This window comes from Electrona antarctica (genome assembly GCF_951216825.1).
Source record: "Electrona antarctica genome assembly, chromosome: 19".
NCBI classification, from domain to species: domain Eukaryota; kingdom Metazoa; phylum Chordata; class Actinopteri; order Myctophiformes; family Myctophidae; genus Electrona; species Electrona antarctica.
Window position 1 is genome coordinate 23722535 of NC_136800.1, and position 60948 is coordinate 23783482.

Genomic DNA, 60948 nt, shown 5'->3' on the forward strand with positions numbered 1-60948 from the left:
CTGGATATGAGGAGATTGTTGGTCTCAAAGATCGCATCACCTCCTGTGACGACACGAGATTCTCTGAATACGCTCGCAGGTAAATGCCCAGCAAGACACTGGACCCCTAACTAGGGTTGGGATCCAGAACTGCAGCAACCGGATCCAACATTGAGATTCCGGAATATATATGTGCGTGTGCGTGTGCGTGTGCGTGTGCGCGTGCGCGTGCGTGCGTGCGTCCGTGCGTGTGTGGCATAGCATGTAATTTGACTCGGACTAAGGGACTCAGGAGTCTGTCCCCACCGAGTCCACTCGAGTCACTACAATGCTATGAAATAAATGTATTATACCCATATTATGAGGATCCCATTTATATTAGCATTATAACTAAGATAGCTTATAAACAGCTATCTTGTTAAGTAACGGAGTGCAGCTGACACGCCTGCCTGCTCTCGCAGTGTTTTCTGTACCTATATCAAATGAAGAAAAAAAACTAAACAGGCCTCGACTTGGTCTCGTCTCCCGTTGGTTTCGACTGGGATTCAACCACCTCCCACACTCGGTCTTGGCGCAGAAGCACCCCCCCCCAACCCTCCCTCAGACTTGGTCTTGACTTGGACTCGCTTTAGGTGGACTCGTCTACAACATTACGTCGTAGTTTGAATAACAGCATGTGGTGTGTTGCTGTTTTTCAGGTTTCAGGTGTTCACCCTGCACTCCAACATGCAAACTATGGACCAGAAGAAGGTCATGAGGAACACGCCTCCTGGAGTCCGGAAAATAGTGAGTCAGATCCAGGCCTGTCACAATTATTACATAATAACCTAATCGCAATTATTTTAGATAATTGCAATTATTTTAGATAATTGCAATTATTTTAGATAATTGCAATTGTTTGCGACTATCATTTCACTTTGTGACGTGTTGTAAACTTGTAGATCAACTATGTCTGCTATATTGTACATTCTTTGGAAAGAAAGAGCCCTGAGTAATTTGTGATTACGAATTCAACAAATGTTGAATCTAAACATTTGGTGAATCGCGTACCTCTACAATGAAGTATATAATTAAGAGGTTAATTATTTTTCCAGAAGTTGAGATATAAGAGTCTGAAATCTACAAACGTTACACCCTAAACAATGTTAATTACCACTGGTTAACCAATTGGCACTTAATATAAACAACATTATGCACACACACTTTTATAATCTACCCAGAAACACACTGGCTTGTCCTGTCATCCTGCTTCTGCTGATTTCTTTGACAACTGCTACACTTTCAGCCTCTGTCCTGCTCCCCAAATAAATCTCCACCAATCTCAAAGACCCCCCAAGTCGCTTTGTGCCCAAGATAATTTGTAGAACTTGTAGATTGTCTATTTCCACTATAACAACCACACAAAACTTAAGAATTTACTTTCAATTTTACTATGGTGCTTTGTGCTCACTCATTTCCCCAATACAGAGGAAAATATTATACCCTTAAAAATATAATTGGGCATGTCATAGGTGAAAATTCCCACACTGTGTTTCAGATCCTGTCCACCAACATCGCGGAGACCAGCATCACCATCAATGATGTGGTGTTTGTCATCGACTCAGGGAAAGTCAAAGAGGTACCTTTTTATAATGTCCTCTTTAACCCATTAAAAAAGGGAAAGCATCTGTGTCATTTTAGCTTTTAGCTATATATACTGTATAATAGCAATAGCATGTGTTTTTCCAATGAAGAAGAACAGTGGTTCTTCTTATACACCTATTTTTGAACATCTTTGAAAAATGTTGAATAATTTTTCAACACAAATATAATCTCCCGGGGTGTCCCTAAAGTTTTCGGATGGGCGTCCATGGCCAAATACATAACATTGTGGGGGTGCTTGACTTGAAAACAGTCGAGAACTACTGATTTAGAAGGCATTTGTATCGGCCTCAGGACTGGGTTAACAGACATTGTAAACCGCTCTAGGAGTTTACACACCAAATGGACCCTTACAGGTCTGTAACTCTGAGAGTGTACACATGGAACCAATGGACCCTTACAGGTCTGTAACTCTGAGAGTGTACACATGGAACCAATGGACCCTTACAGGTCTGTAACTCTGAGAGTATACACATGGAACCCTAACTCTGAGAGTGGACCAATGGACCCTTACGGTTCCATTTGTGCACTCTCAGAGATAAATACTGTGTACTGTAGATTGGGGTGTCCACAGGGGGAAAATAAGTGGTATGAAATGGGGGTCTGAGGTGTAATAATGCATTTCAAACATTTGAGTATTGCTGATCTAAAACAAAACTTATGTATGTGACTCTTGTAGAAGTCGTTTGATGCCATCAACCATGTGAGCATGCTGAAGATGGGATGGATCTCTAAAGCCAGCGCTCTGCAGAGGAAGGGAAGGTTAGTTTCTAGCTAGGGTTGTCACAAGTGTTACATAATAGTCGCATTTACTTTAGGTGATCACAATTATTTTGTCATAATCGTGAACATGTTGTTACATAAAAAAGCAGCTATAGTACTTCAGGGCTGGTAGGTGATTCTGTAACTGCTATGTCCTTTAGGGCCGGAAGGTGTAGGCCTGGGATCTGCTTCGACATGTTCAGCCGCCTGCGCTTCAACAGCATGCAGGAGTACCAGGTTCCACAGCTGCTGAGGATGCCACTACAGGTACAACACACAGGTTTCCAGCCTGATTCGCTGTGTTCCGTGATTTTGTTTTGTCACTTCGAGGTGACAATAAAACATATTCACAGAACGCAGCGAATCAAGCTGGAAACAGTCTAGTTTGGAAATCTGATGAACATGGAAAGCCAACTTTGTTACTTGTACGTTGTACAGTTAGCGATAAAGCAATTGCTAATCAACGATGGATTGTTTGCCAGTCTACAGAGGATACGGAAACAATCTCCGTTTGTGTGGAAATTACCGGATATTGAGTAGGCTGGCTTAGATCGGATGCATTGGATAATATCTGAATAGAAACCAAGATGGGGTTGACTATGGTCAGAAAGATATTAAATGCTGTTGTGCTTCACAAATCACAACTTTACTTTATGGGTCTGTTTGGTTTCCTTTTACAAGTTAAAGATATAAAGGTCCATTTGGTTACCAACTCCACCATTTAGAACCCCCTCAAGGACCACTGGTGGTCCCCGGACCACTGGTTGAAAACTACTGCAGTAGAGGGAATATTTCGTATCGCACAGCTGCGGCACAGCTGCGGAAACAAGCGTATTCCTTGGAGTAGAGGCTGAAATGCATTTTAATGCAGTACCTCTCATCAGCCAGTAGGTGTCCTACCTGACCACAGAATGTAAATCTCAATAGAAGAGCAGGGAGACCAACTAGTTATAACTTACACTTACATTTTACGCTAAAATTAAAGAAAGCAGAAAATAAAATAAAAAAGAATACTCATCTTTTACTTTCTCTAATAACAACCTAAATGAACCTTGGTTTTCCTTTACGCAAAAAAGGTGAGTACTTTATCCAAGCTGTGTCTGCACACCAAACTACTGATTGTAATTTTACAGGAGCTGTGTCTGAACACCAAACTACTGATTGTAATGTTACAGGAGCTGTGTCTGAACACCAAACTACTGATTGTGTTATGTTACAGGAGCTGTGTCTGCACACCAAACTACTGATTGTGTTATGTTACAGGAGCTGTGTCTGCACACCAAACTACTGGCTCCAATCAACTGTCCCATCGCTGACTTCCTGGCCAGAGCTCCAGAGCCACCTCCCATCCACATAGTGAAGAACGCTGTGCACATGCTCAAGGTAGGGACATCCACAGTTACTTTCCTTGGAAATAGCCGATCTGAAAGTTCACAACACGCGTTGTGAGAGTGTAGCTATTTTCAGCATTCACCCATTACAGCTGCCATTACCACCCTCCACCTCTCTGTCTCTCTCTCTCTCTCTGTCTCTCTCCACTGCAGATGGTAGATGCCATGGAGCCATCAGAGGACCTCACAGAGCTGGGTTATCATCTGGCTGACCTGCCCGTGGAGCCCCACCTGGGTAAGACCAGGGGTGGATAGCATTAGGATTCAGTGGTGGCTGATATTGTAATTTAAGTACAATTTGTAACCACATAAGCCCAATTTAAAATATAGTTAGGAGGTCCCGACCCACAGAACCACTGCCTTAAATGATTAGAATTGTATTGATTCCAGTTTTGATTCCTTCATTTCTTTCTGGCGTGCCTGGTACCCATCAAATTGGATTGGGTTCCTTCCTACTTGTAAAACCTAGCGTTTTTCCACCCCCCTTAGGTAAGATGGTGCTGTGTGGGGTGGTTCTGAAGTGCCTGGACCCCATCCTGACCATCGCCTGCACACTGGCCCACCGCGACCCCTTCGTGCTGCCCGCCCAGGCCTTCGAGAAGAGAGCGGCTCTGCTCTGCCGCAAGAGGTTCACCGCGGGCACCTTCAGTGACCACATGGCTCTGCTGAGGGCCTTCCAGGTACACACTGGACTTTACAGTATATAGAGTATGCACATGGCTCTGCTGAGGGCCTTCCAGGTATATTATAGAGACTATGCATTGCACATGAGTCACTTTTCCATCAAAACACGTCCCCTAGCACAAACATTTTCAGATGGGGGGTCCGTGGCCAAATACAAGTGTTAAGAGTATCTACCTAAATTGTAAATCATTGCGTTTATCTTGTGGTGTTGTAGGCATGGCAGAAGGCCTGCAATGACGGCTGGGAGCGCTCCTTCTGTGAGAAGAACTTCTTGTCCCAGGCCTCGCTGGAGATCATCTTTGGGATGAGGACACAGCTGCTGGGACAGCTCAGAGCCATCGGTACGTACTGGGTACTTTAGGGTATGAGTCTACTTCAAATAAGTGCATAGCTCTATGTTCTGATAGTAATCACTAATCAACGGATATTTGTTCAGTAATTTTATCTAATCAGAGAGAGAACTCAGACAGGATACTGATTAAACAAGGGAAATTGGAAGTGAAAACAAAGAAATGAGCAGACAAAATTGGAACTGGAACACTATAAAAAATTAAGCTGATAATGGGTACTCGCTTCTGATTGGCTGAAAGTTTGCAACCCACCTGGAAATGTATTTTTTGTTTATTGATGAGCTGGACAGACAGGGATACCCCTGTTACTGAACAATCACTGAGTAACAACAATGATTACTTTCAGAATAATATCGTACTTTAACTTTTATTTTTATTTTTATTATATACGTTTTTATTAGGTTTTGTATAGACATGACAAACAAGACATACATAACAATGACACTAGACTATGTAATGTATAATTGACGAGTGACGGACCTATCGTGATGGTCTCTGAGTACAACAATTTTTAAACATTAACAAGAGCACAGTAGTAGGGCATGCAGCACAGCAGTTATACAAAGCAGAAACATTAACAAGAGCTCATTGGCAGGGCAAACAGAGCAGCAATTATAGAGTGGAGTCGAGGTGAGCTGTAATAGGGCCCCATATATAATCAAATGTTGCTAGACTGTCCTGGCCGTTGCAACGCAGCCTCTCCTAAACAAAATACATACATACATGGATGCACCTGGGACGTATCCTCAGTGATGTATCCCAAGGTCATCGGGGTTTCGGGTCTCGCAACATCATACCCCTCACTCAGGTGACCCAGCCGGGGTGATCAAGTCCCAACTTACGTCCCAGTAGCTACCCTCGATCAGTCCCATTAGGGAAAAACCAGGGCCACACAATCCGTTCCTCCTGAACTACTCTGCCGGGACTGGGAGGTACCATTCTGGCGCGTGGAAGGACTAGGCTCTGTGGGTTGACTCCTGTCCGGGCCCCTCCTACGTCTCACCAGGTCCACTCCTGCTCTCACCAGGTCAGGCCCTGTGCGTTGCACCAGACTCCCAGCACCAGGCACTTTATTCAGGAATGGTGGATTCTCGAGCCGCAACAGTTCCGCAGGCTCCACCTTGCCCTTGGTGGTGCCGCAGGCTCCGCTTGAGGCCCGAATGGCCCTCCTAAAGGCCTCACCGTGGGTTTGTTGGGCTTCTTCCTCACGGAAGACACAGGCTGGGGCGCCAACCCATACTGCTCCCGGGTGCCGTCTAATTTCCGGCTGCCACCCGTCTCTCCGGTGGTCACCAGACTATTCCTGGTTGTCACGTAGTCTATTCCTATGAGTCACTATAAATAGAATAACTAAACAAAATACATACATACATGGATGCACCTGGGACGTATCCTCAGTGATGTATCCCAAGGTCATCGGGGTTTCGGGTCTCGCAACATCATACCCCTCACTCAGGTGACCCAGCCGGGGTGATCAAGTCCCGACTTACGTCCCAGTAGCTACCCTCGATCAGTCCCATTAGGGAAAAACCAGGGCCACACAATCCGTTCCTCCTGAACTACTCTGCCGGGACTGGGAGGTACCATTCTGGCGCGTGGAAGGACTAGGCTCTGTGGGTTGACTCCTGTCCGGGCCCCTCCTACGTCTCACCAGGTCCACTCCTGCTCTCACCAGGTCAGGCCCTGTGCGTTGCACCAGACTCCCAGCACCAGGCACTTTATTCAGGAATGGTGGATTCTCGAGCCGCAACAGTTCCGCGGGCTCCACCTTGCCCTTGGTGGTGCCGCAGGCTCCGCTTGAGGCCCGAATGGCCCTCCTAAAGGCCTCACCGTGGGTTTGTTGGGCTTCTTCCTCACGGAAGACACAGGCTGGGGCGCCAACTCATACTGCTCCCGGGTGCCGTCTAATTTCCGGCTGCCACCCGTCTCTCCGGTGGTCACCAGACTATTCCTGGTTGTCACGTAGTCTATTCCTATGAGTCACTATAAATAGAATAACTAAACAAAATACATACATACATGGATGCACCTGGGACGTATCCTCAGTGATGTATCCCAAGGTCATCGGGGTTTCGGGTCTCGCAACATCATACCCCTCACTCAGGTGACCCAGCCGGGGTGATCAAGTCCCGACTTACGTCCCAGTAGCTACCCTCGATCAGTCCCATTAGGGACTGATCGAACTGTTGCGGATTCTCGAGCCGCAACAGTTCCGCAGGCTCCACCTTGCCCTTGGTGGTGCCGCAGGCTCCGCTTGAGGCCCGAATGGCCCTCCTAAAGGCCTCACCGTGGGTTTGTTGGGCTTCTTCCTAAGAAGTGTCCAAGTGTATCAATGATACACATGTGTCAAGCCATTTTGTGAAACAAGGTACAGTGGGTGTCTTCCACTCAGTTAAAACAATTATTTTGGCTACTAATGTACCGAGCATGAGCGTCTGCTGTATAGTGTATGGCAGCGCGAGGGAGGCGTCAGAGCAACCGAACAGGTCAGCTAGACTAGAGCATCAGGGACAATATTTGTCTCCACCAGGCCGAAGGCATGGGGAGAGAGTATGTTTTGCACTCCGTCCGTCCGTCCGTGTGTCCGTCCGTCCGTGTGTCCGTGTGTCCGTCCGTCCGTGTGTCCGTCCGTCTGTGAACAGCTAATCTCTGGCACCGTTGGCTTGATCGCAGCCATACTCTGCACACACACTCCCTGAATGCCAGAGCTGAACCTCTGCCCCAAAGTTTTCACATTGGCCTGTTATAGCGCCACCAGGAGGCCGCTTTGTGCAAAACAAATGTTTTGACAGTACACCTACAGATTTTGTCCAAACATGACGCAAATTGGTACACAGTCTCTCTAGAGCCATTCAACAAAACGGGTCTTTCAGATTTTTCAGACTCCATCCTGATTGGCTAAGATTGGCTTCCAAAGTTCGCAGGAGTGCTCCGTTTCAAACAAAATGCTGCAAATCATGAACACATGGTGTGATGTCCGTGAAATTTTGCACGCACATTCCCACTAGGCCGAGGAAGAGATGCCACTTGAATATTTTCAACTCAGCCTCATGGTGGCGCTATAACTGGCCGATTTGTGTTTTTACCTATAACTGCACCGATCTGTGTAAAACCATGTATGCACACTCCCTAGAGGCCAAGGAAAAACCTTTGCCTGGAATTTTTCACATCTGCTCTTTATAGCGCCACCAGGAGGCTGACATATGTAAAACACATTTTCTAATATTACTCCTTCAGATTTTATCCAAATTTCACGCACATCGGTACACATGCTCTCCATAGTCATGTGATCATGTGATTTGTTTGATTTCTCATAATTATCCATCCTGATTGGCTACGATTGGCTTCTAAAGTTTTCAGGAGTAGCCCGTTTTGTACCAGTTTTGTACAAATCGCCACAACTCCTCAACGCAGCGTCCGATTGCGGTGAAACTGTGCATGCCTATTCCCACTACTAGGCTGAGGAAGAAATGCCACTTGACAGTTTTCAAATCAGCCTCATGGTGGCGCTACAACAGGCCAAGTCACGTCACACACACACACACACACACACACACACACACACACTTATATTACTCCTAAACATTTTGCCAAACATCACACACAATCCTATCCTCCTGGTGGAGACCTGTGCCCAGAAGGGCACTTTTTCTAGTTATACTCTGCTGTACCATGCAAAAATATTTTGCCAAAACGAGACAATCTTTGGGCAAGACCAGAAGGTGTGGCCCAGTGTGCCCTTGGAGATATTACATCTGTCACAGATATCGGAAACAGCCGGATACATTTTGTTCAATCTGACCTTTGAGTAATATAATCTATGGATGACTTTAAACTGAACAAGTTGCAATCTGGAATTGACTGAACCAGAGTGGATCCTTGATATGGTTTGTTGAAGGAATAGACAGTTTGGAGAACAGTGAGACACATTTAGAGATACGTTGTTTGGAATTGGGATGTTGTTTCAATAACGCATATAAACAGTGGTCCTGGGGTAAATTTGGAAAATTATTGAATTGATTTTGAACCAAATGTCTTACTTGTAAATAACGAAAAAAGTGGGAATGTGAGAGAGAAAATGCTTCTTTCAGCTCAGTAAATGATGCAAATTGATTATTTATATGTAAATCTGAAAATTTGATCAGGCCCTTGTCCTTCCAATGTACAAAGGCTGCATCTGTCTGAGATGGAATAAAGTTGTGATTAAAACATATAGGAGAGTGTACAGACAGATCGGGAACTGAAAGTACCTTCCTTACATTCAAAATTTCAAAGTTCTAATGGAGTTTATCAGAACAAAATTATCTCCCAATAGGTGCACTGGATACTCAGAACAGGAGAGCTGAAAGAGAGCTACCCTTCACTGCCTGGGATTCAAACTGGAGCCATTTAGGAGCGTCTGCGGGGGATTGTACTTTAACAACAAAAAGAAAAGAGAAAAATATGTTTTAACCAAAAAACAACAGCTGTATAAAGTGCCGTGCGATCGTAATTTCTTTCACTCGAAACAAACATTTTGTAACCGCGATCATCTGTGATTTTGTTATGGGCCGTGAATAAATGATCTGGGAAAAGAATTTTAGATAAATGCATTTAAAAAAATCAGTTTGCATTGACACGGATGCAGATGGACCTTTTACTTCTGGTTCATTTCCTGCTATGGTGGTGAAGAGCGCAATCTAACCCTTAAATGACGATGGCATGACAATGGCAGTGAATGTGTTAAATAGCTCTTTATTCTGCATCTAATGACATTGCCTGACCACCCCCGTGTTGTGTTCCCCAGGTTTTGTGCGTGCGCGCGGAGCTGGGGACATCCGCGACGTGAACCTGAACTCTGATAACTGGTCGGTGGTGAAGGCAGCGCTGGTGGCAGGCATGTACCCCAACCTGATCCACGTGGACAGACACACCTGCACCCTGTCCTCCAACAAGGAGAAGAAGGTCCGCTTCCATCCCACCTCCGTGCTCTGCCAGCCACAGGGGCAGGGCAATAAGAAGGTACGCTGGCCCCAGCTTTCCTCTCTGAACACTTTTTGTCATATTGAGGGCAGATATTGCATGTATCTACTGTGAATTACAAGAAATAAGATTGTAAACGTAAATGTCATTTAAAGGCTACTTTAATGGCTAGTTCTCCCCGGGTCCACGTGGAGAGGAGGAAATTAAAAACGCTGTACTTTGTACGAACGGGGATGAACATATTTTCTTCATATCTTCTTCCCAGACCCCCTCAGCCAATGGACAGATGGCGTCCGTCCAGGCTCTGCCCACTGATTGGCTAATCTATGACGAGATGACGCGAGCCCATAGGATAGCCAGTGTGCGCTGCTGCTCCATGGTGTCACCTGTCACCGTCACCATATTCGGGGGCTCGGCCAGGCTCCCGGCTTCTGCTCTGCAGGAGCCCACCGTATCAAAAGGTACGGTTTTCCAGGCTCCACCACATCTCAGAGGACAATATCCACTACAGTAACTTTATTCACAAGTCACTGACTTGCAGTAGATTATTAGACTCTGTTTGTTTAAAGTGCTCTAAACAAACATTAAAAGTCAATATTGTCCCATATGACGTAATGTCAAAAGTCAGACGATAGAGTCCCCAAAAAGGGACCATTTTCTAAATCCTAAAAGCTTTCTGGAAAAGAAAAATCACACTTGTGTGAAGTGAGGGGCGCTCTTATCATCATACATCATCACATTCCGTGCTCACTGCTCAGCCAATCAAATCATCACATTCCGTGGTACAAACATATACACAAAGCTGTGCATAGGAGGGTCCTCAAAAATATGTTGATGCTTTCACGGTTTTAATGGGTTAATGTATTCTAATCATATAATAATATGCATGTTATTTTTATCAGATGATGCTCTGAATGACAGCAGTGACAGTGAGGTGGAGGAGGGTTCGGTAGCTCATCTGGCTCAGCTGAAGATTGACGAGTGGCTTCACTTCCAACTGGACAGTGAGGTGAGAGAATACCATCATCACTACAATTTACCACTTGGGGGTATATTAGCCAAAAATAGCTGATAGCTCCCAACGCTCCCAACGCGCCGTGTTGTGCTGCGTTGTGAGCATGTAGATCGGCTATTTGAAAGACATTTGGTGGAGACGGAAACAAGTGGTCCAAGTACAGGACCAACTCTGATTCAGTTTACTAAGTATCGAGGGGTGAAGTTGTTTAAACACCTCCACATTAACCCTTTCACCACCACTACTGGGATTGGTATTTAACATGTCCTCGGTACCCTCAAGGCGAAATTCTCAGTGTGTCACTGACTGCGATGTACCGTACTTTAGTTATTGGCAGTTTAATATCTTGTTTTCACCAAAAACGCAGAAAGAAATGAGAAGGCAGAGATTTTTTATTTATTTTTTATAATTCATATAACATTAGCCGGACCGGTAGGATTTTTACATGGTGTTATTTCCGGGTGTACTCTTCTTCGGAAGTCCTAGGATCACTCACAGGTTTTGTTTTTGTAACGACTGAAAAACCAAATGACGATGAAAGTCATAATGTCAATGACAGGCCGTGCCTTGGATTGAAATGGCATTGAATTGTCAGTGGCAGTGAATACATTCCATTGTGTGGTGTGGTGTGGTGTGGTGTGGTGTGGTGTGGTGTGGTGTGGTGTGGTGTGGTGTGTGTGTTGTATCAGATTGCAGCCCAGGTGTTCCAGCTGAGACAGAAGTGGCACAGCATGTTCCTGAGGAGGATCCGTTTTCCGTCGAAGCCCTGGAGCCAACAGGACGAAGCCACCATCCAAGCCCTGGTCACTGTACGTCACATCTCCCTTCTTTTATTCATTTGGAGAACAACAAAGCTAAATTATATTACTAGTAGTTTTGGGATCCTTAACTAATTTACTGCCACATTTATTTTGCCTGTTCTTCTGTTGCCAACTGTTCAGAGCCAGCTTTTAATTTGAAGGAGACAAAATCACGACCCTTGAACTGGAAGTAAAAATTGGCTTGGCTAAATTAGCCGCAAGTCTTTTCTGAGTATAGTGGAAGGTGGAACAATTTACACTCTGGGGCGGAGGTGCGGAAGGCACGCTACGCCACGCTGCCACTCAAGTGACTACTAGCCAATCACAGTGCATCTTCTCCAGGACCTGAACATCCGCTCTTCTGCAGCACCAAGCTTGCCCTCTCTTGAGAGCATTCGCCCCAGAGCCAGAAGAGGCCTTTCTATGTCTATGTTTCTGAGAACTCAAAGACGCTTTACATGGCGGGCATGGGACAACAAATAAAAACAACTTTATTAGGGGGAAAAAACACTAAGGAATCAAATCAATTAAAACAGTGGAATGAGTTAGCTGGGGAAAGCAATGCTAAAGAGGTGGGTTTGGAGGGTGGGGGCATCCCGGGTTTTGGGGAGTGCATTCCACAGGGTTGGGGTTGCTCTGGCGTTAGAAGGAGACCTCCTGTACAGTGACTTCTGTGTACTAAATAATTACTCTTTAATAGAATCAAAACAGATCATATATTTTCAACCAGACTGCAGTGTAAATTTCCAGTCACTAATTTATCAAATTCCGTGCCTGGGAATTGAACCCGTTTCACCCATACGAGAGTCAATATCTGTTCCTGTTGAGCTATTGGAGAGCATGCGAGCTGAGGCTGATTTGAGTACATCTTATCAACCAGTAGGTGTCCCACCTGACCACACGCACAATGTTCTGTATGTCTCAATAGAAGAGCAGGGAGACGACTACAACCACTGTACATGCATTTGTTATAATATAGCTAGCATTGTATTTGTATTGTATGAACATAATCTAGTACATCACACAGATCAGTTCAAAATTCAAATACAATTGTATTTACTTAAAAAAAGGCATGGATTTCAGCTTTAACAGTAATATAGAATAATTTTGACATAGTATTGTAGATGGAATAACAATACTTTGAGTTGTGCTCAACCAAACATTTCAGGTCTGTGTCCCTGCATTGTATAAAGCTTGCTTGACTAAACTAAATTTACATCTAAAGATTAAGTCAATTAAAGTGACTTAAAAACTGCACAAAAGTACAAAAGCCAGAGTAGACATTGAAATGACCCCAGGGGGGTCATTTTTGGAGAAGAGATTGAAAAAGAGCACACTGAGTACAGTGCAACTCAGGTCTGCTTTACTAAGTATAGAGCAGGGGTTCTCAAACGTTTTAGGCCTAGGTACCCCTTGGAGGGGGCCTAGGTACCCCTTGGGGGGGAGAGTTTTGTTTTCTTCAAGTTCCCCCTCATCCTCGCAATACCGATAAGCATATACTTACATCCGCATGTGTACATTTCAATGTCATTGGAACTATTTGTATTAAAAACCTTTCAATCAAAATAATTTAGTGAATCTAAAAGCTCACAACGCACCGCATCAGTGTGAGCTTGTAGATCAGCTATTTTCAAATAGCCTATGGATATATGTTTAAAGTGTGGCCTATGTTTAAAGGGGGCGACTGTGGCTCAGGAGGTAGAGCAGGTCGTCCAATGATCCATGGGTCGACGGTTCGAATCCCGGCTCCTCCTGTATACATGTTGAAGTGTCCTTGGGCAAGACACTGAACCCCAAATTGCTCCCGATGTGCTGGTTGGTACCTTGCATGGTTCCGCCGCAATCGGTGTGTGAATGTGTGTGTGAATGGGTGAATGTAATGCACTATGTAAAGCGCCTTGGATAAAGGCGCTATATAAATGCACCATTTACCATTTATAGTCGCTTATCTTGTTTTCATAGACCTGGTTGCTTATTTCTCTCACAACGTGGCAATGCTGTTGTACGGTCACCGATGCAGGTCCTGGGGACAGAGGAGCAGGCTGCAGGCATACAGCAGCCCACAGGCATCGGCCAGCGTCCCCGACCCCTCAACCCCTGTGAGACGGACACCAGCCGGTCATCACCCCCCGTCACACATCGGGACACCACCGGACCCCCCAGATCAGACATGTCCAGCCCCACACACAGGTAATGTAATAGATATGCTGGTAAATATTATTTTGCAGCCTTCAATCGGGGTGTTTTTTTTAGAACAAAAACAAAGTTAGGTCTGTGGAACTGCTTGAAGTCATCACTAAAGCATGTTGATTTGTTTAAAGGTAGGGTAAGTGATATTCCTTTCTTAACTCACTGCCAGATTAAATACCTAAATTACCACCCAGTGCCAGGCTGTCTTTGTATTTACTTACCTTTTTAGTAGTCACAGAATATTCATCAGGTCGTTCTACGATCACACCCTGGACCATTGATAATAAGAGAGTAATTCGCTGTGCGTTCGCAGAAAAAAATAATACGTAATTCAAAATAATGAATGAAAATATTTTGTATGTGAAGTTGCCATTTTGCTAACTATTATATGTCCGTAAGTCTGTTCTCTCACACTGCTATCATTTGAGCGACAGGCTCAGCCTCCTGGCGAACTTCTTTTTTTTAATCATGTTTTTTCAGGCTTTCAGGTCGGCCCAGTTATGGCCAGGCCTTAATTATCAGGCCTGTTGAGAACTTGAGTGAGTAGATATGGGTAGTAATGGTTCCATCTTATAATGAGCATTAATGGGTACCAATTGCATGAAAATGGGTGCTTGTTTAAAATACACTAAATGTTTATGATGGTTTCAAGTACAGCCCTTAATCATCACAACCATGTATGACACATAAACACAAGACCTTAATGGATCAAAACATTATTTTCCCACCCTGACCCAGTTAAAGCTGAAACGCCTTGGGAAACACTCCTTAAACGTTTAACAATTAAAACTGTCTACTTCCCCAGGCCCTCCAAGCTGTCCCCAGCCTCAGGGTTATCACTGACCAAGCTGTCCCCAGCCTCAAAGACCAAGCTGTCCCCGGCCTCCAAGCAGTCCAGCAGAGACAAGGCCTTGCTGCAGTCCAAACACACCTCCGATCGCTCGCCCGCCTCTGGAAAGGTATCCAATTCTGTTCAATTCACAGCAGATTGTATTGTCAATAGGGATGGCCACATGACATGACAAGTTGGAGCTTGTAGAACTACCATTTTTGGCATTTGACACCGTTGTGTGACGAGGTATAAATCATGCTTCACAGTCCACTTCAGGTATGCTGTACCACATCAATACATAGACAACATAGCTGACAATAATAAATGGAAGTTTACTCTTCCGTGCAGAGCATGAGAGTGGACATTAGTGGGGAGAAATCCGGCTCCGTGCTCACAAAGCTACCAATTGGAGCACCAGTTTTGGAGCACAATGCAATTATTTTGAGACAAAATGCATCGATTTAGAGACATAGAATCTATAGTTTTGATCTATTAGATCCTAGAACATCCCCATGAACACTGTGTGGATGCACCATGGACAGTAAAACACGCCAAATCAAAGTCCGTTTTACGTATGCGTTTTTAACCCCAGCATCCCTATTCTGGGGGGAACATTTGCCAACAAATAGAAGATAGACATTGGAAGGGCCTCACTGTGGTTGAAATAGAGTCGAGTGCCACGAGTACTGAACCAAATAATGGTCAGTTTTACTAACTATAGAAGGTCCAAGTGGTTAATAAGACTGCATATAAATTTGCTGTCAAAATGACCAGTGCCTTGCATATGTGTCTTTGCCAGTCTGCGGTGCGTTACTTCGTCATGAAGAGCGGCAGCCTGCGTCACATAGAGACGTCTCAGCACAGAGGAGTCTGGTCCACCAGCAGCAGCAACCAACTCAAACTCAACGCGGCCTTTGTCCACAGCCACGCAGTCTACCTGGCCTTCTCTGTGCAGGGCTCTGTACACTTCCAGGTGACACACGCTATACAACTCTCTTTGTGTTTAAAAAAAGGTCCCATATAGCAGGGGTTCCCAAACGTTTTCATATCAAGGACCCCCAAATTGACACTAATTAGCCCGCGGACCCCCATTTGAAACGATATGCCAGGGACCCCCATAAGAAGATTTTTACAGCTCTAGCAGTGATTCTCAACCCATTTAATTTCAAGGACCCCCAGTTTGACCTGGATTAGGCTACAGACCGCCATTTAATGGCATTTCTATCTCTGGGACCCCCAATTTATATTGTAAAATCAATGTTAATTTAACTCAGAGTGCACAAAGAGTGTACAAATGTGTACAAATGGAACCAAATGGACCCGTTCCATTTGTACACTCTCAGAGTTATAGACCCATAAGGGTTCCAAACTATCATTTAGCTGGGGACCCCTGGCACTCCCTCAAGGACCCCTGGGTGTCCCCGGACCCCACTTTGGGAACCACTGCCATATAGGACAGTGGTTCTCAACCTTTTCAGGCCATGACCCTTGACACCCACTTCAAAAGAGTTGCGTTTCGTATGCCAGTGCAACAACCAGTGTGATTTCTGGTCTAGAGGGGCGGGTGCGGTGAAATCAGCCGGTGGATCCTATTGGTTCATCAATCTGAGCGCCCGGCCCCCTACCCCCCTCCCCTCCCCTCACCGGTAGAAAACAGCAGAGAACACTGACGTCACCATATTTGGCCTCTATATTATTGACCTGGCTGCTTGTTTCTCTCACGGGTTGTTTACGTCAGGGCTGCGCTCGCATGACGTCGGGGGTCAGCGAGGAGCGCTGTGAGGACTGGAGCTCCTCCCCCTCGGGGCCGGGAGCGGTGTTCGGCGTGGAGTGGATCCGGACGGAGAGCCTGCCCTTCCAATTCGCCCAGCAGCTGCTCAACCCCTGGAACGACAACAGGAGGGTCCAGCTCAGCCGTGACGGACAGGTCAGTGAGAGATGCACTTAACCCATTAAGACCTGAGGGCCGATTCTACAAAATGCCTTCTACACCGGTAGTTCTTAAACTTTTTCATATCAAGGACTCCCCAAATTAACATTTAACAAACAGTTGGAGCGCTTGGTTGTGAACAGCTCTTACCTCTGGCATATTTACATTTCAGTTCATGTAATGAAGTATTAAATAAAATACTAATAATATTTGCTTTGTACTCTCTTTTATCCCGACAATTGATTTCTCCCCACATGCATTTCTGTGTATTGCCACTTCTGTTGATTCCTGCTGGCTCACCTGCCAGTGAGGAGCCCCCACCGGGAGGACGTCGTAAGAGCCTCCCTGCTTCCCGCTCGGCTTGCCTACCCCAAACACAGGCCAATTGAGTTTGTACACTCGACAAAGCCGGACTCATTGTCCTTTTTGTCCGTCTCGTCTAGGAGTTGGAGCCTCAGGTTGGCTCTCAGCTGCTCCAGCTGTGGGAGAAGGCGTACGGAGGCCAGGGCGCAGACGGAGTGAACCCACAACACAGTGAAGCCACTTTCCCTGAAGACCTGTCCGCTCTGAAGATCCACTGATCATCTACAATACAAACACAGCACACCACAAGGTCTCCCCTAGAGGCTCTATGCACAGCAGCCACATTGGAATGGAATTGGGTGTTACCAATTATGCTAATTAAGGCCGTGTTCCACCTGGTCAAACAGAGTCAGAGTGCTTATATTTTATGTTGGCTCGCTAGTGGGAACACTGATCTCAATTTGATTTCAATTAAATCTTTCTAAATTTTGTCTCGAATTTGGGAGAGTTCCAAATGGGGTTCCATTTGTACACTCTCAGAGTTATGGGCGGTCCATGAAATTAGAGACCCCAATACGTCTTCTGTGCGTAGAGCCTATTTGACCCCCATCTGCAACACAAACCACACAACACCACAGTGAATCCCCTGTCCCAATAGACCTATCTGCGCTGAAAATGCTACAATAAACAACCACGTCCATTTCCACTGACTACAACTACGGTACAACAAAAAACACTCCCAACAACACACAGATTCTACAGTCAGACGTCACACTACACAGTACATGACGACGACATCCATTTTGTTTGCTGTCGGGTGGAAACCTTGTATATACGGAACTGTTCCTTTTTCAGGAAATGTAAAAAAAAAAATAACGAAGAACATAGCCGGTGTACAAGCTCAACGCTTGTACATTTTACTTACAAAAGTACACAACGCCTCGCCATGCGTGGCGTGGCTTTAGTACTAGATCGGCTATTTTTATTACGTTAAAATCTTTTATTTTTTATTTATTTTTTCATAATACAAATGAAACCGTTATGTTGTTTTCACTGGACAGCAAAGATATCCATCTACTCCAACCACACACCAGAACACGGCCCTCAATCCAGAGTTTTGTTTACTCTCCTCTTCATTCATGTTAAAATTGCTCCATAATGAAGATGCAGGAAGTCTTGGTGACCGTTTGTGTTCCTACGTTCACATTGTCCGATACAGCAGTGGTTCTGAAACCAAACCAAATGAATATGTATTTGACTGCGGGACCCCCCCATCAGAAAGTAGAACCTCCCAAGCAAGATTTGTGTCATTTAAATGTGTCAAACACATTCAAAACCTTTCAAAATTATATTATTTAATTTTTTTGTAGCAGATCTACAACCTCACCAATTTTCAAATAGCTTCTATTTTCAAATAGCAGATTTATCTGCGTTTGGTAAACTGATTCTGATGGAGCTGTGTTAACTAGTTTTGCTGGGGCCACCCTTAAGGACCCCTGGGGGTCCCTGGACCGCACTTTGAGAACCACTGAGAGCCAGTGTTAATATTCTATTCATGTTCAGAATCGTGCGCATCCAAGTTCCATGGGTTTCATATTTTGATATTATTTTTGTATTTTTGCTGCTGTTTGGTGATGTTTTTGAGTAATAATACATTTATTTTAACTTCGTATATTTAGACCAATGTGACAATTCTTTCCTCATTGTTTTGTAAAAACATTTCTGTAATTTCGCTGCTGTTCTGCTGCTGTTATTTGAATAATAAAGTTAATTTAACACTGAATCTTAGACTGACGTGACAATTTAATCCGTTCATTCTTTCTTGCCCCAAGGCCTGCTATTTTTGAGTGGTGTAAACCACTCCTACAACTGGCTTTGTTAGTTTACGTGTCTGTCTGTCTGTTCGTACCAAAAAATGAGCATGGTTGCTATGGTCACCCAGTTCACACGGGTGTGATTTCATTACGTCAGACATTACGTCAGACCACAGCTGATCAGTCTATATAAGACCTTACACCACTCAGTTCACACGGGTGTGATTTTTTTTTTTATTCCACGATTTTGCAACCCATTTTTTTCCACCCAGTGTCAATTCTCTAATGTAATCCTGGGTGCTACACTTCCTCTGCCAACCTGGGGGGCAGTGGACTGACCTCATGCTTCCTTCTATGCATGAGGAGTCCAAGCTGCTTCTTTTCACCTGACGGGGGAGTTTCCCCGGCCAGACATGGCACGTGGAAGGAACATGTTACTCCGACCAGTTCCTTTCCCCTCCATCAGGCAACATTTTTAACTCAAATCTTTGCTTCTGGGGGTGCCTGGAGCAAAACATTTCGAGATGAGGGGGTCAGGGACAAAATACGTATAATTGAGGGTGTCCTTGACATGAAATAAATTGAGCACCACTGATGGTGCGGCTACACACACACACACACACACACATAGGATACATGTATTGTTAGGATATAGAAGACATTTGCATGCAGATGACTGTGTCATGTTTTTGTGATTTTTACTGCTTTTTCTCCCCATTTTAGTCATCATGCCAATTGATTTCTCCTCACACACATTTGTGTTGTCACTGCTGTTGTATCCTACTGGCTCACCTGCGAGTGAGGAGCCCCCACCGGGAGGACGTTGTAGAGCCGATTGTCCTACTCCGGCCCAACACTCCCTGCTGACATGCTACGCCCCCAACCTGTGAGTACATGCTTCAATGGTTGTGGTCAAACCGGTACTTTTGGCTAGAATGGCTGTTGACGTTTTCACAATATGAAAGCATACTGTAGGTATAAAAGCCAACAATTAGATTTGAATAAAGTTCTGTGAGAGTTCCATTTATATTTTTCCCCTTGACAATCAATTCAGTTCTGATAGCCCACGTAGTACTGAAAAACAAGCAAATAGTTATATAGCTTGATGTGCATTACAGGGTTGAAGTTATACAAGCACAACAAATGTGCCCGTCAGTTCAATAGGTGGCAGTATTGATCCTAATGTATACAGTGTAACATGCACAGAGACCAAAAATAAATGAGTGTCTGTCTGTCCTTACATACATACTGTACGTACATACAGTATGTCCGACAAACAGGTGAGCTTGTAGATCGGGTGTTTCTGCAAATGTTTGCATAATTTGGGCTGTATGTTTGCCTATTATGGCATGGCCAGTAGACTGTGGTTTGAATTGATTGACTGACAGACAGGTTTGTTAACACTACAGGTAGTACCTGTAGTGTTAACAAACCTTACAAAACGTATCCAGAGTGACGTACACGTGCAAGATCATATAATACAAACAAACAAGGTAAATAATAATACTAATTCAACTTTATTAGCAGACTCAGATACATACAAAAAGCACATAAATACATAATTACAAGTACATTCTGATTCTACAAGATTAAATATGAAAATACATAATTACAATTTATTCTATAAAATTAAATACAACATAATAAGAATTACATTCCAGTCATGTGGTCAGCTCAGCTGTAACAAGTGTTCCTTTAAAGCATATTTGAAAGATAATTTATTTTGTATTATATTAATGTGAGGTGGTAACATGTTCCAAAATGATATTGATCGATACATGGGTTATTTAAGGAGTATTATCATGGCATCATTATATGCAACTTGCAACCTGTGCAATGTGCATGCTAGATTTTTTATAACATGACCACAGGTGAGCAGTATAAAGCGGTGTGCAATATGTGTGACACTTTCACTTTAGTGGAACAATGACTGAACTTTCGGGCAATAGTGTTTGCTTGAGCATACAACTTCCGACATTGTCTGTATATATCATCATCATCAGTCATTTGATCAGTAATAAAATGACCAAGATATTTATACTTATTCCAGACCTCAAGACTATTGTCTCATAGTTTAAGGAAAGTTAAGGCGTTTGTCCTAGTTCTACATATTAGAACAGCGCTTGTGCTGGCATTACAGTATATATATATTTTTTTTTAATGTTTTAATATTTCATTTTTATCATGTTGCACACCATATTTAGAGCACACACAATTCAAGGAGCTGTTGTAAACCAGCACTGACCACCAGGTCATCTGCATACATCAGATGGTTTGCTAATGTTTCTCCGACCATGCACCCTGTGTTACAGGTTCTCAGTTGAGCAGACAAGTCATCCATATATAAATTAAATAAGATAGGGGATTTCACACACATGGTCTGGTGGGCGTACCAGTAGGCCAGGACCCTCACAATAAAACCAGGCACTCCTCTTTGCTTTATTTTCATAAAGAGCTTATTATGGTTAATCCTATCAAAGGCACAGGCAATAATCACATGCATAGAGAACAATGTAGCACCTCAATGAAACACCAGGTAAACCATAAACCTAGCATAGCATCTGTCTAAACAACATGCTGGCTAAATGACATGCAGTACATTTGAAACTATAGGATACAAGGTAGGGGTGGGCAATATGGCAAAACATATTGTGTAACTGTATAGATATACTGTATATATCTCTGCTGTCTGGAAGAAATCACCAAAATGTAAATCTTTCAAGAAATTTAAAAAGATTCGGTAGGACAGCGAGCCAGGCAACCACATACTATATCTCTTGTACAAACTCTGCTGCGCATGTCATCACACACAGCTCCTGACCTAGCCTGGGCAGCATTCCTTTTCAGGTTCATGATCCGGTCGGGAGCGGATACGTCATGTTGTAGTCATTGTTTTGTAGTCATCAGGCCGGGAACCATCAATCTGGAACTTAATTTCCCTCAACCCGATTTTTCCCAATAAAAGCCGCAGCCTACGAGAGAACGAGTCACGCTTTTATTGTTATACTTCCGGTTTAAGGGAAAGGAAGTTCCAGATTGAGGGTTCCGGCCTGATGACTACGCAAGGCTATTCAATGCCTCCCTCCGGACTGGAGGGGTTCAACAGGTTAACCATTTCAAGAATATCACAATCCTATCGCAATTTTATAGGATTATTTAAATGTCCAGTCTAGGTAACACTCGCCTACAAGTATACATGAATTGAAGGAATATGGGTTAAAAAACTGAGACATAAGAAAAATGAAATCACGAGAACAGAAATAAATACTTTATAATAATCATGATAACTAAGGTAAATCTAAGGTTAAAAAATTTAATAATAAAAGGCAAAATGGAAAACATACAATGATACAATCAAAATGCAATTGAACCCATTAAGAGACCAGATTTAAAAAATGTCTTCTAAATCCTAGGTAACTGTTTTCTGAACAACTTATGTTGCTATAGCAGTGGTTCTCAAACCTTTTAATGTCAAGGACTGCCAAAATAATCAGTATTTGGCAATTTGCCTCTGATCTTCTAAAATGTTAGCGAGTGGATAATCAGTAAGTGAACTGGGCAGAAGCCTCGGCAGGGCAGGGCATCATTCCCAGTTGATTCCTAACATCTGACAGCTGAGTTCCCACAACTTCTCTGCCACGACGTCATCCCTGGATGCTCTGCTGCCACGAGACAACTTACAATCACTGAGAGAGAGAGAGAGAGAGAGAGAGATAATGCGTTAGCTGTTAGATAGAACATGCACAGCTGAAATTGTGGCCGTTTTATTTAGTTTTTGTCAAAGTATTGTGCACTTCTGATTTGTCTGAAGTGAGCATTTCTTATGTTCAGTCAATCCATACACAAGTCGGTTCAGCTCTGTAGAGCCTACAATGTGACGTCATTTGAGGTTCGGGAGGGCGGGTATACCGTCCTAAAGTCGGCTCTTCGGTGCTACTGAAAATTTCTGACGAGCCGAAATTTCGGCACTACAGCGGTAAAATAGGAGTTTGAATCGGCCCTTAGACCTGCTATTTTTGCTACTGGATTTTTGACAAAGTCTAAAACTAAGGGCATTTTCTGTGTGCTTTTAGTTTGTTTTGTCAATAGTTTCAGTCAGTTATCATTTGTTGTAAGGCCTCGTTTTAATTAATTTTAGTTAACATTTTTGTTATTTTGTTAGATTTAGTTAAACATAATTTGTCACATTGCTAAAATGATGGCCTATGTAATTTCTTTTTTCAGAAAACCAAAACAAACGCCCAAACCCAAGAAGTTTATAAATATGTCTATTGACATAACATTGCTTCTCAGTTATGTAAATAGATTAAATTACTTAGGCCAATCTGTATTGTATTGTAAACCTGACCAAGTCACATTGTCTTTGACATAGACAACATAAAATGGCCTAGGTCACACTCTTGACATAAGATATACTACTACTGGGGCGGGAACAGAGTGATACTTTTCAATAAGCATGTAATGTCATTACCAGAGATGAACAGTGTCATGAAGAGATGTTAGGCAAAAAATAAACATTTCCTCCAAAAATGATGTAGGCAAGTGGTTCTCAACCAGTAGACCGGGGATCACCAGTCGTCCTTGAGGGAGTTCCAGGTTGTAACCAAATTTACTTCATCAGAGCATTCACATCAAGTAAATTCAACTCACTTTATACAAAGGGTCAGTGTTCACCTACAGCTGAAATCTCGGGTCAATCACCAAGGTTCAATCACTTGTATGTAAAATGTAACGTAGGCCATTACTTTAGGAAGGTGACCTTGCTGTATACCTGTAGTAACCTCCACTCTGTGACTGTAGTCGTGGCTCCACGCTGCAGTAGATGGTGGTCTGAGCTCCCTGGCTCACTGTCTTGGTGAACGGTCTGACAATCTTCCAGGAGATGAGCAGAGCCAAGTTCATGTGTCTCTTCAGTTCTGTCCGCACAATACCCGGGTGGACCGCATACACTGTTACACCTGTACCTGTACCAGGGGGGACCACATACACCGTTATAGCCAGTGTACCGGGGAGACCGCATAGATCGTTACACCTGTAAAATATCCCTAGTCTAGGGGAAAATATCCCTAGAAAGTAGCAAAAAATTGCAATCTACAAGCTCACAAATTAAAAATGCGACACTCTAATAACCTTGCTGAGAATAAAAATACTAACCCTGTAGCCTCCTGGCCATCGCTCTGGTAGACAGGATGTTAGCCAGCTTGCTCTGTCCGTATGCCGTCCTGGAATGATAGCTGCTCTCGCTGTTAATGTCCTCAAATTGGATCCGCCCCCAGGCATGCGCCATCGATGATAGGTTGATAATCCTGGAGGGGGCGGAGCTCTTCAGCAGCCCAATCAAGAGGAACGTTAACAGGAAGTGACCTAGCAACATGAGGATGAGAAGAACAATGCACTTGGGTCAGAACCACGAGCATGGAATCCTCTTCGGGTTTCGCAACCCCTCCTACTAGTAGTAGGGGATAAAGTACAGTTTCAGACCGTGACGGAGGGGCGCCGTCTCAAGCGAATTTGAGCCACGAGAGACACCACCCAGTGCACGAGTTGCCGTGTCGAAAGTTGCAAAGTTCGCTTAGCCGACTCAGCCCCGTTCGAGTTGCGACCCGATATGGACAGAATAGTAAATCATGTTCTGGCGAGAGTAAATGCTCCGGCTACTGGCTACTGTGCCAATCACAGCACGTCCTTGCACACGTGCACTGGCCAATCACAACACGTCGTCCTTATGCAAACCCGAAGAAGATTCCATGCTTGCGTCAGAACCATTTACGTCTTGTCAAAGAACATTGAAGTCCTTGCCCTAACCCTAACCACCAACCGACTGTGGCTGTGGCTCAAGAGGTAGAGCAGGTCGTCCAATGATCCATGGGTCAGCGGTTCGAATCCCGGCTCCTCCTGTCTACATGTCGAAGTGTCCTTGGGCAAGACACTGAACCCCAAATTGCTCCCGATGTGCTGGTTGGTACCTTGCATGGCTTCGGCCGCAATCGGTGTATGAATGTGTGTGTGAATGGGTGAATGTAATGCACAATCTATGTAAAGCGCCTTGGATAAAGGCGCTATATAAATGCACCATTTACCATTTACCAACCACTAAACCCATACCTAACATAACTAACTATACTAACAATTATTAATTAACCACCAACCACTAAACCCATAACCATATACTATCAATAATCAATTAATTAGTTAATCAACAATTACATGTTACCGTTAAGTTTATAGGTATGGATTTAGTGGTTATGATTAACTAATTAATTGATTATTGATAGTATATGGTTATGGGTTTAGTGGTTTGTGGTTAGGGTTAGGGCAAGGACTTCTTTGACAAGGTAACATGTCATTGTTCCGACCTCCCATTATTCCGACCAATTACTAACAATATCCCTAACCCTAACCTCAGTCTTAACCGGCCACGTAGGTCGCTAACCCCAGTCTTAACCGGCCACGCCTCAGTCTTAACCGACCACGTAGGTCGCTAACCCTAACCTCAGTCTTAAACGTCCACGTAGGTCGGACTAACGGGAGGTCGGTTAATGTATTAATTTAAAGTAGCCTTGTAATAAGCCGGTAGTTGTTTCGAAATAACCCCCTTCAGGATGACCTGAAGAGTATAAATGCGACAAAACCTAAATCTGCATGAAATCAAGGCTTCACAGGGTGTAATTGATAGAAAATAAGTATTTTTGGGGGGTGAGCTACATCTTTAATACTTTGAATAAGACGTTTTTTTCACCCAGGTGGTTGACTCCGAACTGCATTTCAAACCCATCAGCAGTTTTCATGTAGGGACACATCATGACTCCGGCGTTGTTGATCAGGATGTGGAGGTGAGGCTCCTCTGAAATGCAATACATAACCGATTAGACTGACATTCATGGCAGTGTTATCATAAACTCCACAAAATATGTTTGGGTGTCCCCAGATGAATATCTTATTGTGCAACATTGTTTTCCCACTCAACAGTAAACAACCCAACATGCAGTATTAGTGTATACAGGGTATCTGCATATTTCTACAGTGACAATTGAATGACTTTCAAGACCATTTTAATACCAAAATAGCCAAATTGTCAGTATATGTAGGAGGCTTACATTGTGAAAATAGCTGATCTACAAGCATGGGGCACTGTGAGCTATTTTCGCAATACTTATCTGTGGAACCGAGTCAAACTAAACGTAATGCCTACAATTGTGTGTCTGGGTGGGGGGTCCTCAGTTCAAATATGATTATTTCGGGGGGTCACAGCCTGAAACATTGGCAACCCTTGACCTAGATCCTGCAGTCTTGAGCATTGCTTCATGCTGATCTCCAGGGCTGGACTGGCCACAGGTCATACCGGGAATTTTCCCGGTGGGCCGCGACCATAGGGGGCCGCCAGTTGATATTAACCTGCGGGCCGCATTAGGTGAAGGTGGGGGCCACATGTGGCCCTCAGGCCGCCAGTTGATATTAACCTGCGGGCCGCATTAGGTGAAGGTGGGGGCCACATGTGGCCCTCAGGCCGCCAGTTGATATTAACCTGCGGGCCGCATTAGGTGAAGGTGGGGGCCACATGTGGCCCTCAGGCCGCCAGTTGATATTAACCTGCGGGCCGCATTAGGTGAAGGTGGGGGCCACATGTGGCCCTCAGGCCGCCAGTTGATATTAACCTGCGGGCCGCATTAGGTGAAGGTGGGGGCCACATGTGGCCCTCAGGCCGCCAGTTGATATTAACCTGCGGGCCGCATTAGGTGAAGGTGGGGGCCACATGTGGGGGCCCAGTGTGGAGGGATGGTATGACAGAATTGTGACGATAACATGTTGAACTGAGGCTCATCTGACCCGTGTTAGGGCCGATTCATACTCCTATTTTAGAGCCGAATAAAAGTCGGTTCGGCTCTGTAGAGCCTACAATGTGACGTCATTTGAGGTTCGGGGGGACGGGTACCGTCCTAAAGTCGGCTCTTCGGTGCTACTGAAAATTTCTGACGAGCCGAAATCATTTCGGCACTACAGCGCCGAAACAGTGGTAAAATAGGAGTATGAATCGGCCCTTAGGGTGACCCCTGTCACGATTATACATTTAAGTTGAAAATTAATTGTCATACAAATAATTGTGATTAATGATTTAATTGTGTTTTTGCATTGAACATTACAATTTGTATTTCTGTTTGCCTTTTAGGCTTCGTAATCACAAAATGCACATGGCAGATTTTTCAATATTTTGTTCTTTCCAAACATTTTACAAAATAGCAATGTACGAAATAGATCTACTATTTCTGCTTTTTTTGCAAAATGTTCGAAAATGTATGGACATTTTCCAGCATGGAAACGATTGACGCTTGTGCAAAAATAATTGTAACTATCTCAAATAATTATGATTATGCGAATATGTAATAATTGTGACAGGCCCTAACCCTTGTTGACGTTGGCAGCAAACTGTGTGATGGACTGTGTATCAGCCAGGTCCAGATCCTTCACCGTCACATTGTGGTTTCCAGAGAGCTCAATGATCTCATCCTTGGCTGTCTCTGCCTTCACCACATCTCTGCATGCTAGGATGATCTTCCCACCTGCAGACACATGTATAACAATAATAATAATAATAATAATAATAAAAAGCGATATTCTGAGGAGTGATGTGACGCATTGTGATCTTGTAGATTGCTATTTTCAAATAGCCGAAATGTATATACTGTAGGGCTGAAGTGGTTAGTGTATGTTTTGTAATAATAATCAAAATCTACAAAGTAACTAGTAGCTAAAGTTTTCAAATAATTGCAGTGAGTACAATATTATTTGAATCTGAGATGTAGTGGAGTAGAAAGTAAAAGTATTGGAAATACTCAATAGGCCTAAGTACAAATACCTCAAAATTGTACTAATTAACTTAGTTATTTTACACCACTGCCTAGAGGCAGGTTGATAAGACAATAGAATGCTACCTACCCACCTCTCTTTGCCAGGTCCAGGGCTGTAGCCTTCCCTATGTTGATAAGACAATAGAATGCTACCTACCCACCTCTCTTTGCCAGGTCCAGGGCTGTAGCCTTCCCTATGTTGATAAGACAATAGAATGCTACCTACCCACCTCTCTTTGCCAGGTCCAGGGCTGTAGCCTTCCCTATGTTGATAAGACAATAGAATGCTACCTACCCACCTCTCTTTGCCAGGTCCAGGGCTGTAGCCTTCCCTATGTTGATAAGACAATAGAATGCTACCTACCCACCTCTCTTTGCCAGGTCCAGGGCTGTAGCCTTCCCTATGTTGATAAGACAATAGAATGCTACCTACCCACCTCTCTTTGCCAGGCCCAGGGCTGTAGCCTTCCCTATGTTGATAAGACAATAGAATGCTACCTACCCACCTCTCTTTGCCAGGTCCAGGGCTGTAGCCTTCCCTATGTTGATAAGACAATAGAATGCTACCTACCCACCTCTCTTTGCCAGGTCCAGGGCTGTAGCCTTCCCTATGTTGACAAGACAATAGAATGCTACCTACCCACCTCTTTGCCAGGTCCAGGGCTGTAACCTTCCCTATGTTGATAAGACAATAGAATGCTACCTACCCACCTCTCTTTGCCAGGTCCAGGGCTGTAGCCTTCCCTATGTTGATAAGACAATAGAATGCTACCTACCCACCTCTCTTTGCCAGGTCCAGGGCTGTAGCCTTCCCTATGTTGATAATACAATAGAATGCTACCTACCCACCTCTCTTTGCCAGGTCCAGGGCTGTAGCCTTCCCTATGTTGATAAGACAATAGAATGCTACCTACCCACCTCTCTTTGCCAGGTCCAGGGCTGTAGCCTTCCCTATGTTGATAAGACAATAGAATGCTACCTACCCACCTCTCTTTGCCAGGTCCAGGGCTGTAGCCTTCCCTATGTTGATAAGACAATAGAATACTACCTACCCACCTCTCTTTGCCAGGTCCAGGGCTGTAGCCTTCCCTATGTTGATAAGACAATAGAATGCTACCTACCCACCTCTCTTTGCCAGGTCCAGGGCTGTAGCCTTCTCTATGTTGATAAGACAATAGAATGCTACCTACCCACCTCTCTTTGCCAGGTCCAGGGCTGTAGCCTTCCCTATGTTGATAAGACAATAGAATGCTACCTACCCACCTCTCTTTGCCAGGTCCAGGGCTGTAGCCTTCCCTATGCCAGTGTTAGCCCCAGTGATGATGGCCGTTTTACCATCCAGCCTGGCATCTGAAGACCACTGACCACACAGCAACCCTCTGAAACACAACTGCACTACATCAGCAAGGATCCACAGGCTAGCGCTGCAAGCTTGTAGATCTGATATTTTCACTTTCCATCGTACAGTGAAGTATATTGGACTTAACTGGGTAACTACATCATGAACCCTATTCTGGGGCAAAAACATAATGGCAAAAATATCAGATCTACAGGCTCACACACGTCGCAATATTATATATCATATATCTCACTCATACATGTATGAGGCAGGGGAGCACACTTGCACTCACACACACTTGCACGCACACACACACAACGATGAAACAATCATCACATTTTGCAGAGCTCACCTCAGTGTATAAATATTAGCCATTTCTCTCCCAGCTGGCCTACTGTTGATCAAATGTTTCAACAGTAACCTCCAGGCTAGTAACTCCAGAATGAATATTTCCAAGACCAGTATAGCCTACATGCTGATAACTCTCCAGAAAGGTTTACTTCCACCACCAGAAACAGTTAGCTCCAGTACCAGAAACATTTAGTTCAACATCAGAAAGGTTTAATTCACACTGGATGTAAGGCAGCCGTATGTGCACATTGTTACAAACTCACCATTGTCCCTGTTATGCGCTGATTAGTGAGTGCCTTTCAGCAAGTGTGTGTGTGTGTGTGTGTGTGTGTGTGTGTGTGTGTGTGTGTGTGTGTGTGTGTGTGTGTGTGTGTGTGTGTGTGTGTGTAATCCTTGCTAATCACCACTAATCCATGTGGTGGCACAGTGACAGCTATAGGGACATGTCAGTAGGCCTACAGTACAACGGTGCTAGACATACTGTAATATCACTTTGGCTTTAATGACTTAAACCCATCAGAGGTCTTCAACGTTCTCTCTCAGATAAGGACCCCTTAAATGAGATAGAGATGAAGCAGGGACCCCCACTACATATTGTATAGGATTGTGTTGCATATTAAACTTTTCTATAGATTTCATAGGTAGCTTCATACATTTGTTTGACAGCACTGCCATCAGTGTTGCGTAAATTAATGTTTGTCTTTTCTATTACCGGTAATATGATGGATTCCTTTTCAGACATTTAACCACTTAATCACTCAATAGTTCTTTGACTCGTACTCGTATTTGACGGAAATTGCAAAATAAATTGGTTCGATCACAAAGATTTGGTGGCTCTGTACTGTAGTAACTCTGAGGACCTCCTAGAGGTCCCAGACCTCCTGTTGAAGACCCCTGTATCAGCTGCTATGCTCATGCACCTTATGTCTAAACCTCCATGTATGTACATACTTATGGATGGATAGGTTATGTACATGTAGATACATCTTTCTTTCTTTCTTTCTTTCTTTCTTTCTTTCTTTCTTTCTTTCTTTCTTTCTTTCTTTCTTTCTTTTTCTTTCTTTCTTTCTTTCTTTTTCCAAGAATTTGATAAAGTACATCTGCAAAGTAACTAGTAACTAAAATAAATGTAGTGGAGTAAAAAGTAAAAATGTTGCCTCTGAGATGTACTGAAGTAATTAAGGATTAAAGCATTGACAAATGTACATACCCAAGGAAAGTACTTGTACCTCACAATTGTAGGCTACTTAAGTGCAGTACTTGAGTAATCTTACTCCAGCGCTGACTGTGCCAATTAACAGCTCGAACATTGATCGTTCCAACTGGGTGTTGTAGCTATTTGGAGAAATATAAACCGTTATTTATAGTTTGCTCTATTGATTCCTTCCTGTACGATCATTCTCCGGCTACTGTGCAATGCAAATCATCGTGTTGTATCTAAAGAAACCACATTCCGTGATATTATGATTTAACTGTAAACAACTGTAATCTTAACCAAGTGACTTAACCAATCACTGACTCTTTCCCTCTGCATCCTGTGAGGGAGGGCGGGGCTACAACAGACCAAGTGTCAGTCACTGAGCATTCAGTTAACTTCCACTGTCCTGTTTATTGAACAGCAAGATGCATGTGATTCCACTGAGCGGTTTCCTCTTACTATGGATGTATACTCTGGACACAGTGGGAGTGGGAGCTGAAGGTAAGACCACGTACACCACTGCTTCCCAAACCTTTTAGCTCAAGACCCAAAAGAGAAATTTATGTTTTGCCCAAACTAGTGAAAATATCAGATCTATAAGCTCACTCATTTTATTTAAGAAATACTTGTTAATAATATTTATTAAAAATAAATAACGGAAAAAAGGAGATATTTATTTACTTAACTACACATTAAAATTGGTTGGCGACACAAAGATGGGTCCCGAGTCCCGACCCAAAGTTTGGGACTCAGTGATTTATACCAGTGGTTCTCATGTCAAGGACCCCCCAAATTTATAAATATCATTAGCTTCTGGACCCCCACTTGAAAAGATATACCAGGGACCCCCATACGATAACCGTTTTTATGGCGTAGCTTCTCAAACGTATCAATTTCAAGGACCCCCACTTTGTTATGCATTAGACCATGGAACCCCATTTGATACCCATTTAAAATATCTGGAACCCCTAGTCTTGTGTGGCCAGATTGTTGCCTCCCACAATTTTCAAATGTGTCTGGTCATCCAGGCTGGGACACGGAAGCGCTTTTGATGATTTAGGGGGTTCGCTTCTGTTTCGTCTTTACAGTCACAGTGGAGTTATAGGTTTTAGTCGAAGAACTTTTTAATACTTTTAATTGGTTAAATTGTTTTTAACCAACACAGAGACATAAAGAGTGTTATTTATATATATATATAAAAAAAAAAAGTGGTTAAAAGGAGGGAATTAGCTTGTTTGGCAGATAGTTTGACGATCCAATGGAGTTTTCACCAAAGCACTTTTTATACTTTCCATTAGTTCAATATTTTTTTAACCAACACACAGAAGGATGTTCAATTGCATTGATTTGAAATTGAAATCTAAAACCTCAAAAATGGAGTTGGGTGGTTTCTTCCGGACAGCAACGCTTGCTTCTTAGCAGAATTGGAAATTATAAAATAAAACGTATATATGTAGAAATGAACGGGTTAAGTCTATAGTGTTTATGATGTGCTCATTATTTAGCAAGAAATAATTACTTAATCAATCATGGAAAACATATTGGACAATTAATTAGGTGACAGCTCTATTGAGAATATGTCAAACTGTAAAAAATGTAATAAAATAAAAAAAGTAATTAAATAACATTCAAGGACAATCTCAGCCACCAGAAGCAGGGACATGCATGTGTTTTCAATGAGTCAAACATAGTTTGAAGGTGGATGGGTTCATATAGGAGGGATGCATATCTGATTTTTAACCCCATGAAGTGTTTTAAAGTGAAATACGTTTTATACCTTTAAAGGAGTAGTTGACCCAAAATGACTTATTTTCTATCAATTACACACCCCATTTTTTGTCACAGTCCAGGGAATTCAACGATTCATGAGGTGTGTAATTGATAGAACATATAAATCAGGAACTATAATCATGTCACCAGGATGGTATTGTTGTTTCTGCTGCTTGATGGACTTTTACTGTAACTCAGTGCAGCCACAGTACAACCGGGGTCTGTGAACTGAGCTGACCCCCCCCCCCCCCACACACACACACACACACACACACACACACACACCCCACAGACACACACAGCTAAACCAAATAAGGTTAAAAGAGAACATTTTGGACATGCAGTCCTTCTTCAGGATAAATGGTGCATTTATATAGCGCCTTTATCCAAGGCGCTTTTACATAGATTGTGCATTACATTCACCCATTCACACACACATGGCGGCGGAAACCATGCAAGGCACCAACCAGCACATCAGGAGCAATTAGGGGTTCAGTGTCTTGCTCAAGGACACTTCGACACTAACTCTGGGGGAGCCCGGGTTCGAACTGGCAACCTTGCGGTTTCCATCCAGCCACTCTACACCTGAGCCACCGCCGCCGTATACATCTTTATTCCCTGCGGTCACTTTGGTGACTTTAGCTGATCTAGAAGCTCGCAACTCAAGGCACTGTGAGCTCGTAGATTGGCTATTTTCATCCAATTTTTGCCTCTTATTTTACAATTTGGCAATGTTTGACCAGGTTTTATTGTAGTGTTTGTTGATGACTTTTGATACAGTAATGGTCTTATTTTGTATTTATTTATTGTATTTATGTATTAGGTTCTTTATTTAGGTATTAAAAAAGTACCTTAAATTGTCACTTTTACATGCAGATAGCCTGTAGTAATAAACCTTTCTTTTTATTATTATTATTTTTTTTAATCCTACGCAGACCAAGCCTGAGTTTGGTGACTGTTGTTGCCTACACTGCATGAGGGTAGACAATTTGACAGGCTGCCTAAACAAGGCCAGAAACATATCAGGGTATCCTTGTGGGAGAAACCACCAGCTCTGAGGTGTGCGTGTGTGCGTGCGCATCCTTATGTGAAATGCATTCAAGTGGAGATTTTGACCATTAATGGGGTCAACGTTTTTTTTCTTGTTTTAAATTATGTATACAAAATATTTTCAAATAGGGCAGCTATTTTCAAATATTTTTAAATATGGCTGAATTTTTTGTAATAATAATCAAAATCTACAAACTAACTATTATATAGTAACTCAAGTTTTCAAATAATTGTAGTGGAGTGTCACGTGGACTGCGGTCACGTGTGTGTTTATTATTTGTTATGATTAGTTTTGTTATGAGTAGTATGATGTAGTATAAATGTATATATATATATATTTATTGTTAATATTATGTATATATTTATATGAGGTAACTGGTGGTATTGTTGTGGTATATTATATATATATATAGACCTATCTGTGATATCTCTTATTATATATATATAACTATACATCTAGTAGACTTGTTATGAACCATATATTGGAATAGAAAGTGCTTTCTATTATGTATGTGTTCTGTTCCACTTCAGGTTGGATTGACTGTGTTTACCTTGTCAGTGACATCAGCGAGGGGCCGGCTCTAGCCAGGCGTCTGATCAACGCCTGACTTCCTTATTGGCTGCCGGTCACGTGCACTCAATGGCCATGGGTGCACCGTTACCTACATAGTCAGTCTGTGTCTGACAGCTCGTCGGGGAACATCGCTATGGTTTTCCTCCGACCCGCTACTATGTGTGCCTACTAACTGTGAAACTACCGTATATTGTTTGACCCATTCTGTTCCGCACACCCTTCGGAAAAGTGTTGTTTTCTTTGTTGTATCTTATTTTGATTACTGAAGAGCCATTATTGTAATTATATTTTGATTACGGTTTATTATATACTATTATTATAATAAAACCTCGTATTTGATCATGGTTTCCTGTTCCCCCTTCTTATGTTGCCTACTCATTTTACCCCTAGACATATGAGTTGTAACATAATTGGGGCCTCGTCCGTTCTAAAAAAACAATTCAAAGGTTTTTTTTGTTCAGTTGGTTATGTTGGTTGGCTACTTTTGTTTTTGGTAGCAGACCTATGCGGGTCGGTGTATGTTGCTGCCGATGGTAAGTGCGTTGCTCGCTTTGGTTTGAGTATAAGACTTCGGTGCGATGTTATGGCCTCTGATTCTGAGAGTGATTGTACGGATATCCTGACGCTTAGCGAGTTAGAACAGTGTGATTATTGGGAGTTATACTCCGTGGCTAAAATATATCACGTTCCTTTCCCGCAAGGCGCTAAGAAGAAGGATAAAGTGTTTGCTGTTGTGTTGAAAGAGTTGACTAAGCGTGGTGTCATTAAGATGATAGCACACAGTGACACAGAGGAGGACCTCACTATGACAGAGGCTAATGGCAGTGTGGCCGACGCCCTTAACGGGTTGGGAGATGGTGAGTCCGGGGGGGCTCAATTCGGCCGTGAGAAGGCCATGCTATTTTCTAGGTGGTGTAAAGCGAGCAATGTACAGACTGTCGAGCAGCTCAGTGAGCTCATGTTGTTGGAAGAGTTCAAGGCATGTATACCAGAACGTATTGTTGTGTATCTCGAAGAACAAAAAGTTGAATCAGTGGCTAAAGCATCTATTAGGGCTGATGAGTTTGAGCTAACACACCGAGCGGGCGGTACTCCTGGGCGCCGTGAGTCGAGTGGTCTTTTTGACAAGCAGAAACTGCACAGGGACAAAGGTTCAAAAACGAACAGTCCACAAAGGGGCACTAGTGGGGTGTCAGACAACCGTGCTTGTTTCTATTGCCATGAAGTAGGCCACTTGGTCTCCCGGTGTCCAAAAGCGCCGCCCAGGGTTTGAATTAAAAAAAAATCACACCCGTGTGAACTGAGTGGTGTAAGGTCTTATATAGACTGATCTGGTCTGATGTAATGAAATCACACCCATGTGAACTGGGTGACCATAGCAACCGTGCTCATTTTATACGAACAGACAGACAGACAGACAGACAGACAGACACGTAAACTAACAAACCCCGTTGTAGGAGTGGTTTACACCACTCAAAAACAAAAGGTGTAGCTTTTGTACGTTCTGTGCCTCCGTCTACTCCCGAGACAGTCGCGGCTGTCAAGGAGGAGACAGAAGCGTGTTTTGGGCCTTTCATGTTGGAAGGGTCAGTGTCTCTGTCAGACGGGGAGGAGGGACGAGTGCCTGTCACAATTTTACGTGACACAGGCGCCTCCCAATCCCTCGTTTTACAGAGCACGCTGCCTTTCTCGGAGAAATCTTTTTGTGGTGCTGATGTTTTGGTGCTTGGAGTTGAAATGCTGTTAATTCTGCGGAATGATATCGCTGGGGAAAAGGTGTTTCCTTCACTCAAAGTTATTGAAAAGCCTGTGGCTGCTTGTTTGCGTGCAGAGCCAGCCGCTGTATTTCCTGCTTGTGTGGTGACTCGAGCACAGGCGAGAGAATTTGGTGACGTGGTTACTTTGAGTGACACGTTTTTGTGTGCCGAGAAGCCGCCGGCGGGTGGTGCTTCACGCAGACAGCAGAAAAAGGCTAGACAGAGTTTTGGAGAGCCATTTGAGCATATACCTGTAATGATCGATTGTGTTGGACCGTTGCCGAAAACAAAATCTGGTAACGAGTACATTCTTACCGTTATGTGCGTAGCGACGCGCTATGCGGAGGCATTTCCCCTGCGCACATTGAAAGTGAAATCTGTTATTAAAGCGCTTACTAACTTTTTTTCTACTTTCGGGTTTTGTCGGTACCTCCAGAGCGATCGTGGTTCTAATTTCATGTCGAAAATGTTTGCTCAAGTTGTCTCTGTGCTGGGTATTGTGCACAGGCAGTCGAGCGCCTATCACCCCAAATCTCAAGGCGTGCTCGAGCGTTTTCACCAGACTCTTAAAGCAATGATGAAAAAATATGGTCACGAGACGGCACGATCGTGGGACGAGGGCTTGCCATTTCTTATGCTGGCAGTAAGAGAGTGTGTGCAAGAGTCGTTGGGCTTTAGCCCTGCCGAGTTAGTATTTGGCCATACGGTTCGCGGGCCGCTGCGCGCGTTCAGAGAGGGCTTGTTGGCCAAGGCTAGTTTGCCTATTACTAACATGTTGGATTACGTTTCTGCATTTCGCGAGCGCTTGCACAAAGCCAGGGAGTTGGCTAGTGTATTCTTAGTACAACTATAGGAACACCAGAGGCTACAGGCTCTGGTGGCAAACACCTGATGGCTAGGACCACCAGAGGCCCTCAGACCTCAGGTTGATAAAGCAAATCTGCTCTGCAAGTTAGTTCCATCTGCTGATGATGTAACTCTAGCTGTTCTACCACCATTACTAGAGGATTTCGACATCCTGTTACTGCAGTACGCCCTAATCCGGTAGTGTGGCATTGGTTCGACCTCCCTTTAGTTTGACCATTACTAACTGTTCGCCAACCTTAATGCATGTTGGAACTAACGGGACTTCGGATGTATGGGCAGTCCCCCCCTGGGTTGTAAGGCCAGATATCGCTGTGTCGCTGTCTCGTGATTAATAGTCACTCTCTATATAGGGCTTGATAGGATGCTTGTCACGATGACACTGCCAGTCAGCTGGATTCTTGTCACGATGACGATGCCAGTCGTCTGTATCCATATATGGAGTTCTACATTTGGCATGATCTCAGCACCAGATGTCTCTGTCGTCTCCATATATGGATCTCTCGTGAAAGGGAGTGAGAGCCATCAATCTTTACAATCTTTATTCATATACATATAAAAAATCACACCCGTGTGAACTGAGTGGTGTAAGGTCTTATATAGACTGATCAGCTGTGGTCTGACGTAATGTCTGACGTAATGAAATCACACCCGTGTGAACTGGGTGACCATAGCAACCATGCTCATTTTTGTGTGGTGTAAACCACTCCTACAACTGGCTTTGTTAGTCTGTCTGTCTGTCTGTCTGTGCTCAAAAAATGAGCACGGTTGCTATGGTCACCCAGTTCACACGGGTGTGATTTCATTACGTCAGACATTACGTCAGACCACAGCTGATCAGTCTATATAAGACCTTACACCACTCAGTTCACACGGGTGTGATTTTTTTTTGTACGAACAGACACGGGTACATTTTTGTTGAGTGGTGTAAACCACTCCTACAACTGGCTTTTGTGTGCAGAAAAAAATGACCATGGTTGCTATGTTCAAAATAATTTCTGACGTAATTAAATCACACCCGGGTGAACTGGATGACCGTAGCAACCGTGGTCATTTTCTCTGCGCAAAAACAGCCAGTTGTGAAATCACATCCAGGTGTGATTTCATTACGTCAGATCAGAGCTGATCAGGCTATATAATACCTTACCTTACGTCAGACATTACGTCAGACCACAGCTGATCATGCTATATAAAACCTTACACCACTCAGTTCACACGGGTGTGATTTTTATTTTTGGTACGAACAGACACGGGTAAAAAAAAATTGGTACAAACAGACACGGTTACAAAGCCAGTTGTTGGAGTGGTTTACACCACTCAAAAAACAATATATTACAAAGTATACATGTACAGTAGGCATACAGCACACAGAACGGAGCAGACTCAGTGTCCCTATATACACTCACAGACATGGAGGTAATTATTCTGGTGGAAATGTCATCTGCCTGCCTCCCATGACATGGATGTGTAGGTGGTACACAGACTGAGCAGTGGTTCAGGGGTAGAGTGACCGGATGGGGACCGCAAGATTCCCAGTTCGAACTTGGGCCCCCCCAGAGTTAGTGTCGAAGTGTCCTTGAGCAAGACTCAAGGACAAAAACCACGAATTGCTCCCGATGTGCAGGTTGGTGCCTTGCATGGTTTCCTCCGGCATCGGCAATGAACGTGTGCGTGAATGGGTGAATGTGATGCACAATCTATGTAAAGCGCTTGGATAAAGGCGCTATATAAATTGACCATTTACCACTCTGTAGTCTAAAGATTATTTCTTGGCTGGCTACGTTTTTGGCAACAAGGAGGTGTTCTAAGAGCTCTGCATCATCATTCATCATCATCATTGTCACGGGGCAGCCTGTGCCCTATATACACACACACTCTGATTAAGACATTGCACGCACGCACACACCACACAGACTGTGGGAGATGATATAATGTCAATACTGTTGATGAATGCATTTCACTATTTATTTATTCACAACATATTCAGGGGTCATAATGATGTACAAATGTTTATTGTTTATTGAAACCTGTGGTTAGCTCATTGGCACTGGTATGGCCTCTCCAGTGCTGGCACTCTTCTGTCAGACTCTGAACTGCTGAACCAGAGCAGGGCTCAGCCAGTCAGCTTAAGACAGGGGGGAAGGGGCCAAGTACTGTTGAGGAGTAGGGGTGTTCCACAGTGTTGAGGAGCAAAGTATTACTATTATCGGTGGAGATGATTGCAAACCCAAAGGATGTTTAGACTAAAATAGAACATCTATTTATGTGGGTATGTAGTCATGTTCAGCGGATATCTGTGAGCTTGTAGATAAGCTGTTTAGATTGAATTGCTTCTCTGTGAGTGGTAGGATCCTCTCATATAAAAGGGAGACTGCAGGCAGAGCTAGTCAGTTATGCTCGGGCAGGCAACATGCTGACAGCCCAGTGAGAGAGCTGCTAGGGCCCATTTCATGGGCGTAGCCTAGTTCAGTTTTTGTTATTTTTCCTTTGTCCTAAGTTTGCCGTTAAGTATTTTTGAGTTCTTTGTTTTGGATTTTTGGCCAGTATTATTTTTGCTGTTTGATTTTTGTTATTGTGAATATCTGCGCTGGAGTGGGAGAAATAAAAGCCATACAAAGCATCACTGACTGTTTTTGGAGCCTTGGCCGTTCGGGCAACTTCACATGTGGTGGCAGCGGAAAGTAACAACAGTCAAGGATGCCTCCAAAACCACATCTGCGGAACCATCAACAGCAAGTATCATTCGATGAGGAGGAAGAAGAAGAGAGTGCCACAGGAGGAGGGATGGAAGAACAAATCCACACCAGGGTGAGCACTACCTCGTCCCAAGAGTAAACCTTCTCAAATCTGGCCAGGTTGTTTGAGACCTACATGCAGTCTCAGATGGAGAAAGAGAGGAATCAAGACAAGGAGAGGGAGCGACAGGAGCGGACACTCGACGGAATCACTCATCAGATGACCCAACTCCAATCGGACATGGCGGCGGCCAGGGCACAGCCGAGGGAGCAACCAGCGTCGGGAGCGCCACCTACAGGACCAGGGTCGGCATCGGGCGTGGCAGGGCCTTCAGCGGCATCTGCACCAGCACAACCACCGCCGGCGCCAATACCAATGGGAGACCCGAGGCTGGTGAGGTTGGAAGACTCCGATGATATTGAACATTTTCTCACGACATTTGAGAGGTTAGCAGTGGTTTACCAATGGCCACGACAGCAGTGGGCCATCCGGCTGATCCCCTTGTTGACCGGGAAAGCAAGAAGTGCGTTTGTAGCGATGGATCCGGCCTACACGCAAGACTACGACCGACTGAAAGAGGCAGTGTTGAAGAAGTACGAGGTGAATAGAGACTCTTACCGCCAACGCTTCCGTAGCCTTGATGTGCCACCAGGCGAGTCACCTCATGAGCTATATACACGCCTCAAAGACCTATTCAGCAAGTGGGTGAACTACTCGTCTGCCTCCAACGATGACATCAGAGAGATGGTGGTCCTCGAACAGTACTTCAGGGTCCTCCACACAGACGTGAAGATCTGGGTCAAGGAACGGGACCCTGAGACGGCGGAAAAGGCTGCAACACTCGTCGACACCTACGTTTCAGCACACAAGGATCTGGGGTCCGACGCCTACCATTACTCCGGACAGCGCCAGGCGAGGGGTAAGTCTGAGGGTTGGTTCAAGGGGGGTAGTCCTCAGAATAGCTCTCATACCCAGCCTAGGTCAGGCAGGCCAGTGGTTCAGGAGCACAGTGACCCAAAGTATCAGCCAGGGGCTAAGTCACGGATTGTGTGTTATAATTGTGGTGAGGTAGGCCATACACGCCCTGTTTGCCCCCTCAAAAAGCACAATTCCACCAGCCTTTGCTATGTCCCTAGACCCGAGTTCACTGTACACCCTGAAGAGCAGCCAGACGCCCCTTTGGCCACTGTTAAGCTAAATGGCAAGCCATACACTGCCCTCTTAGACACAGGATGTTCACAGTCGCTAGTGCAGTCTCACCTTGTTCTAAGAGAAATGTGGAATGAGAGTGACTCAGTCTCAGTCATTTGTGTCCATGGCCATGAAGAACAGAGCCCGACTGCAGACATTTACCTGGAGGTTAAAGATCAGGTGTACCTCATGAAAGTTGGTGTTGTCCCACAATTGCCCTATCCCATCTTGCTAGGTACAGATTTACCAGTCCTGTATGACCTCATTCATGAAAGCAGGGAAAGGTTTTGTGGGGTGGTGACACGTGCCAGAGCCAGGCAGGCTCCATTTCCGGAGGTACAACCACAAATTTCCTCTGTAATCCAGCAGGCAGGGCCACCTGTTACAATTAAGACAGGGCCAGTTATGTCACCCCTACCTATCACACCCGACACGCAGGCAGACACATTGAAGTTAATGCCATTTCATGGGGAGGTAGTAGGGGAGTCCACAGTTACACAGGAGGACAGATTGAAAAGGCGCAGACAGCAAGTGGGGGGTCTTATGCCACAGTGTACAGAGCAGGCAGAGCCAGAAGTTCCAGCTCCAGAACTGCAGTTAGACTTGTTACCCTGTGATCTTGCCAAGTGTCAGCGTGAAGACTCCACCCTTGTTAACTGTTTTAAAGAGACAGAGAAGGACCACTCAAGCAGTATACCCCACCAGGAGCGCTATATAATAGAAAATTACCTTCTGTATAGACTCTGTGAGGAGGGCAGACAGCTAGTACTCCCCAAAACCTGTAGAGAGGAGGTTCTGAGGGTAGGTCACACAATCCCTTGGGCAGGTCACCTGGGCTTTATGAAAACCCTGCAGCGCATTTCAAAAAGGTTTTGTTGGCCAGGGATGTATAGCCAGGTTAAAGACTATTGTAAAACCTGTCCAGAATGCCAGCTAACAGCAGGGAAAGCTACAGCCCCTGTACCGCTAATTCCACTTCCTGTCATTGGTACTCCATTTGAGAGAATAGGAGTAGATGTAGTGGGGCCCCTGGAAAGGAGCAAAGCAGGAAACAGATTCATTCTTGTTATCAGTGACTATGCCACCAGATACCCTGAAGCTATCCCCATGAGAGAGGTGACGGCTAGGCAGGTAGCATCAGTTTTGCTGAAGTTTTTCTCTCAGGTCGGTATACCTAGGGAGGTGTTAACAGATCAGGGCCCAAACTTCATGAGCCGTACGCTCGCACAGACCTATCAGCTGTTAGGGATTAAGAGAGTAAGGACTACCCCCTACCACCCTCAGACTGATGGGCTAGTAGAGCGTTTCAACAAGACTTTGAAAGACATGCTCAAGAAGTTTGTATCAGAGACTGGGAAAGACTGGGACAAATGTCTGCCTTATATTCTGTTTGCTTACCACGAGGTCCCTCAGGCCTCGACGGGCTTTTCACCGTTTGAGCTGCTTTATGCCCACCAGGTCAGAGGTCCTCTGGATGTTCTCCGTGAGACTTGGGAGGGCCCAGCTAAAGCACAGGACATGAACATCGTTTCCTACGTCCTGAACATGAGAGAACAGCTCATGAGGTCCACCACCATCGCCAGAGAACATCTACTCCAAGCCCAGGCAAAGCAGAAAGAGTGGTATGACCGGTCAGCCAGGCAGAGAAGTCTCCAGCCGGGGGAAGACGTCTTGTTGCTGTTGCCGACATCAGAGCATAAGCTGTTGGCAAAGTGGCAGGGTCCCTACAAGGTCAAGCAGAAGATGGGTCCGGTGACGTACCAGATCCACATGCCTGAACGCAGACAGCCATTACAGACTTTCCATATCAACATGCTCAAGATATGGGGGTCATCGAGCCATCATCCAGTGAGTGGAGCAGCCCTATCATCTTGGTTCCCAAGAAAGATGGAACTCTGAGGTTCTGTCTGGACTTCAAAAAGGTGAACAGGGTCACTAAGAGAGACTTGTATCCTATGCCAAGAATTGACGACCTGTTGGAGAGGGTTGGCAGTTCACACTACATTACGACCCTTGACCTGTGTAAGGGGTACTGGCAGGTCCCCCTCAGCCCAGAGAGCAAAGAGTGCACAGCGTTTAGGACACCGTTTGGACATTTCCAGTTCACTGTCCTGCCCTTTGGTCTCAATGGAGCGCCTGCAACTTTCCAAAGGTTGATGGACAGAGTTCTGGCAGGCACCGAGGCCTTTGCATCTTCATATATCGATGATGTGGTGGTGTACAGCAGGTCCTGGGACGAACATCTGGCCCATCTACAGGAGGTGTTGCAGAGACTGAAGGGGGCGGGCCTGACCATCCGTCCTGACAAGTGCTCCCTTGCCAAACAAGAGACTGAGTACCTGGGGTATGTGCTGGGTAATGGGGTCATTCGTCCACAAGTGGGGAAGCTCGAGGCAGTCAGGTTGGCTGAAAGACCCACCACCAAGTCTCAGGTCAAGTCATTCATGGGCCTGATAGGATGGTATGGACGTTTCATTCCCCGGTTATCCACCATCTCAGCTCCCCTCACCGATCTCACCAAAAATAACTTGCCCAACAAGGTGAGATGGACAGAGAGCTGTGAGATGGCCTTCAACACCCTGAAAGACTTTTTGTGCAGAGAGCCCATTCTGAAAAGCCCTGACTTCGAACAGCCGTTCGTGGTCCAGACGGATGCATCAGATGTGGGTATAGGAGCAGCGTTACTGCAAGCGGACGCCGGTAACCTTCATCCCATCGTCTACATCAGCAGGAAACTCCTGAAGCATGAGCGACCATATTCGGTGGTGGAAAAGGAGTGCCTGGCCATAAAATGGGCACTTGACTCCCTGAAGTATTATCTTTTGGGGAGAGAGTTCACCTTGGAGACAGACCACCGGGCGTTGGCCTGGTTGCAGAACATGAAAGACACCAACTCCCGAATCACGAGGTGGTTCCTGGCTATGCAGCCGTATGACTTTGTGGTTCATTACAGGAAGGGGTCCGAGAACTGCACCGCTGACTTCCTGTCGAGGACACCACAGGGGGCGTCATCTGAAGGGGGGGGAAATGTCACGGGGCAGCCCGTGCCCTATATACACACACACTCTGATTAAGACATTGCACGCACGCACACACCACACAGACTGTGGGAGATGATATAATGTCAATACTGTTGATGAATGCATTTCACTATTTATTTATTCACAACATATTCAGGGGTCATAATGATGTACAAATGTTTATTGTTTATTGAAACCTGTGGTTAGCTCCTTGGCACTGGTATGGCCTCTCCAGTGCTGGCACTCTTCTGTCAGACTCTGAACTGCTGAACCAGAGCAGGGCTCAGCCAGTCAGCTTAAGACAGGGGGGAAGGGGCCAAGTACTGTTGAGGAGTAGGGGTGTTCCACAGTGTTGAGGAGCAAAGTATTACTATTATCGGTGGAGATGATTGCAAACCCAAAGGATGTTTAGACTAAAATAGAACATCTATTTATGTGGGTATGTAGTCATGTTCAGCGGATATCTGTGAGCTTGTAGATAAGCTGTTTAGATTGAATTGCTTCTCTGTGAGTGGTAGGATCCTCTCATATAAAAGGGAGACTGCAGGCAGAGCTAGTCAGTTATGCTCGGGCAGGCAACATGCTGACAGCCCAGTGAGAGAGCTGCTAGGGCCCATTTCATGGGCGTAGCCTAGTTCAGTTTTTGTTATTTTTCCTTTGTCCTAAGTTTGCCGTTAAGTATTTTTGAGTTCTTTGTTTGGGATTTTTGGCCAGTATTATTTTTGCTGTTTGATTTTTGTTATTGTGAATATCTGCACTGGAGCTGGAGTGGGAGAAATAAAAGCCATACAAAGCATCACTGACTGTTTTTGGAGCCTTGGCCGTTCGGGCAACTTCACAATCATCATCATTGCCTCACTAATTCTTGGAATAGGAACCCTTGGGATGACCAGGAAATGGACAGGGGCTTCGGAGTTGACATCTCTGAAAGCCAAACACTTGTCATCCTCGTAAATTATATTTGCGGGAATACTTTTGTTAATTATTTTGGAAAATATGGTTGGGGCACCTCATCACTCTTGGTGCATAACTGTCTCTCTGCTTCACGTGTACGAGGGACAAACACACAGCCGGTCCTGAAGAACTGCGTCCGTTGAATTACAAGAGGAATCATTGTCACTGCAAACTGTAAAGCAGAAGTCACAGTCATCTCATGCCCTTGTGAACATCCCTGATGTCACAGAGCTGACATTGCGCTGCTGATGTCACAGATGACTGACATCATAGACTGCCCTCAAAATTATATATACAGACACACACTATGCTGAAATAGTAATGATGTCATACTACTGATATCAGAGACAGGCCTCTAAGTACTGACAAAATGTGTACCGATGATCAGATTAGCTGATTGATAGATCACTTCATGTGCCATTATGGGGCATTTGGACATGTTTTCATGCGACGACTCTGAGATCTATGTTCCTAAAGAGGCAGAAGTTAAAACTATCCCTCTCAAGAGCTTCCCAAAAGGTATCTTAACGCAGATTTACTTAACGGAGGCTGACAGTAATGGTTCGAGAGACCTCACCGGCTCTCCTGAAGGAATATGCATTTATCCGGTAGTGTTTCGAAGTAAAGGTGGTCCGACAGCCAGCCATTCAGAGAATACAGACAAAACGTGTAAGACTTCTAAGGCACGCAAGAATCAGAGGGCAGCCCAGAACCCACCCTTCATGTCTTTTGTGACAGCCAACCGTGTGGCCGCCACGGTGCTGCAAGATGTCATGCCCTACAGAAAGACCAGAAAGACCTCCAACCACACCGATCCCTCGTCAGTACCGCCCAATGATTCCACATCGCATAGTAACCTTGATGCTTTTATCTACCAGGGACTCGTCTACCTGTCAGTGAAGAAGACTGAGCCAAAGACGAGTCAGGCACAGAGCCATCCTGACCCCAGCACAGATGTACCCGTCCCAGCCTTCCAGACAACTTCAGCTTACACCATTGCAGAGGAGACCTTTCATGACACCTCACCTGTCCCAGCCATCCAAATTACTTCAGCTTACACCATTACAGAGGAGGCGTTACATGATACCTCACCTGTCCCGGCCATCCAGACAACTTCAGCTTACACCATTGCAGAGAAGTTTCATGATACCTCACCTGTCCCAGCCATCCAGACAACTTCAGCTTACACCACTGCAGAGGAGACGCTTCGTGAAACCTCTCCTGAACCCCCCAAGGACGAGCTACGGAAGAGGAATGAACTGCTCTTGGAGAATTGTCTCAACTTCAAATGCCGGGTCAAATTGCATAGAATTCCTCTAGAGACACTCAGTGGATCCTCGGCTAAAACACAAAGGGACTCCCAGAGAGAGTGCTATGACGTGCAGGAAACATCACTAGAGAATGTCGAGACAAAGAATGAAGACACTGGTCTTACAAATTGCCCTTCTGTCTCACAGTCCGGCAGTGACATAGACCCACTTGCCAGTGCGCATGATGGAATGGATCCTGGGGAGGATCAAGGTGCCAGGGAGCACGAGAAATCTGTGTTCCCAATCACGTCTAGTAACAATGATGTTGAAATGGAAGACACAAGCTGGCAGAAGACAGAGAAAGTGGATGAAAATAATGCCCCCCACAGTGAAGCCATTTCAGTAAACTGTGACAATGATGTAGTGGACAGTGGCAACAATGCAATACTAGACAGTGATGCACACATGGATAGTGGCAATACTGACACGTTAGTTGATGCAGACATTACACTGGGACGTGTTTTCTCAGCCGGTTTCTCAGTTTTTACTGCACACTTTAATGAACTGGCTCAAGAGGAACAGATTGCCCGTCTGAAAGACATAATCAGACAGCAGGAGGCTAATCTCGCCATCATGCGCTCTTCAAAGTGAGTGGATGACACCTATACCGAAACAGGCCATTTTTTGTATAAGAGACTGTTGTCAGGGTACACTCTGACAACAGTCTCCGTCTGTCCGACAGATGGATGTGCAGAGATCTGACACCTGTCAGTGATTGCCAAACCCTGTATCCACGCAAGCCCTGGTCTTCTCTGCAGCCAAATGATGTCCGTGCCCCAGCCTCCGGAAAGGTGGCTGCTAAACTTGTCTTAGCAAGGAAAGCCTAGACACATGACTGGCACATGCAGTGACGTAATGGTGTCACTGCATGACACCATTACGACAGTGGTGCGTCCAAGCAGACTCCTGACCCACACCACCCGTTATGTTTGTGGCCAGTGCAGTTCCCAAGCTGCACTGCTGTTGTAGAAGAGCCAGAGAATACGAGGGCCCGACGTCAGTTGGCCCGACGTCAGTTGGTCTGACTCGCCCCATTACTAACCCTAACCACCCACAAACTTTAGGCCGTGTAGTCGGAGCAATGGATGTGTTCTAGATATTCAGTTGTCCTTCAAGGCACACACTGCAGTGATCACTCAATCCTGTAGTTTGACACTTTATTACAACAAAATAATAATAATAATAATCCTACTATACATGCGCCACGTCTCTGTCTGTCTGCGTGCGTGCGTGTGTGTACGGTTTAATGCACGTAACTCGAGAACCGTTTGACCCACCGACTTCACATTCGACACACGCATTCCACACCCACACAGGGAGTGCAGTGCCAGGTATAGAGTCGGTCAGACCCACGGTTCTCCAGAACCACCACAAAAGGCTCTGGTCAGGCTCTGCCAGTGGGCCTAATGAGGCCAACTCCTGTCACCTGGGCCAGGCTCTGCCAGTGGGCCTATTGAGGCCAATTCCTTTCACCTGTGCAATTTCCAGCCTCTGCCTCAGCCAATTGAGGCTCAACCAATCAGGCTTTGCCAGTGGGCCGACTTGATAGTAGCCTACACTTTTCAGTTTGCACTCTTCACACACAGGCACATACACAGATCTCCATGTGGGACACCGGCTGACAGTTAAAACGGGTGCTATGACAATGTAGATCATTAGGTTCCCAAGTAGGCCTGTGGCCGACTGTGACGGGCACGTACAGGTCTAGTCTATCTATTAATAAGGTCCATCCATATATGGGCGTAAAAGGGACAAGGATTGACAGATAGCCTACAGAGATCTCCACATGGGTATATCAGTCGGATCAGCTGTGCATCGTAGGTGTGAGGGCCACATAGCGGTCCGACACCTCTAGTAATAATAATAATAATAATAATAATAATATAAATCTAGCAATTGCAAGAAATGCAATTTCTGTGACATGGCCAAAAAAAGGCTGAAAAATGGATCGAACAAAACTAAACAAAACAAAACAAATAGTGTTGTATCCATCCTGCCTTTATTTTTTTCTTTCTAATTATTTGATCGGCCCAAAATATTGTGTTTGTTGATTTGTTACGATCCGATCTGGCTTTGTCCGCTGCGTAACCGTCTTTAAATACTTTTTGAAAAGCCTATGGAGAAAATTAATGGAGAATCATTTCCTGGGCCACCCGTCGTTCTGACTGCGACGCTCTATAGCAGCGTTTTTGGGTGCTCTTATTCTGAAGAGATCGTCCACCGGAAGTCTTATATTTGCTAGCTTTAATAGAAAGATTAAAAAAATAAAAACACTGGCCATTTTAGGCAAAAAACCCCACTGTCGGTTGTTAGCGTAACAACAAAAGAGCTTGGTCTAAAATGTCTCATAAAGGAGGTATCATGTGTCAAATGGAGTCTGTACGGCTGTCGATAAATGAACACCTGATGTCGGTGGGAGAGGAGATATTGTGTGTTTTGGAAAAACAGAGTGGTGTTGATGTTTGTTGGGTGAAGCTTAATGTCAGAGTATTTGTGTTGGAGCGACTCAGTGCAGTTGTAGAGTTCATGTTCAACCTCTTCCAGAGAGAGATAGAGACACTAGAAGAAACTCTACTACGCAAACTACACAGAGCAGGTTGGTTCATGCTCCATTTCATGACAATGTTTACATGTTCAACACCAGCTTAGCTACATGTAGCTAAGCTACTAGCTGGACTACATTTCCCACTAGCTGTCGGTATTTAAGTCCGACGTCATTTTGTAGTCTTACGTCCGGGTCCAAGTGGCACCATGCAGCTCCCTTGTAAATAGCAATATCTAAACTTTTTACAATAACGTTATTTTTCAGAAAGCCATTGAGGGTTAAAATGGGTCTTATTTCTTAATGCTTCCAACTCGAGTAGAATTATTAATGTTCTGTACAAGTGTCCATGACAAAGAAAATATGTTATGGTGGAGACTGGAAACAATAAAGGTTGAAGGTGGTAATTAACAGTCCATTTGCAGTAAAATATTTCGGGGGCATATGTGCAGGGTTGAGTACGTTTAATCTAGTTTGCATTAATATGATCTCTAATGGAGGATTTAGTTGACACAATGAAATAAAATGGCGATAGTATTCAGTGTGGGGCAGACGGCCTGTCACAGCCAGATTTGGGAGACCAGTAGCTTTGTTGTTGCAAGGAAAGCGTTAAAAGGAGACTTTAGTGGTTGTTTTAGTCTCAGATTTAGTCCGATGGAGGGACATAGACACACATAACTCTATGGGGACACAAAAGCGACACAAACAGTAGGACCCGGAAGTAGCTCTGGAGAGGGTGCTAATACTCAATAGAGTAATTGCATTGAATTGAATTGAGCACCCAATCCTGACGTCACTCGCTCATCCCCAGGTTCATGTTTTTCTCTATGGAGAATAACGCTGGTCAATGGTCATCTTAAAATCGTCTCGTAAGCATTGTGGTCCAAAAATAAACAAACTGACCCGGCGATATTGTCAGGGAGGTGTCTGTATCGTTTATGACAGTCAGTCCCTCATATTTGATACAGTCTGTTTCTAGCGAAAATGTAACTAATTCAGCAGCAGTAACATTAGCGTTTTCTCACAGTCAGTTGATTTGCTTATTTTGCAATCACAGTTATATGAGGTGATCTAAAATCCCCCTATGGAGATTACAATGCAAATAAAAAGTACATGAACCCCATGGACTTAGCGCCCTCTACCGATATTGATGTCAGACTTCAGTGCTCTATTGTAAGGATAGAGGGCGGACGAGGAGCATCAGCACCGCCCCCAGCTATTAATTTCAATGGAAGTTGCTCAGTGACGCCAAAGAGATTCTAGAACGATTTTTTCCCCCCGATTTGAATGCGGAAGTGCTCAATGTTAAACCCCAGATGCACGGGTTTCCTTGTGCAAAATGCACAGGCTCGCCTGCAGTTCCAGCTCTGACCACTGTGTCTCGCGGCTTCAACGTTAGCCAGCCTTTCTGGGGGCTTGCCTCAGCGTCATTCAAAATTGCAATATGGTTGCGTAAAGACCCGCCCCCGCCTTCTCTGATTGGCCTACCAACCAACACTGCCCGTATTTGCTCCGTGGCACTGTCTTCCGAGGCGGAAAGTCTGGTGACACTGACGCAAGGTTACTACGAGTCCGTAGTGGGAAATATTGCTCAGTGTTGGCATTGCCTTTTTTGGGGGGGGGGGGGGGGGGGGTAATTTACCATTCTGTCATAGGGTTGCAACTCGAACGGGGCTGAGTCGGCTCTGATATAATATGATCTGATATAGTACTTTATTGGCAGTTTGCACTGAGATTTGTCTTGTGACCCAGCGGCCTTGTATGCAACACATACACACATTTGACATAACACAAAACATAAAATAATATACAATTACATACATGGAAACATAAAGGCAAATATGTCCACAGCTCAGTCTAGTCCTGGCCAAAATCCTGATTAAGACTCAAAGTTGACTGATGGACAAAGGACCTCTTCAGTCTGACCTTATTGTGTGCGGGAACACCATATCTCCTTCCTGAAGCTAGCAACCTATTATCCATAATGGCTAGTATTAGAGGTGATATTCTTTGCTAACCTAAATATTTCACTTTCAATGGGACAATTTTATCAGAAAAATGCACACAGTGCACAAAGACCCGCACACCGTCTGCACTTGGCAATACGAACTTTATTTAGGCAACATTTCGGTCAAAGACCTTCAGGCATCTGCTGATAATAGGTAGCCACATAGCTATATACATACACATAGATACACCCGTTTCGACTGGTATCAACCGACAAGACCGCAGTTATCAGTTAGGATCAGCGCGACTTTTTCGGACGAGTATGGGCATGCTCTGCCGATCCAACGGCTCAGTCGGTAGTTCTCCGTGATTATTTCGCTTGATAATCACTGATGTCCTGGCGGAGGCACGCCGTGTCTTCGCAACGCTCGGCACGGCGACTCGCTCGGCTAGCGCCTCGCTCGGCGGTGCCTCACGTAGCTCAAGGCCACCAGACCCGACTCAGCGCCGTCCGAGTTACGTCCCGATAGGCAGAGAATAGTATATATTAGTAGCTCCTAGTTTCCATGCGCCGACAATAGTTGGAAATGACACGTCCACCAGGGGGAAACCTTGACCAGGACATCAGTGATTATCAAGCGAAATAATCACAGAGAACTACCGACTGAGCCGTTGGGTCGGCAGAGCATGCCCATACTCGTCCGAAAAAGTCGTGCTGATCCTAACTGATAACTGCGGTCTTGTCGGTTGATACCAGTCGAATCGGCTACACAATGACCAATCACAGTCGCCCTCGTTCATAGGGATGAGACCCATAGCAGGTGCTATTTTGATTAAGTGATCACATGTCTATATTAAAGCTTATACAGCAATTAATACACATCTTCAATTAACTACACAACAAATACAGTGGATCATCATATATGAAAACTATGTACAGATCAATCCATCAATTACAATACACCTCAATATATCACAATAAAGCAGAGCATATATTTTTTTTTTTACAAATGTCAAACTTTAAAAATAAAATAATAAAACAGGCTGTGTTCGGACAGGAGGTTATGTCCTATAGTGCCTGAATAGAGAAGTGAAAAAAGCAATAATTAGAAAAACTACATTTGATTATTATTATTATAATTATAATAGGCCTATTATATTATCACATTAAGTAGGAGTTCATCATTAAGACCCCTAGGTGTCAAGGTTTGCAAAGTGTGTATCCAAAACCCCATCATGCTGTCTTAGCAGAAGGTCAAGGTTACCATCTCTCTTAGGGAGGCGTACTTATGTTCAATCCCAATGAAACGAAAACTAGAAATATCATGTTTCAAATCATTAAAGTGGACTGCGACGGGATAATCCCGGTCATTCCTACGGATCGAACTTTTGTGTTCACTCATTCTTGTCTAAAAGTTTTGCCTACGTAGGCCAGTCCACAGGGACAGTGTAAGGTACAGTATACGACACTAGTTGACGCACAGGTAATAGTTCCTTGGATTTTAAACTGTTAACCTGTGTGCGGATGTTTAAAGGATGTGGTTTTGGTCATGTTGTTGCATTGCGCACAATGACCACACGGATAATTCCCCTTAGGGAGGGGAGAAAGGAGAGTGTCCACGTGCAGCCGTGCTGCGATTCATCACACCAGACCTTGGTTCTGGTGACTGATGCTGCTCTTATAATGCGTGAGGGGGCTGTGTTTTTATTTATTTATTTATATTTATTTATTAATTATTTTTTATTATTTTCCTTCTTTTTTTTTTACAATTGTTTGTGGACAAGTGTTATACTTTGTTTGCCTAATAGAACTTAAAAAAGGCGCCAAGTGGTCCAGGCGCATGCCACATAGGCCTATAGGCTTGCGTGTTCGAGTCTCGTTCATGACGACCTTTGCTGCATGTCTCTCCCCTTCTCTCTCTCTCTCTCTCTCTTCCCTGTCTATCTCCACTTGTATCTATCAATAAAGGCAGAAATTCCAAAAACTAATCTAAACAAAAAAATATAATAAAATAAAGATACAATATGACACTGGTCTGGTCGTGACAAAGCCATTAGTAAGGAGGAAAAAAAAGAGAAAAGCACCTTTTGTGGTTTGCTCATGCGACCTCTTCTCTCCTCCTCCTCCTGTCTATGTGTTAAGAGGTTTCCTCTGAACATGAGGAGAGGAGCCCCAGTTTGATCCAAGAGGAGCCACAACATGAGGAGAGGAACTCCAGTCTGGTCCAAGATGAACCACAGCCTCCACAGATTAAAGAGGGACAGGAAGATGAGGCTGATGTGTCAACATTAACATTACTACATGGGACGACCAGCTGTGACACACACTCAGGTAAAACACTGATCCCTTTATTGGTACTAATCTAACAAGACTAAGCATCCACACTGCACTGATGGGTCCCCCACTTCCATACCCTGTACATATTTCTGTGTTGTCACTGCTGACTTCTATTCCTTGTGCTCAACACTCCCTCCTGACAGAGTCTGGTGTCCGAATCAGAGCGAGTAGACAAAAGCCATAACTAGGAGACTGTTACTCACCAGCATTCCGAAGCCTGCTATTCCAACTCGCCGCCATTCCGACACGCTCATTACGAACCCTGTCCCCAACCACATGCGGAAGCCACACAATTGCCATGACGCTTGGGGGTCTAATTTGGGAGTCCCCTGTGTTTGAATAAAATAAAACATAACACTCCTTTATACTCTCTGTATCCTTACATTTTACATTCAACTTTTGTCTACAACCCATATCACATGACATCAATGTCTTTATTCTATTCTTTCATTCCAGACCAGTGTGTGGAGTCCAGCCTGCAGGTGAGGACGAGTTCTCCAGAACGATACCTGACCGTTTATATTAAAGAGGAACCTGAAGATGACCTGGACATCAGTAAGTTGCATTTTGTTCTGTTCTGTTCTGTTCTGTTCTGTTCTGTTCTGTTCTGTTCTGTTCTGTTCTGTTCTGTTCTGTTTTGTTCTGTTCTGTTCTGTTCTGTTCTGTTCTGTTGTAGGGTTATCATCACCTCATCATAACTTCAGTAATAGATATTATGTAGTCATTAAAAATATATCATTCAAGCAGTCTTTACAAAATGTGTCTGCTTTATGCATCTCATTGTATTGCCACTTCCACTGTTTCTGGCAAAAATATAATAAAAATCACACCCATGTGAAGTGAGGGGCTCTCTTATCATTGTACATCATCCAGAGTAATCTAGTAAGAGAGTGGCGACACACTTTGATCTTGCCGCAAAGTGGGGTGCTATGGGCTATAGTTCCAAACATTGGAACTATCCCATTGAGATAGAATGAGCACCTCCGCATTCCATTGTTACAATGGGGGTCAACGCTAGTGTCACCACTCTCCTACTAGATTACTCTGACATCATACATCATCTCATTCCGGCCAATCAGATTTTGCGTCCTCACCTTCATCTTCAATGTTTGTGTTTACACAAATGCTCAAAGCTGGCCATTCATTGTCAATGTCATTCAATGTGTGTGTTGGGACAAACACTCAAAGCTGGTCATTCATTATCAATGGCATTTAATGTTTGTGTTGGGACAAACGCTCAAGCTGGCCATTCAGTATCAATGGCATGTTTTGTGTTTACACAAAGCTGGACATAGGAGGGACTAGTGCCCCTCAATGTTTACTGTCATTTGTGTTCCCCATTAATTACCGCCTTCTATTCGCACATACTCACTAAATACACTGCACCTTCACAAATATTGTGTGACAAACTTCCACATTACTCATTAACAGCCCTATCTCTCATTCATTCATTCATTCATTCATTCATTCCAACACGTGTACTTAATATTGTCTGTGACTCAATGGTCTCCATACTGCAACTAGTTATGAAGTATAGTTATGAAAACACTTGAGTTAACGTATGCCATGAAACAGAAGTATCCAAATGATAGAACATCCTTTATTTTATATTTAAAGGGGCTATGACACGGCCCGAAAACATCATATGATACTGTACAACACGTCACGTGGTCTCAGTGAAAACAGTCTGTAAACTCTGCTCTGCTGCTCCGCCTCGTCTCACATTCGCTACTTTGTTAGGCAATGTTAGGCTAGAGGTTTACAGTCGTCCTAGTGGCTAAATAATAAATATGGCATTAAAGAATTATGGTTTTCTATCAAATATCTTAGTTATAATGAAATTGAGTTGATGTGTTTTACAGTTTTTTTTTTTTAGGGTAACTGTTAAATAATCGTAATATCACACTTGAGTCCCGCGGTCACCAAGCCCCTGCGTCCCCAATGAGATGCTCTAAACCCCGGCTAAAAGTTGATGCTCACAGAGTGAGAGACCCAGGGAGACGAAAGGCTTCCCTCTGTAGTGGCCGGGGCCGTAGAGGTTGCATAGGGACAGTCAATACAATGAGTACAATTAACGTGGGGGGTGGGGGGGTCCTTTTTTGCATGTCATAGGTCTTTAAAAAATCACACCCGTGTGAACTGAGTGGTGCAAGGTCTTATATAGCCTGATCAGCTGTGGTCTGACGTAATGTCAGTGACCATAGTAACCATGCTCATTCTTTTGGGCCCCACGTACATGTACACACATACATAGACACATAGACACATAGATACAGACAAAGCTGCTTATTGGAGTGGTTTGCACCACTCAAAAATGAGGTAGTTGGTACTGCAGTCACAGTGAACGCACAAGAACAAAACAAGTCTGACTGACCATACTGTGACCCACCTTGAGCATACTGTGACACCTTTTTTCATTTTCGTTTTTTCATGTCATATGAAAGCAGGGAATCATAGCATCAGTTTGACCCACCAGTTGTTTTTTTGCAGAGAAACAGTTGCGAAAACTGGCCAGAAATGTTCACTTCTGTGGACTCTAACATTACACCTAGGTACATGTTTAAGCATTCATTTTTCATTTTCATGTAAATTTCAGGTCTGACATTTATTTTAGTCATGCTCTAGTATCATGTGAAAAGTCTGCCTGTGCTATTAACTCATTTTTAATTAAAAAAAATAAGCTGTTTTTTTCTCCTCTGGTGAAAAGCTGCAGGCTGCATGATGGCAGCCCCTCAGGCAAATCCTGCCTAAAATGTAATGATAATGCATGTATTTGTATAGGACTTTTCAAAACAACGTTAATGTCAGGAAACTGATTTGTGTGTAATAATGAGGTGCGATGGAGAAACCCCTGTTACTGACTAAAGTATATAGCAACGACTGTTATCAGTACTTATTTTAACAAAAATATAACATTTGAAAATATTATAAATGTTGTAGCCATGGGCATGCCATTAGGGGACTTCAAACACATACTGTAAGTGTAGTGCAGTCAGTGTAAACAAAATAAAACAACCAAAGAGCAGCATATAACATTTCTAAACTGATGTTCTCCTAGTCCTCAACACGCTTCATGGTGTGTTGACAGCTTCTAGATCTGTTATTTTGGGCACATAAACAGTATACAAGCATGTTGGTATTTTTTATTTTATTTTGTATACTTAAATAAACATTATGAAATATGAAGAAATAATTGCGAATGCAATGATTGCGAATGCAATGAGCCCTAACTATGGAAGCCAGGCAGAACATGTCTGTCTGTCTGTCTGTCTGTCTGTCTGTCTGTGTGTCACGGTGTGACACCACCCGCCACCAGAGGGCGCAGTTACAAGCCAGGCAGAACAGCGCAGTTAGCTGTCTAACGTGTGCGCAGTTAGCTGTCTAACGTGTGTGTGTGTGTGTGTCTGTGTCAGACTGCCACAACAGTGCTTCGTTGTCAAACTATCGTGTGTGTACCACACATAGCTGTCTAACGTGTGTGTGTGTGTGTGTAACGTGTGTGTGTGTGTGTGTGTGTGTGTGTGTGTGTGTGTGTGTGTGTGTGTGTGTGTGTGTGTGTGTGTGTGTGTGTGTGTGTGTGTGTGTGTGTGTGTGTCACAGCATCACTGCAGGCTTACCAGCAAATAACTTTGATATGATATATGGAAGGATGGTCATGGCTATTTTGATCACTGTAAATACATTTACTAATTTGTGTTGCTGTGTTTTGTCTCAATGTAACTGTTCTATGGCATCCTTTTGTGCTATTTGAAAATATCTTACGCAAACGCAACCTTCTCTGGGCTGACTTGATATTGGTTCTCTGGATTCAATTGCCAGGTTTTTCAAGACCATTGTACAATTGGAACTTTTGGAAACTTTTCACATAGAATTTTCTTTTAAATTTGAGGAATTTATGTCTTTTTGTGAGGGTTTATTTTTTTGACCATCCTCACCTAAACAGTTTTGATGCAAAATACCACATATAAAGCTGTTCATCTTGGTGTTGAACTTCAGTGTTGGTTGCAGTGCCTTGCATAAGTAGCCTATTCACCTCCCTTGAACTTTTTCACATTTTGTAACGTTACCAACTGGAATTCAAATTGAATGAAATGGTCCTTTTAAAGGACAACTTTAGTTTTTTTCAACCAAGGTTCATGTTTTAGGTAGTTATTCGAGAAAGTAAAAGATGAGTGTTAATTATTTTTCATTTGCTGCTTTCTTTCGTTTTAGGGATTTTAGCTGTTTTGACAGGGGGGCAGGGGATTCGAACATGGGGCTAAATATGTAATTTTATTTTTTTTACAAATGTTTATAGCGATTTCTTTTTGTATTATTTACAATAGTCCTACTAGACCCCAAGAAATTATATTTGGCCACAAAAGATCACGAAATTTACTGAATGTGTCAAACTGATATATTGAGCCTATGACACACAGTGTGGCTTTCCCCCAGTAGGCTACCTTCACATTCAGTAGATCCTGTGATCTTTTGTGGCCAGATGTAATTTCTTGGGGTCTAGTAAATAATACAAAAAGAAATCACCATAATATTTTGTAAGAAAAAAACGTATTTAGCCCCATCGAATGCCCCTGCCTCCCTGTCGAAAATAGCTAAAATCGCTAAAACGAAAAAGAAATTACACTCATCTTTTACTAATTATTTTAAATTCCTTCAGATTACAGTAAGATGGCTCCAGTCAGTGCGGCTGAGAGACAAAGACAATGTCGTGCACGGCGGAACGCGGACCCCGAGAGAAGGGAGCGTCATCTTCAAAAAGAAAGAGAGAGATGGAAGCAGAAGCTGCCGAAGAGGAAAAGGGTTCAGCAGTTGAATGAACAAGACCAAAGTCACAGGCGCAAACTCTGGAGAGGGCAACAGCAATGGTCGAGGCTTAAGAGAAAGGCCATAGATCCACAGCCAGGGCCAGGACCTTCAAGGTTAGCCACTTAAGCCATGACCAGAATTGTCTATTAGGACGGCTTAAAACAAAAAGAAATGGGACTGCTTTTTTGGAAAAATAGGACGGCTTTTTTGGAAAAATAGGAAGATTTTTTTTGGAAAAAATAGGACATTTTTTGATTATAGTTCTTATAGAAATGATAAAACCGTGTTAGATACAATCAGAGACTTGTGGTGAATAAGACAATTAAGAAACAATTCTAGCATATCCACATGTGTATTAAAGGGATTCTGGCTCAAACAAGTGCTCTGATTTTCCTGTGGATTGTGATGTGATGACTCCAGATTTGCCAGCAGATGTCACTGTTGAGGCCTGTTTGCCTGTTCAAAACTCTTCATTGCAGCTCAAAAGGCTTCCAAACCCCAGAGAAAACTCCAGACCCCAGAAAATCCACTGAATGATCAAAGTTCAGGTTGTGTGGGTGTAATTGAGGTCATAAAACCCTTAAAGAAAAGGGTATAAAACCAAGTGGGAAGGAAGTTGAGTAAAGTGCTGATTCATGTATTTATTGTACACAATGATTACAACATTACAGTACACAACCGAGAAAATTGTCAGAGAAAATGTTCAATTTCCAACTGGATGCAACTGATAACAAAATGTCTTTAATAAATGAGGGTCGAATGTGGTTTAGAAAACGAACGTTTATTTACAACAGATGTTCTTCCAACTACCACAGCTATACAATAGAGAACACTGGATGGACAAAATGTCAAGCTCAAACATGTAAATCTCTCTCTCTCTCTCTCTCTCTCTCTCTCTCTTGCCTAGACTTCCTGCACCTCCCTGTGTGCAAAGAGGAGGTTTCCCCTGAACAGCAGGAGAGGAGCGCCTGTTTGGTCCAGGACGAACCACAGATTAAAGAGGAACAGGTGGAGCTACTTCAAAGACTAGAGGAGGCTGATGGCTCAACAATGACATTACTGGCAGTGAAAAGTGAAGATGATGATGAAAACAGAGACACAGAGCCTGTAGCCAGCACCTCAACGGAACACATGAAAACACAAGCTTATGTAAAGTACTGGGTAGCATCTCAATCACCAAGTGATGACCAACTCCATTCTTCACACTTTTCTGAATCTGATACTGAAGACAGTGATGAGTGGGATGATACACTGAAATCACACAAAACACAAAATGTGGAAGGACCAAGAGTGTCTTTGAACAACAAGTTGCCCCAGGACGTGGAATCAATAGACTCCAGAAGTCACACAGGGAAAAAATATTTTGTGTGTACAGTTTGTAGTAAAAGTTTTAATCGTAATGGAAATCTTAAGACACACATGAGGACTCACATGGGAGAAAAGCCATATACTTGCACAGTGTGTGGCAAAGGCTTTTGTCAAATAGATCATCTTAAACAACACATGAGGACGCATACAGGAGAAAAACCCTTTACCTGTACAGTTTGTGGCAAAGGCTGTGGTCGAAGGGGTGATCTAAAACGACACATGAGGACTCATACAGGGGAAAAGCCCTTTGCTTGTAACATTTGTGGTAAAAGCTGTGCTCAAAAGGGTGATCTAAAAACGCACATGAGGACTCATACAGGAGAAAAGCCCTTTACTTGTACAGTGTGTGGCAAAGCCTGTGGTCAAATAGGGCATCTAAGAGAACACATGAGGAGCCATACAGGGGAAAAGCCATTTTCTTGTACAGTTTGTGGCAAAGGCTTTGGTCGAAGAGGTGATCTCAAAAAACACATCAGGACTCATACTGGGGAAAAACCCTTTGTTTGTTCTGTTTGTAGCAAAGGTTTTGCTCAAATGGGCCATTTAAAAGAACACATGAGGACTCATTCAGTAGGAAAGCCCTTGTAAAATGTGACTTGTTTTGATAATGTTGTGCCTTGGCATTGTAAACAGACAGACGTCAGCTGCCTCTGTGCATTTATATTGGTGCTGACACAGTAGTCCATGTTATTTGATGGAACTATGGAAATCTTATTTTGCCATTTGTTGATGATATCCTGATCTTTTTTTACTGGTTAGCAATATAAAAGCAGCTAATATTGGCTAGCGGCAAATTTCTCCATTTATCCTGGACATCACAGGCTAACTGCAGAAGAAGCTTAGCCCTATCATTAGCGTTAAACCTGTGGAGCTACCGTAACAGACAGAATCAGCGGTGATTAGTGCACAGACACTAGCGCAGGCGTTCCCAACCACTGGTGCCGGTCCGTGAGACATGTAACACCGGTACGCAAGAAGGCGGTGAATTCAGTTTCGCGGACGTGAATATAAAAAGTTGACTCGGTCGCATAATGATACCAATACCAAGGATTCGACAGTGACAGTCTTGTCACGCTGTGTAGCGATGAATGTTAAACTTGTGTCTATTTAACCGAGTTCTGTCCCTGTTCCTGGAATACAGCTATTTTCAAATGTCAGACGTGTCATTAAGAAGGAAATTGGATGTTCAAATGGCATAGTGGACGGACAACTTATCTAGCTGCACACTCACTTTGCATATGTATTTTATTTGTGTAGTACCTCTGCTTTGCCACAAAGTGGGGCTCATTCCTAACATTATGTGTGTTTCAATTCCATGCAATTTGGAAATTAAACTCATAAGTGTGTTTAAAAATATCATACTGATTAGTATGTGCAATTGTGCATGCCATGTGAGTACGTGATTGTGGATTGTGGGCAGACAGGGTATGGGTAGAAGGGTTTGAGGTGGTGCTAATGTGCTGCTCTTTTTTGCACTAGGTAAGTTGGCTTGGGTGTTTTATTTATTATTTATATGCTGTACGAGTCACCTTATTGTTTTGTATTGTAATGTATTGAATTTATGTATGCTGCGGGTCTTTGTGTCCAAGACAAATTTCTCCCCTGGGAGACAAAATAAACTAACCTAGAACCTTGATGAAGTCAAGCTGTATTCTTGCAAATAGTGACCTTGCAATATCAACAGTCTTTGCTGAATCTTAAAGTCTGACAAATTGTCTTTAGATGTGAGACAGAAAGTGTGTGTGTGTGTGTGTGTGTGTGTGTGTGTGTGTGTCACAGCATCACTGCAGGCTTACCAGCAAATACCTTTGATATGATATATGGAAGGATGGTCATGGCTATTTTGATCACTGGAAATACATTTACTAATTTGTGTTGCTGTGTTTTGCCCGTTTCTGTAAACAGGAATGTGAATCATTCCACCTCACATTGAACTTGACCGAGTGCATGAATATAGCGTCCACTGGGAACATAGTCAGTTGCCATATAGAATGGCTAATCAGTCAATCAATTAAGAATAGGTAACATGGACCATGATAAACACCATTCAAACATTCTGACCGGCAGACCTGTGTGTTGTAGAGAGCTGAAGTATGAACCCACCCCGATATCTTCATGTGAAAAATCATGCGACTCTCTATGCCCACAGATAGCCTAGTGATATCAATCTGTATGTTGACTACAGACTTATCCAAAGTGGAAAAAAATGGGTTGGGTAAGAAATGCAGTGAAACTGCACAAACTTTATTTTGATTGCACAAGCATCGAAGCTTGTTCCTCATTACATTGCTATTATCAACAAAAAAAAGAACTGTGCAGTGGTGTTTGTCATAT

General features: G+C 43.9%; 3 protein-coding genes across 6 annotated transcripts in view; 2 read left to right on the top strand and 1 right to left on the bottom strand.

Annotated features, from left to right (window-relative positions):
* ythdc2 (YTH domain containing 2) overlaps positions 1-18622 on the top strand; it is a 32082-nt gene extending 13460 nt beyond the window's left edge. For all 3 annotated transcript variants that reach the window (XM_079488685.1, XM_079488684.1, XM_079488686.1), the window contains exons 15-32: positions 1-79; positions 678-765; positions 1517-1597; positions 2300-2382; positions 2544-2649; positions 3646-3765; positions 3927-4008; positions 4263-4453; positions 4672-4798; positions 9594-9808; positions 10035-10230; positions 10672-10778; positions 11474-11593; positions 13605-13774; positions 14580-14733; positions 15406-15579; positions 16345-16533; positions 16980-18622. The exon at positions 1-79 is cut by the window's left edge and continues 21 nt beyond it. In XM_079488685.1, the coding sequence (XP_079344811.1) occupies positions 1-79; positions 678-765; positions 1517-1597; positions 2300-2382; positions 2544-2649; positions 3646-3765; positions 3927-4008; positions 4263-4453; positions 4672-4798; positions 9594-9808; positions 10035-10230; positions 10672-10778; positions 11474-11593; positions 13605-13774; positions 14580-14733; positions 15406-15579; positions 16345-16533; positions 16980-17117 (2420 nt within the window). In that variant the 3' untranslated portion in view covers positions 17118-18622. The remainder of the gene's footprint in view (positions 80-677; positions 766-1516; positions 1598-2299; positions 2383-2543; positions 2650-3645; positions 3766-3926; positions 4009-4262; positions 4454-4671; positions 4799-9593; positions 9809-10034; positions 10231-10671; positions 10779-11473; positions 11594-13604; positions 13775-14579; positions 14734-15405; positions 15580-16344; positions 16534-16979) is intronic.
* A 3225-nt stretch (positions 18623-21847) lies between these two features.
* Positions 21848-30105, bottom strand: LOC306943047 (retinol dehydrogenase 12-like; the record flags this gene model as incomplete). Its single annotated transcript, XM_079529253.1, has 7 exons — positions 21848-22339; positions 23425-23617; positions 23808-24017; positions 25393-25497; positions 27056-27211; positions 28763-28878; positions 30068-30105. 7 exons carry the CDS (start codon positions 30103-30105, stop codon positions 22237-22239), a joined length of 921 nt encoding a protein of 306 aa, XP_079385379.1. The 3' UTR covers positions 21848-22236.
* Positions 30106-47900: 17795 nt separating this feature from the next.
* LOC306912575 (uncharacterized protein) lies at positions 47901-60248 on the top strand. Of its 2 annotated transcripts, XM_079488909.1 has the most exons (5): positions 47901-48209; positions 52246-52434; positions 52897-52995; positions 57098-57359; positions 58154-60248. In XM_079488909.1, the coding sequence occupies exons 1-5, from the start codon at positions 47954-47956 to the stop codon at positions 58194-58196; spliced, it is 849 nt and encodes a 282-aa protein (XP_079345035.1). In that variant the 5' UTR covers positions 47901-47953; the 3' UTR covers positions 58197-60248. The 2 variants fall into 2 exon arrangements, with proteins under 2 accessions (XP_079345035.1, XP_079345034.1); XM_079488908.1 differs by lacking the exon at positions 57098-57359.
* The last annotated feature ends 700 nt before the right edge of the window (positions 60249-60948 follow it).

Excerpts from the sequence above, each read along its gene's own strand:
- LOC306912575 (XM_079488908.1), top strand. The coding sequence starts at position 47,954 with ATGTCTCATAAAGGAGGTATCATGTGTCAAATGGAGTCTGTACGGCTG. Across the intron at positions 48,210-52,245 it reads ACGCAAACTACACAGAGCAG|AGGTTTCCTCTGAACATGAG; the intron begins GTTGGTTCATGC and ends CTATGTGTTAAG. Across the intron at positions 52,996-58,153 it reads TGAAGATGACCTGGACATCA|ACTTCCTGCACCTCCCTGTG; the intron begins GTAAGTTGCATT and ends TCTCTTGCCTAG.